The 71,670-nt window shown below is 42.7% G+C and overlaps 3 protein-coding genes and 1 long non-coding RNA gene across 4 annotated transcripts; 2 read left to right on the forward strand and 2 right to left on the reverse strand.

Moving 5' to 3' along the window:
- The first annotated feature begins 1,346 nt into the window (after positions 1-1,346).
- LOC104340516 (arylamine N-acetyltransferase, liver isozyme) lies at positions 1,347-2,922 on the forward strand. Its single transcript, XM_009958182.2, has one exon. It carries the CDS (start codon positions 2,035-2,037, stop codon positions 2,920-2,922), a length of 888 nt encoding a protein of 295 aa, XP_009956484.1. The 5' UTR covers positions 1,347-2,034.
- A 4,174-nt stretch (positions 2,923-7,096) lies between these two features.
- LOC104339725 (arylamine N-acetyltransferase, pineal gland isozyme NAT-10) lies at positions 7,097-8,266 on the forward strand. The gene has a single exon (XM_009958181.2). The coding sequence runs from the start codon at positions 7,232-7,234 to the stop codon at positions 8,102-8,104; it is 873 nt and encodes a 290-aa protein (XP_009956483.2). The 5' UTR covers positions 7,097-7,231; the 3' UTR covers positions 8,105-8,266.
- Positions 8,267-9,108: 842 nt separating this feature from the next.
- Positions 9,109-11,545, reverse strand: LOC147415020 (uncharacterized). Its single transcript, XR_015183729.1, has 3 exons — positions 11,367-11,545; positions 9,594-9,825; positions 9,109-9,405 (listed from the first exon to the last, which is right to left on the reverse strand). It is a non-coding gene; the product is annotated as an uncharacterized LOC147415020 (long non-coding RNA).
- Positions 11,546-13,599: 2,054 nt separating this feature from the next.
- On the reverse strand, positions 13,600-22,591 carry MPHOSPH6 (M-phase phosphoprotein 6). The gene is made up of 5 exons (XM_086469065.1): positions 22,491-22,591; positions 17,965-18,077; positions 16,282-16,372; positions 15,001-15,098; positions 13,600-14,542 (listed from the first exon to the last, which is right to left on the reverse strand). Exons 1-5 carry the CDS (start codon positions 22,539-22,541, stop codon positions 14,398-14,400), a joined length of 498 nt encoding a protein of 165 aa, XP_086325191.1. The 5' UTR covers positions 22,542-22,591; the 3' UTR covers positions 13,600-14,397.
- Between the last annotated feature and the right edge of the window lie 49,079 nt (positions 22,592-71,670).

The raw sequence follows: 71,670 nt of genomic DNA on the forward strand, positions 1-71,670 counted from the left end.
AATTTCCCACAATATCTTTTCCCACAGCCTCATTGCCAGCACCCCGTGGAGGCCCTGCCCTCAATGGGGAGGTTGCTGATGGCTGGAAGAGGGGAGCTGGTTACACGATGCACTCTCGCTGGGGCGAGGGGGACACCCAGACTCGGGAGGTTATAGGGAGGGCATCAGGTCTTCTGCTGCTGGCCCAGCGCAGGGACTGATCGGTTTTTGCTTGAAACCAAATTTCAAGCGTATCAGACCCACCAGCCCAAGGGTGTCTTTTGGGGCCCTCCTGGTCACAGACGCTCATCTCAACAGTGTCACAGGGAAAAACTATTTCTTTCTGGCTGTGATAAATGGCTAGAAGTGGGAATAGAAAGAAAAATGAGGCACAGGACCACAGAATGAGCTTGCCAGTGTCCGTGTGCGCTGTCTGTTGGGGAGGGAATGGCTTTCTACAACTAGCGTTTCCAAGGAGATCCTGCCAGTGATGAGTGCCCTTGTCCTAAAAAAGGGATGGAAAAAACCCACAAATGTAGTATCAAAGACACAGTACTGGTTTTTCATGTAGCCTCTTTGGGTCCTTTTGAAGTGAAACTGTTTGTTTCTTATGCCCTTATTGGGACAGTCCTCTCTATTTTATTACATTTTCCTGCGGTTTTGCATCAGCCAATCTGAATCCTGGTACCAGTGCAGATCAGGAGCAATACAACTAAGTCAAGTGAATTGTGCTGTTGGCATAAAAATTGGGGTTAAAGTCTAGAGATTAGGTCATCTGATGTGCTTACCTGCTGGGGCGGAAGTATTTGCACCTACGTATTTGAGGTGGGATTTTTCAAAAGCTCCCAGCACTCGCTTGAGTGCTGGCATGGACATTGGGTCAAACTGCTGGTCGCTTCTAGTGAAGCAGTTGGATCAAATCTGAGAATAGTTGCTGGAAGGTAACCTCTCCCATCTCAACTACATCAAATGAATTTTGGAAAATCCTCCGAGGGAATGTGCAACCAATTTCAAGGTACAAGAAATCCTCAGGCCTTTTGGAAATTAATACAGTCCTTAGCAGATTGTGAATTGTTCTGGAAAACAAATATCCTTGCATGGAAAAACGCCAAACTAAAATCTAAATTAAAGGCAAAAAGAAATCCATGCAGATACCAGATGAAGCAGTGGATTAGAAGTGTTATGGGGAACCTTTTGCATCTTTGCCCTGCAGCCAATACTGATGACGGTCTCTTTCTGCTAATGAAAGGAAAATGGATCAGAGACGTAAAGACACAAAATATATCCAGTAATTTGAGCAGAAACTAAGGCCTTTTGTTTGTAAAAGAAGGTAAAAGAAAACCAAAAGCCACTGAATATGCCTTGAATGTATTCTTAGTAATTATCAATTCCTCTGACCCTTAGATTAGAAAAATTAATGGTTCCTTCATTTCAACAGCCAGGGTCAAAGCTGTGTCTGAACTCCACAGGGAAACTAAAGAGATTAAGAAAACAACAATCTACTTCACATGGATGCTTGTCTAAAATGGTGACACACTGAGACGTTAATCCCAGTTAGCTAAAGCCATGAATGTAAAAACTTACAGTTAAATTACCTGTGGGATAAATAAAGAATTGCTTACCTGTTACAGTAAAAGAAACAGTAAGAAATTGCTATGAATTTTATGCCAGTATGGTGTAGCAGATTTTCTGCAAACCTGTTGTGTGTCAGTTTTATAAATTTTTTTTCAGGTGGGACTCTCCTCCGGGGCCAGACTCTGTTGTGCCACGTGCCGTGTCTTCCCACAGGAAGGACATCCACCTGGCTTGAAGGTAACATCTGAGAGAAAGCATTATTGTCATCTGCTCCTATCCTCATCTCTTTTTTAAGAAACACAGATGGCACAGGCAGGTCTAGCCTGCATTCATCTCCGATTACAGGCACAGGTTTCTTTCAAACCCTCAATAAAATGGCCTAGGCTACATTTGCAGGCTGGTTAACCTACAGAAATAGGAGTAAACCCCTTGAGACACGCACAACAGTAACTGCCTATTTTTCTGCTCACACAGGCAAAAATGAACATTCAAGAGTATTTCACAAGAATTTCTTACAATGAGTCCCATAAGGAGGCAGATTTGCAAACCTTAACAGTCATCTTCCAGCATCACATCCAGGCAATTCCTTTTGAAAACCTCAGCATGCATTGCGGGGAGACCATCGAATTGGATTTACAATCTACTTACAATAAGATTGTGAGAAAGAAACGTGGTGGATGGTGCCTGGAAAGCAACCACCTCTTATTTTGGGCCTTGCAAAAATTAGGGTATGAAGTCTGTATTCTTGGAGGAAAGAGTTATGAACCAGCAGAGAGGGCATACACTGCTGAGATAAATCATATCCTACTGAAGGTGGTGATCAAGGGAAATTCTTATATAGTAGATGCCGGTTTTGGCGGTGCCTACCAGGCATGGCAGCCATTGATGTTGATTTCTGGGAAGGATCAACCCCAGATCCCCGGCATCTTCCGCTTCATGGAAGACAACGGCACCTGGTACTTCGAGAAAGAGAAAAGGAAGCATTACATTCCCGAGCAAAATGTCCCTTTCACTGAAAGTCCAGAACCGGGGAATATCAGAAAAATATATACATTCACTCTCGAGCCACGACATATAAATGACTTTAAGGAGCTAAACACATACCTGCAAGTGTCCCCAGATAACATACTTCAGAAGAAATCAATCTGCAGTCTCCAGACCACTGAAGGGTTTTATGCCTTAGTTGGATGGACCTTCACTGAGGTGAAGTATAACTACATGGAGGACACGGACCTGCTGCAGATCACAACTCTTACAGACGAAGAGGTTGAGAAGACACTGAAAGACAAATTCAATATAGTGTTGGAGAACAAACTGGTACCAGTAAATATTCGTGACTTGCCACCTAATTTAGTGGATACAATCTAATTCCAACTCTGTGCTAGATGGGTCTTTAAATATCCAATATAAAAAGTTCAAAAATTAACGTTAATCACATTAATCTGATTCTAAAGTTGAGCTAGTCAGATGAACATAAAGCCTGGTAAATTCAAGTACGTTGCTAATTAACTGCATATACTGATTGCGTATTTTTTCTTGAGCTTCTCTTTCTTTAGAAATGGAGACATCTTATCACCCCTGATTTGCTCATATGGAAATTGCTTTTTGCCTTCATAACATTTTGTTCCACCTCTCTGAATCTCATTTTATTTCAGATACATTTTGTGGCACAGGAGACCAAAACGACACAGAAGGAGAAGCTGTGTTACCATTTTACACAAAAGACCTCTAACCTTTTTAGGTATTATTTCCAATCTTCTTCTCAACAGAGTTTTACAAATTATTCACTTCCTTTAACAGTCTGAAATACAAAGTTGAGCTGAATTTGGCTTTCAAAGACCTCATAAAAAAAAGCAAGTTTAAGACTTTCTCAAAACAAGCCACTATTAGGCGCTGATTAGCTTATGATGAAATAAGTTGAGTCCTATTCCCTCACCAAAAATTGACTTAAAGTGAGCTATTTATGTAAGGGCACTTAAAAAATCCCCAAAAGCTCTCTAATTTTGAGTGTCCAATTTTTCTGAGTCTGATTTTTCTGTGTCTCTGAAACCGAAACAAAATCAATAGAAGCTGAGATGATTCAACAGTTCTTAAAAATCAGGCTTTTGGTATCAAAAAAGGAAACAATCAAAGTTAGATCAAGCCTCGCAAACTATAATCTAAACTTTTGGGGCCTAACCTTCCTGCAACGTCAAGTGGGCATGACAGTATTATAGATAAAACTTCGTATTTGTTATGAACAGCATCCTGCACAAAAGCTACCTTAAATAAGTAATACTGCAAATGCGAAAGAAAACACTGTGAAATTAGGACATGCCACCGGCGTGGTTTCACAGCATGTTATATGTAATACAAAAGCCTTTTACCGTTATGATACCTGCGGCAGAAACTGTACAGGATGTGTCATGAAAGAGGGGGACAGAAGAACATCAGTCCTCAGCCAAGGAAAAGACTTTGACACACGCAGTAGTCAACCACACAGACTCATGGAGCACCTGATGTGCCTAAACCTCAGGCACTTCCCCAGATGCAGTCTAATGTGCTCTTTGCCTTCTCAAAAGGGGCCTCCAACTCTCCACCTCCATTAAATGAAGAGGGGACATGCTTGACAGGGAGAGAATTAAATAAACAGCCCTGCAACACTCTGAAGATGCAGAAGGCCTAATTTGAGAAAGGAAATGCATCACTTTGTGCAAATAAATATTTATCACGGTATGCGTTAGGTGTGGCAGCTCCAAGATAACTACCTGCTGCAGCTGAAGCTTTGAACAGATTGAAAAAGTTCTTTGTGGGCAAAGAAGGGTCATTTTGTGCATCCGTGGAGTGTGGGAACACGCAGCCTGCAATACCTTGGCAATTCAGTGCACCCACAAGGAAGCTGATGACTATCCTCCATTGCAAAGTGCTGGCGTGAAAAATAAAAATAATTGAATTTTAAAAAGTTACGGAGCTGTTTGCAACTGTCTACTGTAATTGTTTTACATGAAAAACAAGTTCGGTCTGGACTTAACCAGGGGAAAGCATAAACATCTACTAATAGAGAAGAAACAAAGTTTAATTTGCTCATGGATCAGTGAAGTCCAAAAATGTGCAGTCATTTTGTGTGGACTCTGCCCTTCCTTGGCTTTTAAGATTCAGGAGTGAGGGCCAGCAGAGCTTAGAGAGGAAGACAACCCTCACAATTTGTATCCACTCCTGGCTTTACTGACTGCTGCCCCAGTAATAAACAACCCAGAAGCTGAATACATCGATAAATAAATAAGACTATCTTAAGAGGTAAGCTTGTTTTCTTAAAAAAACGTCCGAACTAAGAAACAAAAAAATCTGGTGTCTTTATGATGGTAAAAGTCATGGGCAATAACATAAGCAATATTGTCTTTGGGAAAAATGTTATAAAAATGTGTGGATATAGAGCTGAAATATCACCTGCTAAACAGGCCCTTAAAGAGGGTAAAACAACGATAACGCAATTTCAATTCTTCTGTCTTTCACTCTTCAGGAGGAGATTCACTTGCCTATGAGAGAGATTCTTTTTTTTAGATATAATAGTAGATACAAATTTAAAACTATAGCCTTTTGTTGGAAGATATGCTTTTAGATTTTTAATTTTGTTTAAAAATATTGCAAATGCAATGGAAGCAAAAGAGCAATGTAATAATCAACAGATTCTGCTTTGTGGGAATAAAATTACAGTCCTTTAAACAAAACTTAAGAAGAAATTACAAACCGTGGTTTGTGTACTCCAGAAAGTCCATGTGTTGACATTAGGATAAAGGTAGACAGATAAGGTATTTTAACAGTGGTATTGCTGATAGTGTGTACAGTCCTGGTGAGGAATATTTTTGTACGAGCACCTTCATTTGCACATTTAGAAATAGTTCTTTAAAGTTCTTCTGCTGATGTTTTTCTCTGCATAAATCATAGCCACATTTGTGGGACTACTTTCTTGGTATCTAGCTTTTCATCTGATCTGCTCACAATTCAAAAGAACAGTAGCTTTCATCTCCTACAGTCAAGATCTAATGCTGGTCAATCATATTATGGAGCTGCAGAGAGAAATTACAAATAATATAAACTTGAGAACCAGCTTTATGCTGGTGTGATCTATTTAGCATTCACAATTTGAGTGGGTAGGATGGGAGAGACTTGGAGTCTGCCAGAAGTCTTATGCTCTACTTAACAAATATTACATTGAAAATACCCTCCAACAATACACTGGAAGCTAAATTCCTTCCTGTAGAAGATGACGTGGTTTTTCATGGGGCTCTCCATTGACATTGGACAGCTGCTCCTATACCATGCATATGCATATCACAAACCTGTCGCTGAAAATTATCTTGAGAAATTCCAGTTTGCAGAAAATATTCAACAGTTCACTGCTGAATTTATCTGAATACGACAGTCTTCCTGTGTCGCTAATATTAAGTATCTAAACCTCAGCTTACTGTATGCACAAAAGATTTCCAAGTAGCTTTGTGGGCTGTCAAGAAGCTAAATATTTGCAGTAACTCTAGACTGCCGAAATGCTTAGTGCTTTCTTTGTGCCCAGCTCCATACACAAGCAGACGATCTATAGGGTATTTTACAAACAGCATCCATCAGATACCTACAGAGCATCCAGCTCATAACAGTGGCCAGCAGACTCTGGTGGGCCATTGCGAAAACCAGATGATTGTGTGTGACCTTCCGTGGTATCAGAAGGCAGAAAATAAGTTGAGTAGTTCCTTATCCAGCAGTCTTGTTCATGAGGAGTCCTACCAAGGCAGGCCAGGAGGTGGGCAGGGCTGGAGGCAGGACAGACCCGGGATGTAGTTCTCAGTTATGCCTCCTCTGGAAGGAATGAAGTCAGTTTTGAGAAAGGCCAGGACTAGAGAGATGTAAAGCAGCCCCTGTCCATTTTCAGGGCACCCTGTGAGACGTGGGGCACAGCGGGGAACAGAGATGGGCTCTGTGTCTCTTAGGTCACTTGCTTCCATTCAGATTCATTATTCCAACACCAAAATGAGTTTGTGCAATGCTCAGAGCAGAAAAGAGACTCAGTGGTCTGCGACTCTTGCAAAGGTCAGAGGGTTTTTTTTCAGTTATAATTATCCGAATAAAAATTGACACTTTATAAAATGTGCAGGGAGTATCATTTTCACTTTTTGTAAGCGGTGAAAGAGCGACGTGCGCTGAACGAGCAATTCATTTAGTCACATAGATCAGTGGCAGACTTGTGAAAAGAACATGTAAATCCTGGCTCAAATTATCCTCCCTCCAACTGGCAGACGACACTCCTTTCACTGAGCAGTGGTTTTAGACTGTTTTCCATGAACCCTCCTGAACACCCCCTAGCATGACCCTACATTTCTCCTTAACCCCGCTGATAACAATGCAAATACAGCAAATCCCCATTTCACAGCCACAGCATATCAAACTGAAATTGCATCAGCTCTTTGCCTCAGGTCTTTGCCATAGGGATGTCTCTAAGACCAAAAGCAAACCCTCACATGCACTGCTCTTCTTTGCTCAGGGAGCCATTTAGTATGAATATTTGTTACCTTTAAAAACTGCTCTGATGAGGCTCAGTGGATTAAAGCATCTTTGCTGGCCGCAGCCTGGGCAGTTCTTCAGAGCATCATAAATCATCGATGTAAAGAAACAAAACCAAAATGCAATTCCTTCCTTTACAGGTGACATGAACCTTGAAGAGTATTTTGCGAGAATTGGCTATAAAGGATCCCTTGAAAAACAAGATTTGGAAACCTTAACTGATATATTCCAGCACCACATCCGTGCTGTTCCCTTTGAAAACCTCAGCATCCACTGCGGGGAGAAAATTACTTTGGAGTTGGAGCACGTTTATAACAAAATCGTGCGGAGGAAGCGGGGTGGCTGGTGCATGGAAAACAACCAGCTGTTGAGCTGGGTCCTGAAACTCCTGGGGTACGACGCCAGCTTTCTGGGAGCTTATGTGTTCAATCCACATGAAAACACGTACGCCACCATCATGACCCATCTCCTTGTAAAGGTAGTTATTGATGGCAAAGTCTATATTGTTGACGGAGGCTTTGGTGTATCCTATCAGATGTGGCAACCGATGGAGCTCGTGTCGGGGAAAGACCAGCCCCAGGCTCCCGGTGTCTTTCGCTTCACGGAAAAAAATGCCATCTGGTACCTTGAAAAAGTGAGACGGAAACAATATATCCCCAATCAAAATTTCTCTAGTTCTGATCTTCTGGAGAAAAAAGAATGTCGGAAAGTTTATATGTTCAGCCTTGAGCCACAGACAGTGGAGGATTTCAGTTTCCAGTGCACGTACCTTCAGACCTCTCCAGATTCCCTCTTTACAAAGAAGTCCATTTGCGCTCTCCAGACCACCGATGGCTTCCGAGCGCTAATTGGGTGGACACTCACTGAGACCACGTACAACTACAAGGAAAATATGGATCTTGTGGAATTCATAACTCTTGAAGATGAAGAGGTGGAAAAAACGCTCAAAGATAAATTCAACATAACCCTAGATAGGAAACTTGTTCCAATTAATGTCAAAGGATCTTACACAATCTAGATGACCAGAAAAAACTAGGTATGTACAGTAGCTTCCATTGTCTGCGCCATCACTACTGTAAGATTATGGGATTCTTTTGCAGTCAATTGAAGGAAAAATACATTTATACCAGATTAAAGTGAATTTCACTCTGGGAAAAATCAGGAATTTAAGACTCTCCTGTCTAGATAGAATTATTTGCTGTGAGATGACTGCTGTTCAATTTTTGGCACAAATGTAGTATCTGATTTGAATCTGGTTATAAACTTGGGTAACAAAAATGTCTGAGCATTTTGGAGTGCCTATAGCACATAAATAGGAGTATGGATTATTAATTGGGATATGCTGACAACACATTTTCTATGGTTATTATAGGTAGAAAAGTAATCTGTAAGCATTTAGACAATGAAGTATACATTTAAAACTTCATTTTTCACAAAATGTAACCACTTGCAGCTCATCTCATTTCTTCACCTTTAATATAAGCAAAAGAGCGTCATCTTTGAAAGGAGCATCATGAAGCATAATTCTTTCACCACCAACGTCAGGCAAAGCAGTACAAAATGAAAATTATCATCACGTGCATCCCTTTTGTCATAGCTGCAGTAAACTGCCCAAAGTAATTTTTGGTATGTATGTATTTTTTGGTGATGTAAATTGTATATATTGCAGCACTACTGTGGCTGATGGGCTCTAAGGAGACAACCACAAGCTTTGCTTCTGATAAGTAATCATTCTATAAAGGGTGAACATTCCTTAAACATCACAACTGGCTTAGATTTACTTCTATCCCAAAAGGGGTGGAGATTTTGTACTTTTAGCATTGCAAGTTATTTAAGTAACAAAGGTAGAACAATGAAGCTATCCCCACTATACCCTCAATTTTGCCTTCTGTGTATAGCAAATATGGGAGTCCATATGGCTATCCTGAATGAGTATCACTTAGCACAGGAGCTGTAGTGTCACAAGTGAGTTCATTCATCTATATCAAAGTGAAAGAAATGAAGGAGCCAACCACATTTAAAGAATCCCTTTCTTTAGAATTGGAAATAAATCCTTACAATTTATTTCACATTCACATTTCCCCATTTAAAAAATACGTTTTTTTTTCAAAAAGTTCAAACAAGGAAACCACTGAGAAAGGGGAAACATTCTCAGATGCATCAAAAAACCCCCAGCAGTAACGCTGAAAACCAGCCTTTTCCCCCAATCTATGATAATCCTGAGTATTGGTCAAATGTTGATTCCTTCCACTGATATTGTATCTTTTTGCTCAAAGACATCATCTGATCATAAATCTCACAAATGCTGTAAGTGTATGCCTAAAAATAAATAAAAGAAAATAAAAACATAAAGAGTTGCTGTAAATACAGCGTCCACCCCCAACTGCATGACCCCAGCACACACCATTTGCAAAGTAAATGAGGTCTGTTCAATCACGCTATCGATCTGCTGGCCAGCCCTCCCCACCACAAACTTTTTGAACCAAAAAAGCCAATATTGAACAAACCTGACAGCAGTGTTGGAGATTGTAAGTTCCTATAGGTTCCTGGAAAAAGGAGCTTGTAGGCTGAGGAAGAAGACAGTCACCAAAAAAGGAGGTCCAGTAGTCACCTCCTCTGCTGGGGTCAGCAGCCAACAGCTCTGGGCTGGCCACAGTGCGTGCCAGCTCTTCCCTGCTGACCAGCCATGGTGGCAACTGATGGCCTGGGCGCACGCATACTTGCATGGGGACGAAGAACCTAGGGCCAAGCAGGAGATGACAGCGGACAATGAAAGATCTTACTGAGGTGGGGACAATTTTTCTATAAATAATGGAACTAAGGACTTTGTTCTCTAATTTGTGTTCATCTTATTCTCTCATACTAAGGTCCCATTAAAGGTTTTTACACCTTTCTAAATGATTGATCAAACCGAGGTGTTCCCTGAGACCCCAAGGAACATTATGAGCTTCAAAACACTCACCACCTCCATTCTAGCTGACAGAAATTCCCATCTGTATAAAGCAGGTCACCAAACTGTATTTCTCTATGCAACGAACTACAGTTTTCTGGTGATGCTGCCTCTTGCCTTGAGGACAGCCCTTAACAGACTGGTTATTTTGCCTCTATACTTCTCTAGAGGTGTTCCTGCTGTTGCTCCCAGGTAACTGCTCAGGTTATGGTGTGCAAGAGTTTCTTAGGCAGAAGCCTACAGACTCATATTGGCATTTTAAACTGTGCCTGCAATGAGACTCAACACAGATACCCTCTTCTACTATTCAGTTCTGACTAAAGATCTATGGGGCTGCTGATGACTGAAGCTGCAACCCTCTCTCTGAGTCCATCTGTTGAGAACCACTCTCTGAGCGGGATTTTCCCTCTTGATGTGTCAATTATAACCAGGTCCTCACTGTGCAACATCAGATCACGTGAAGGAATGTCAACATGTACAGCTGAGGAACAGTTTCACAGTTTAACTAAAGCTCCCCAAAAGCTGACGAAAGAGGTGTGAATGCCAGACCCAAAATGTCTCAAAGGTTCGAGATGAGAACGGTGTGAAAACAAATAAACCCAAACAAATACAGGGGCCTCATGCTGGGGTTCCATTAGCAAGGCATTACTGTAGAAGGCAGATGCTCTCCCAGACTCAAAAGAAAAGAAATCACCAAGTTCTTAAAGCATCAGCTCTCAGAGAAACTTGCATTCACATGCAGAAGGAAAACACAGGATGTCTCACATCCTTCAACACCACTATGCTTGGTTAAGACTCTCTGAGAAAGGTTTAATGAGAACCTAAGCTATTGTGCAGTTTTAGTTGTTGACTGCTGTTGAAATGAAGCAGAACAAACGCTTATAAACCCCCCACCCAGGACTTGTCTAATTCCAAATACAATTTAAAAGTATGGTATTCCAATTAACAGAAAGACGAGACAATTTCTTTTTAAGTCTGAATGCTGGATTAAGTCCCAGAATCCCAGCCCAGCTGCCCATTACGCACACACGCAATGCCCAATGGCAATGACAGCCATCCGTGGTTGTGCAATTATATAATGGAGTGTCTTATTAGAAAACAAGACACATAACAGAAGAAACACAGTTCAAACTCCACGGCACCACTGAACATCCTCCCCCTTCCCCAAAGAATCAAAGTTTAATCAGCTCATGCATTACTAAAGGGAGGAAACAGGATGGCTGCCTTCAGCTGGATTCTGGCTTGGACTTTTAAAGATCCAATACTAAGCAGAGTAAGAACAACAACATGAGAAACATCAGCATGAAAGATTAAGTTCTTCAATACTTACATGTTTCAAACATCAGCAGTTATTACAGAAATAAACCCTGTCAGCCTGTCAAAGGGAGGGACGAACTTCACCTGACAGGAGACTTGCTTACACTCCACACCGTGAGCTGTCACTGAGCACGAACTACAACACACACTTTGCTTTGTTCACTTGAACAGGTACCTTAGTGTAACACGCACAAACACTTCTGGTGTCTGGTAACTCATTACCAATTAAATTTTGCAAGTAGCCGCTTTCTGTAACAAAAATGCTTACTACCTATGCCAACGTGCTTTTGTTCTGAAAGAAGAAATGCTTTTCATCCAGAAACACGACCACACGGGAAAGTTGTACAGCTTAGGAAGCTGCACATGAAAATGCATCCGCATTTGAGCCTGTGTCAGAGCCAAGAAAGCTTGAATTAATGTAGGCTCGCACTATGAGTATTTCGCCACTACACTGACATCTCTGTCAAGAGCAGTTCAAGCACAGACTTCATACAGCACAATGTTTCTAGCCTGGCTAGGGAGCTAGAGCCAGACTTAAAATACATACCTGTATTTATAAATCTATGTATTTATGAGGTTGGAAATATAGATGGGTATTTGAGAAGATCCCATCATAAAATGCTTGCTTGTAACTTTGGGCACTTAAAGCACATTTAAAAAGTCACGTAGGGCTGATTATTAGTTCAGTCTTGCTCGTAATAAGGCACTACAAATGCTGCTTTTAAAGGTGCACTTACAAACTCTCCATGATGAAGAGATTACGCTAAAAAATTGTACTTGGTCTTACTGTAGCATTTCAACAGCTCACCTAGCCACCAGCTAAAGGTGAACAGCAGAGCCCCCAGATTTGAAGACAATAAACTAAAACCTAGCATTACTTCACAGTTGCCGTGGGGCACGCTTAGGACACAGAAGCACCACCCTTCCCCCCTCCCAGATTCCAAACCCACGGATTTTCTAGGAAGCTGTTCAGAGTTCACTCACGCTCCTACCCACGTGCCGTGCCACTCACGCTTCCAGCCACCCCTCAGAAATGACATGACGTTAAGGACCAAGGTATGGCCGACCGCCCTTCAACTGCACCAAATTACCCCCACGGACTGACAGGACTCAGCAATGCGAGAGAGCTCTCTGCACAGAGCCTTGCCAAGGAATGACTTCACACGGAGCTCATCTGAGCCACTCGTCGTTATCAAAGTCACCCAAAAGCTCCTTCACGTGACACCACTGGAACCTTCTCCGCTCCCGTCTCACAGGGCGTGCAATTGCAGTGACACCTCCTGGTTGCTGGTGCTTCACTAGAACACACTTCCCCCCCCTCAACTACCCGGCACACCTGGGCAGAAATTCTCTCTCCATTGAAGAAATGTGTTCGGATAGAGGGAAATCATTTTCCTACTAATAAGCAAGAAAGAATAATGGGATATATTTGGAGTTTTTCTTGTGATGACCAACAATAAATCATTTCCTAGCTCAGGTCACATCTTCCATGGGAAGAAAAACGCCTTGCCATCATTAACTTCTTTTCAGCTCGCAATAATATATGATCAGGTTTTAAGTAATTGAACCAGTAGCATTTAATTAGCTCTGAAAAACTCTCACAGACCATGAATCACAGGCTTTCCACCTGTATGAGGTCCCCTTACTAGGTTAAAAGTGTATTTCTCTTTCCATGTGCTATCCATCTTGAATACCTAACGAGGTGCTCTTGATATATGCATTATACTTCATATATCACATGCAAAATACAGCAGACACACAGGCTCTTTCTTTATAGAATTGAGTTTCATGTCTTGCTTCACTGAGTGGTTAAAAAAAGGAAAAGGAAAAAAAAAAAAAAGCCTCTTGTGTCCATGACAGACCGGCCACTGCTTGCTTCAATTTAACAAATTCCTCTTTCTCCAGAGAGTCAGCATTAAGGATGAGCAACTTAGACTTCTGGCTGGGGAGATGAAGTAAGAGAAAGAAATGTTTCTTGTTGAAAGGCAGGATACAGAGAACCGCTACGATTTTAGACAAGACCACACTGACATTTTTCAATAGGCCCAGAGCACTGACTTGACCATAAACCACGATGTTTTCATCCTAACATTGCTTCAGATGGCTTCATTGCACACTGAACAGGAAAAGTCAGCGCGGTCAATGAATATTTGGGGACAGCTGTGGCCTGCACAAAAGAAGGTGACTTTTTATACCAGATTCTATTAAGCATAATTTTTTACATTAAATTAGCCAAACCACAATCATTAACCACAATAAAGTCAGTTTTTATTCAGCTTTCAAATATGTTTCTGAAGCTGTTATTATGCTTTTATGACAAGACCCAGATAATTACAAGATTGGAATTTTTTTGCTGAAAAAGAGGCAAGATTAGCAAACTTCTTCTGGAAGGCAGAAATTAAGATTCACAATCTGCTCAAGTGTCAAACTGTAAATGTTGCCCAATATTTGGCTTAGTCTATAAGAAGTTTCACTACAAAACCCTCTATTTTTAAATAGACTTCATAAAAAATAAAATTCAACAAAATGCATTTTATCTCTCTGTTCTTTTCATGTCTTATTTTTAGCACAGTAAAAAAAAAAAAAATACACGTTTCTGCTGACTTTTTCAATTTGAAGTCAGCAAAGGTTTTCATTTTCATAATTAAAAAAGCAGTGAAAGCTGAACTGCCTTACTGGATTGGACAAAGCTCGTCTTTACTCTAAATACTTCTATCAGATGTTACCATAAATTGCAAATAATGTTGCTCTCGATTGCATGTGACACTCAATCTCATTATGCACCACACTTGAAAAGACCTATGTGCGTCGAGCCCCACACATTAAAAGCTGCTGAGAGAGGAAAGGATGTATGACATCCATTATATACACATCCACTTTGAAAAATGTTTGTCATGTGGATGGTAGAAATTTCAATGAGAACAAACTCAGATTTACAAGTCTATCCTTTACATTAAATAGCAAAAACTCCAAATAATTTCCAGTTCATGGTACTGTATTTGGTAGATAACATTTCTATTAGCTCCAGAGTCGTGAAGTTGACATTAATCCTGAGGCTTTAAGAACTTTTTCTTAGCTTTTTTGCTAGGTCTTGTGTTACTATTCCCATCTTCATCTTCATCCTGGAGTACACGCTGGTCTCTTTTTCTCAAGAACTTCTTCCCTATTGTTCCCACTAATGTTTCATATCTGTAAAGATAATAAAAAATTTACAGCTTTTACTAAAATCAGAGAAAACATCAATTGAGCAAATCATAAATCTAATCAACAATTTAAGTCGTGTAAAAAAGCTGGTCATCAGAAGCTTAAGAAGCACAAATAGTACATGATCACTTATGACATTATTATTCATTCTTGTAGTTTGAGTTTGTTGGCAATCTGGAACAAGGAGGGAATTATCATGGATTACCTAGATATCACAGTGCAGAAAACCCTTATAAGATATTCTGCCCCCAAAAGTGATGGAGATTCCACTGAATACACACCAGAATTCCTGGAAAATCAGCTCTGTGAAGTACCGTATCTGTTGAGGGTTGTTTTATTTTTTTTTTTTGTTTGTTTGCTCTTTGGGTTTATTTTCCCACACACAATGCAGTAACATATCACATTTCTAGCTAATATTGATTATGTCATAAAATATAACTTGCCTTCTGGCCATTTCTTCATCTGACACATCAGCCTCCATTTTATCATCCACTTCATTTTCTTCTTCCTTGCACCTAGAGTTCATCTGGATCATTAACTTCTGAAAATGAAGTAAGAAATAGCTTAAACATGTATCCCTGACACAATGGCTGAAATCCACTGGTAGGAGAAACGCATAAAAAGGTAACAATCAAATGTAGTAATTATTTGCTGTTCCTGGTCAGGCTAGAGCATGCTCTTATGAAAACTCATGAAGAAAAGGCAACATGTCTGCTGGTTGCTAAGCTGAGCTTAGAGTTTGCCTTTGGGAAAAGAGGCAACACAGAGCCAGGATTTTCAGTGAACTGTATTATTCAAACACCCTCAAGGGCACACGAGACATCTTCAGGAGAACAGAACAGGTTGCCCAGAGAAGCTGTGGCTGCCCCCTCCCTGGCAGTGTTCAAGGCCAGGCTGGATGGGGCTGGGAGAAACCTGGTCTGGTGGGAGGTGTTCCTGCCCGTGGCAGGGGAACGAGATGATCTTTACGTCCCTTCCAACCCAAACCATTCTGTGATTGTATGATTCTAATTTTTCACTGTGATGTTCGCACATAGTCCTTGAAATGGTTTCATTAAGAAGGAAAAATATCTGCAAGGATTTACAATAAACTACTAGTAAAAAAAACGATGAAGCAATAATAGGCCAAGTCGCAGTACGAGCAAATTCAAAATCACTAAAAGAATCCCCTGGTACATCACCTTGCATAGCCTTTTGCATACATCTTAGTCTTTACACCTTCATCCTCCTGCTCCAGTTCAGCGGTAACATTTTTATTACTATCTCGGTGTAGTTCTATCAGCATGAATCATGACAGAAAGAAATTACAGACTCTCTTGCCCATAATTTTTGCTTTGGAACTTTAAGCCCTTATTTACACAAGTAAGTGTTGAATAAATAGGGTCGAATGTTTGCAGGACTGGACTCTAAATGAAATGGCAGGAGGAAAGTGAGCTATTGTTTTGGTGAGCAGCATGCTGGACAGTTTCCTCACTTCAGGGAAGGAGTATCTGCAGGAGTCATGCAATCACTGAACATCAACACAAGGAGATAAAAAGCTTCTATTCACCAGATGCTGCACTGATCAACATTTTGGTTTGAATCACAGACTTGCTGCGCATGGGAGGATTTATGGAAGGTGCTGCAAAGGCCAAACAGCACGCAGTGTGAACATTCAAATCCCCACCCCCAAGGGCTTCCAGCCTAATGCCAGACCAGCTCAAAACAGAACATTTAAACAGTACCTCAATTTCTGGATTGAATCCTTTGAAGGACATTCTGCCATAAAGTAGATCTTCACATGGCATAAAGCTCCTCTCTTCTATTATAAAGCTCCTGCATGAAACCCCAAACCCAGCATTTTGTCAAACGGTGTGCTTTAAAATAATCAAATTAAACAAATGCAAAAAGCATTTGCTGTCTTTCTCCCACACAAATAAACAAAACCACAGTGTATTTTAAACCATCAACTACTTTCTGAAGCTTAATTGCTCTGATAAATCTTTCACTACAAGGAGCTTGGAGTGCAAAGGAATACTTTTTGCCAGTAAAGCTGTGCCAGTTCCACAAGCAATATTAACTCTCCTGACAAAAAGCACTCTTTGCTGGTGCGATTCCACCTACATTAATGCTTTTGCCAGAATAAAAATACCACATAAATATCACTCTCCAGGTGGCATTACTATACCAGCAAAAGCTTCTAATTAATTTTTCATTGTGATGTTAGACCTGGCATTAGTTGAGTCTGTCAGGATATAAACCACTGTGTCATTCTCTGTTCAGCAGAGAAAGATTTCCCCTTTCTCCCTCCTTTTTTCCTCTTTTAATGAGCGTGGAGTGAGAAGAAACATGACCCTGAGCACTCATAATACATGCATTAAATGAAAGTACTTCCGTGAATTGTTCCATCCTTCTTTACCTCGCACACATACGCACCTCTTCCCTCATCCTCCTCTTCATCTCCCATGTAAAACAAACTCCTACGATCATAGGAAGTTGGGCTGAAGAGATCAAGCTCACTCTCCTACCTCAAGGTAGGATCAGTTAAACATGTACCATGAACAGCAGAGGTCCATCTAACCCATCCTCAAAAGACTTCCAATGGTGAAGAATCCAGCGTCTCCTTAGGCAATCTATTCCAGTGCTTCAATAGCCTTATTGTTAAGAAAAATTCTCCCAATGTCCAGCTTGAACCTTCCTGGCTGCAGCTGAAGCTCAAATACCTTTTTGCCATATCCACCAACAGCCACGGAAAATAGTTTATCAATGACCTTATTCAACTAAAGTTAATTCCTTGGATCCTAGCTTTTTAAAAACTATGTATGTTCTCCCTCAATGGAATTTTTGTCCTCTTTTGGACAAAAGAGACAAAAGGACAAAAATCAAGCAATTTTAAAAGTAGTTCTCTGGCTATTTGAAGCATCCTTCTAAATAGCAGGAATGGACATTTTCTTCCTTATTAGCTAAGCTTTCCTTTATTTTTTGCCGTTATCTCTCCTATTTCAAAAACAGGATTTGAAGTGAGCTGGACTTCGGAAGACAGAACTGTCCTGAATGGACCTAATCGTGTGACTGGAGCTGAATTTACTAACACAAGGTTTCAAACTTTTTTCAAGTGAAGGGAAAAAGCAGCAATGAATGAATTGGTCCCTGCCTGAAAGAAACTAATTAAATGCATCTAGAAGAATGTGTGAGTGAAAGAAAACAACACTCACAAGAAATGAAAGTAGGTCAAACTGCACTAGGCAACCTTGAGAACGTCCCTGAAAAGAAGTAATAAAAAAATCTGTAATGCCAGTCTGTCACTATTTTTGCTTCTGTTAATTGGTTATTAATAACACCTCTTTTATAGGAAAAAATATGTATATTCTATTCCCACTCCACACCAATCCAATGATGATAAGAAGTACAAAAGGGTATAAGCTTACTCTTTCTCCTTTAGATCTGGTAAATCAAGATACCAGTGTTCTTCACTAATGATCTTCTTTTCTTCCTCTTCTAGTTGTTTTTTAGTTTGTGAATCCAAACCCCTTTGCATGAACTAAAAAGAAAGACACATAAACACACAGCTTCACTTTTTTTGCATCATGAGTATGTTCTGAAAACGCAATAATTACACGACGACCATTATCCACTACACAATATTTAGCAGTTGATAAAAAGTAAATGCTTTTTTGTGATTTCTCTCTGGGTTTGGTCTAAGTTTGGTCAAACAGAACGGACAAGTAAACAACTGCTGATCACAGCTGTCTCCTCAAAGAGTCAACAGTCAGCCACATCTGTACTTACATACAAAGAAATTGACTTTTCCTAGTTCATGTTGATGGATCTGAGTTGTTACAACTCCATAACTTTGCTAAAATTTTTCTAACATTTCAACAAAGGCCAGAGAGAATGTAATGGTGTTAAAGGTATTGCTTGCGTATCAGGAACCAACACCACCCACACAAACAGCATCGGAGCTCAGAGCTAGAGGTTGGTCATACCAGGTTGGACATTTTTTGAAACATCTATATTTTCAACCATCCTCTTCTTTTCTCAGATTTAATTTAATGAACTGGCTTGCATTTGTAGCTTGGAAGGCTAGAAACTGCCTTTGGAAGTAGAAAAAAAGTAACTGAGGCTACAAAAAGAAGTCTTCTGTATCCAGCTGTGCTAAAGGAAGATGTTACCCACTCTTAACTGCTCATTGATGACCCACCAAAGCACCAGTCAAGCAGCATGTGTAAGCACCTGTTAACTCACTGCAGGAACAGTCTGCCAAATTAGTTGAGACCAATAATTTAGTCTAGGGCAAGACTGCTATTTTTGCCTAAAACAAGGACATTGCTCTAAATTGCTTCCTCCATCATAACCTTTGGCAGAGGATGGGAATATGCACATAGGAACAGTAACCCCTCTCACAGCTGGGAGTAAAAAAGTTGCTGAGAGCACAAAACTACAGACCTGAGATATGTGAAACATCCCTTTTATTTCCATTTGTCTCAAGTCAGGTGCCTGAACTGAGTGACAATTTAAGTATCACCAATGTTAAGCAAACATGCTGGAAAAAACACAACTCTTCACAATTTTATGGTAATAATCCTTACATTCTCATGTCCCTAGGAGCTGGGACCTCCCTTAGGCTCTACAGAAAGTGAACAACTGTTTCTGTCAGAGGTGTACATCTATACCAGTGCAATTCCCACCCTCAGACAAGTCTACCAGTACAGTTTATATGTGCTCCTGTACAAAAATTGCTTTGTGGCTATCAAAGCACACCTGTATGTCCAAGACTGCATAGGAATTTTATATCAACTAATTTTCGCCCTCTTATTTAGAGCAGCATCATTTTTGTGTTTAAATAAGCCTGCAGGCTGACAGGTAACATGCCAGTGGGGAACACTAGACTTGGACACAGTTTAGGTGCCAGCTAAAATGGGCTTGGTTGGGGATGAAGCCAAAGAAAGCATCACAAAACACTTCCCTCCCACAAAACCCCTGCATTACTGATTTTATTTAAAATATATAGGTAATACAGATACATAATGTATGGATTATATACACCCCACACACCTCTTCAGTCTTTATAAAATGCCCAAGGGAACCAAATCAAACTCTGAAGTATATATAGTGCTACTGTCTCATTTTCCATTTATACTTCTATTTGCATCCATTGTACAAGATCTTTAATGAAAGAAAAATTGACTTTTGTTTTCTGAGTCGATCCAAAATATGTCAAAGCTTTCCAATTAAAATTACAGTATCTTCTTGAGGAAAATATGTGAATCTATCATGTGGAAAACCATATTGCTCAAGGAAATTGGTTAGCCAGTCAGAAATCTCAACAGGAGAAAACCTGCTACGAGTACCCAATTAAATAATCATTTCACGCTACATTTTAAAGATTATGTTCCTAAAGATTAGTACAGGAATAACTACATACAAAATATGGGATCACATTTATCTAAAATGTAAACACACTTGGATGAATTAAAAACACACTGCGGTAGACACAGAGTAAGTCAGTAACCGACTGGTTATTTGGATTAGTTTCCCCAAGCAATGGGACCTGGTTCAAATGGTGCAAGATCTAAAAGCATGAGCCATCCTTCGACACCAAGGTGGTGAGCACATGTGGCCCATTACTTAGCGCAAACGGTCTTCACAACACTACCACTGACCACATGTCACCTTTGGGTGCCCCTTCACCCACCTGCTGAATTGTTATAATGCATCTTATCAGTCCCTGCAGAGGCAGCTGCTAAAGGATTAATGAAAACATTTGTAAACAAAAAGATCTGCAGAAGGAAAGTGTTAAACACAAGATCTGTATATGACCTTTTCAAAACCTACTCATCTCTTCAAAGCTGGTTACTACTGCCCAGACTGTAAACCTGCAAATGTCACGGCAGCACATTCACAGGCTGGTTCTCCACAGCCTTCCAAGGAAGAAAAATCTAAAAACCGCCTTTTGAAATCTCCAGGGAGTTAATACACTGGCAAACAACATGAGCAGAAATTTCGCTTTAAAAGAGAGTATTACATAAAAATAAGAAAAAATAATGATGCTGCAATCCAGGTTGTGGGAGTCTTATTCTGTCATATGCTGCTGGCTAACAAAGCTCAACATCCACTTCGTTTTGAGAGCAGGGCGAGACGTGTTCTCTTCCCTCTGTACAAGTTTTAGTCTTTCATTAGCAGTATCTGTTAATTGGGGCAAATATTCCACCATCTTACTGTAGGTGAGTATACTTTACGTGAAAGACTGAACTAAAGTCAATCAGGGCACTGGAGCACCTCCCCTGTGAGGACAGGCTGAGAGAGCTGGGGTTGTTCAGCCTGGAGACGAGAAGGCTCCGGGGAGACCTTCCAGTGGCCTTGCAGTGCTGAAAGGGGGCTACAGGAAAGGTGGGGAGGGACTCTGGATCAGGGAGGGCAATGACAGGACGAGGGGTAACGGTTTCAAACTGAAAGAGGGGAGATTCAGATGAGATATCAGGAGGAAATTCTTCCCTGTGAGGGTGGTGAGGCACTGGCACAGGCTGCCCAGAGCAGCTGTGGCTGCCCCCTCCCTGGCAGTGCTCAAGGCCAGGCTGGATGGGGCTGGGAGCAACCTGGTCTGGTGGGAGGTGTCCCTGCCCATGGCAGGGGGTTGGAACTAGAGGATCTTTACAGTCCCTTCCAACCCAAACCGTTCGATGATTACGTGATAAATCAACTAAACTCTTTTCAGCCAGTGTCTGAAATAGAATCTCAAATAAATATGTGGGGGAAAAAAAAAGGTAAATAAAACACCACAAGCAAGAAACCACAAAGGCCCCATCATATTCAGTTACAAAAATTTAAGAGATATTAACATTTAAAAAAAATGAATGGCAACTCAACATTTACTGGTTGTTTTCCAGCCATAAAGAACCATCAATCACAGCAGAATGTACTCCACTGAATTAGGTGTTGTAGTACACGACATGAAGCAGAATCCATTAGCCAGTAAGTGGAGACTAATTTCACATTGGTCTTGACATGAGATTCACAATTCCAAGGCTAACAGGCACGTCATGGTGTTACTAACAGCCCTTGCACTTACGAGGTGGGAAAGGCGGTTAACACTGCCATTCAGGCTGGGTATTTTATTAGCCATCAATGTAAACAGACAAAAAAATTGACACAATTAAAAAAAAGAAACTTCCCCCCCCCCAAGATTATAAGCCCTACCCAAGTAAGACGAGCAATATGAATATTTTAATTTCAATGTGTGTGTGTGTGTGGTGGGAGACGAAGTCATATAATTTTTTTTTCACGATAAGCAACCTAACCGCAGAGAAGCCAGGTGGAACACAAAGGCTCTCAAATGGTGCCCACAAGTTGGCTCTTGCCTGCTGCAATCAAGAAATTGCTTTCCTGGACCAAACCCTCCAGCACCCCACCGTTTATAACCCCCGACACCTCTCACCACCGAATACCAGCCCAGTATTTGGTGACAGATCTCTGAAATCACGTTTTGCAGCAAAGCTGGAAGGGAGCAGCCCCCAAAGCTGCAGGCCTGAGTGAAAGGGCAAGCGGAGCTGACGATAAATAGATATGTATTTTTAAAAGTGCGTTACGGGAGGTAGGAGACAGTCACGCCCGCGTGTCAGACAAGGACAGAGGCTGCAAGGACAGATGTGGACACAGAAAATGCCCCAAGCCAGGCAAGGTGCTCCCGGGACGGCCCGGTTTATCCCGGAGACCTCCCCTCCCGGTTCACAGCACGGCTCGGCCCCTCACGGGCCGCCAGCTCCAGCGGCCCCATCCTCCCGCCCCCGGGGCCGCCTCACGGCTCCGGGCCCGCGACCGCCGCTCCCCGGCAGACGCCGGGCCCAGCCGCCCACCCCTCACTCCACCGCGGCCCGGGCCTCAGGCACTCCCCTCCCCTCCGCTCCCCTCCCCTCCTGCCCCGCTGCCGGGGCCCCGCAGCCACCCCCCGCCTCACCTTCATGCGCAGCAGGTTCTTGGACAGCTTCGTCTTCACCTCCCCGGCCATGGCGGCCGGCGCTGCCCGCAGGCCGCACTGGATCCCCGTGCTCGCGTAGTGCCGAGGCCGCGCACGCCGGAGGAGGAGCGGGAGGAGGTGGCAGCGCGGCTCCACCCTCCGCGTACGTGCGCGGCGGCCGGGCGAGGCCCCTGCCCACCGCCCGGAGCAGGGGCCGGGCCGAGTCGGGGTGTGTGTACGGCTGGTGCAAAAGCAACGTTCAGAAGCGGTTCTGTGGGGTGGGTGAGGTCAGGTGTGTGAGCAGGAGATAAATCTGACTCGGTATGAAGTGGCAAATTAGTAGCGGAACCTGAGATTTCTTATCAACGCTTGTGCATCCTGCAGTGCTGCCAGTTTATGGTTTCATCCATAATTTTCTAATATTTCAAAGAGAGACGGAAAGAGTATAAAATCTGTCTCATCTTGGCATTTGGAGACTGCTTGACTTGTTTAGCTTTCATTTTTTTAAAATCACTTTTACTTGCAAAAAAAAAAAAAAAAAAGACACCAACCCACAAAGCGGTCAAATGTGATTAAAACTGGAAAGCACATAAATGCAAAGATATTACAAAAAAAGCTTCTAAGCTTTGTTAGCACTGAATCATGATCTTTAAATTCAATCTTGGCAGAGCTGTCTTTGGGCTGCCAGGCTGGGCCCTGGTAGCTGAGGAGGAAATCCTGATAGGAAATTGCCAGCTGACTCCCAGTCACAAGCAGGTACCACAATTTTTGTATATATCCTCATAAATCAGGTTTCTGACGCCTGCTTTGACATTCGGCACATAAACCAGGCGATAAAGCAATAAGAGTGAGGGTTCAGTGTTCAAAACTTTAATGAACTGGTGTGCTCCAAAAGACAATCTAGGGAGAAAAGTTCTTGTATATGCAAGATGTAGGTCAAAGCTTGAAGAACTCTGTGAAGATTTATGCTCTAATAGAGTCCACAAAAACGTGTAATGAAGGGCAAAACCTGATTGCAGTGGGAAAGCAGGAGGAAGAATTACCCACATCCAGGCATCCTTATTACACAGTTAAGCTTAGTGGGTTAAAATGACCACAAACGTGAATGAAACATGGAGCCACAACCACTTCAAGGCAAAGGCATAACACTGCATGGAAATATTTAATTTTCATATAGGCAAGGCACCTTCATTTCCAAGCTCTGTAAATGAGTTGAAGCTGCTCTGAAATTCAAGGCCCCAAAGAGAAATTCTCTTCGTGGCTATCGGAGCTACCCTGCTTTGTTTGGTCCCATCGTGTTTAGCTCCTTCTCTGTTCTTTTTCTCATTAACAGCTATCATCCCTTCCCAACAAAAGAAGGCTGGAAAGAAATTTGCAGTTTTATGAATACAAATGTGCATCAAAGAATGAATATGCTTGAATCTTAGTGAACAAACCAATAGGGGAAAGCTGTTAATTAATGTAATACAGCCATAATCTCACCGTTTTTGGTGTTGTTTTCTATTTACCATGCATTCTAATAATATATTTGCTTGTTGCTGATCATTGCAAATCAGAGCCCTGCGTTTAATTGCATGGCCTTCAGTGTCACTCAGGGCTTTTTCGGAGCAGTTTCAGTTAATTTACAGTCCAGGAACGTGCTTTGATTCCTTCTAAATACATTACTGCGCACCCAGCAGCACTTCTCCAGCCACTGAGGTATGGCAGTGCCCGGCTTTGCTTGGTGCCCTTTGTGAGAGCTTTCCTGTCCCCCGGTCCTGCCTGCAGAGCAAACCAGCTCAACAATTCCTGCACCACCCTTCTTCAGCAGACTCTGCTTACAGCCTTTTTTGGGTGCAGCCGCTGCACCTATCACCTGCCCGACACCTTTGATGTGAAGGAGCCTGACACCACCAACTCTTTGGGAGCCGAGTCTAATAATTTACAATGCCATGCAGTGTCTGACTGGGAGAGGGACGGTGCAAAGGGTTTTCAACTCGTCCGACCATGAGGATTATTCCCAGTGCTCCCTGGTGAGCAAGAGCTTGGGATCCACAGCCCGAGCCCCACTGCACCCTTTGTCCTGGTGCCGCACCACTGGCTTACACGGAGATGCTGCCACTGTTTGGCTTGTGTGTGGGCACATCAGCGAACAACCCGCCTCAATACAGGCAGGGAGAAGTGTTTTGCAATAAAGACAGTACAGGCTGTGTGGTGTTTATTTAGAAAAGTGGAGATTGTAAAAAGGCTGCCACAGAATTTGATCTATTTTGGCAGTAAAAAAGTCTGAAGGAAATTTTTGGATTACATCTCCCGTCGCTTGAATTGGATGGGGAGGTTATAGATAACAATCAGCTGTCTCGTGGACCAGATTATACTGTCTGGTAAATCTGAAGACACTCCATTGATTATAGGAGAAATTTCTGTGATTTACTGGTGGTGGGGGATGAAACTCTGAGAAGAAACCAGCCCTGCAAATAGGCCTACTTGTGAGGCAGAGTGAGGGTGAGGAGACAAGTGGGAGAGATGCTCTGTTTAGAGAAGAATCAGGGGTCATTGTAAATGACGATTAGACACCTCTCTCACAGCTCTGACAGCTGCACGGCAGCTCTGCTTTCAACCTGGAAATCCATTTCTTTTTCAAAACAAAAATGCTCAGGGAAATAACTCAGGGGAAAGGAGCTCCATCTCATCAAAGACTACATTAAACAAGCAGATAAAAGATTTTTCTTCCTAGGAAATGTGGTCCCTTCTCCCACTAGTAATTACAGAAGTCAAATCAAAGTTGTCATTAACATTATTTAAAAATTAATCTCTCTTGGAGCAACACAAGTGACAGCTGTGAACTAATTTCACGCCAGTGGGAACTAATTTGAGGGAACTCGTGGGTTACTTTTTCTGTAACCTTTTATTTATTCGTATTCACACAGTATTGTGATTTTAGTGCAAAAAAAGTGTCTCAAACCTTACACCAACCTATCGGTTGACTTGATTTTTTATGAGCTGTCTTTGAATTCTGAAGCAGCTTTTTACACGTCTCAAAATACTTGAAGCCTTTTTTTTCCCCCTGCAAATATCAAAATTCTTATAGTATGACAAGTGAGTCATTCATGTGTGTCAAACTCCTCCAGTATGTTTTAAGTAAGGGTATTACGTGTTTTTATCTGTGAATGGGGAGAAGAAAATGAGAAGTAGAGCCACCAGAGGTCTGTTTGCAAACCTGAAAGGAAGGTGTGAAGTGCTGCGTAGGACTGGGTGGGATCAGAAAGGCAGTTTTGTGCCCTATGCTCCGCGCAGAAACAGCGTGAAATTCTCCAAGTGGCAGAGAGGCGTGGTTTTGAAGTGGAGGACTGGAGTTTTATCTCTGTCGCTCCCACCAAGCTCTGAGCCGCAAATGCATGCAGCGTGTTGACAACTGCCGAGGTCCTGGGTGGCTGGGGGTTTGTTACAATATTCATTATCCTTTGATGCAGGCATGTGTAACCCGCTGGCCCGTGTGCATCGCTCAGCCTGCTTTATACCTAATCCAGGGAGGATATGGGTTAGCTCTTGGCTTCCAGCTCAGACTGCACTGACTCATCCTCTTAGCTTTTGGAGTCCCCTTTTCTGGCATTGGCACCGGTTTAGGTGGCAGCTGACACACGCAGAATGTTTTAAATCCCTGCCCTGTGTTCCTCGGTTGACCCTGAGGTTTCCTGTGGATGGGGAACAATACGGAAACAATGAAGCAGAAGCCAAACTCCTACAATTTGGTGAACACAGATCTGTAAGCACAGTTCATCTTGTTAATGCTTTCCTTTTAGTAGCCTTATGTGGTTCACAATTTATGCAGCGTGAAAAGGTGCATCTTAAAAATATGCTTGTAGCAAAATAGAGTTACAAAATCTCCAGGACAAGCAAGACGTGTCTGGAGAAAGTGCCTGTTGTCAGTTTGGGAGGAGACAATTCATTCTGTGTGTGTTTGGCCCCGGTGGCAGGGTGACCTTTATGTGGATAAATACAGTAATTCCTTTTTGATTACAGAAAGAAGCAGCTTCGTAATGGTAGCTCCCTATCTTCTGCCACCACCTAAAGTGGTGGGGGGAACACACACCAGTCTGTCATTCTGCTGGGCATGCGGATAAGCCTAAAATTTGATCCTGTGTTGCAATGATTTGATATATCCCAGTGCTAGGACTCAGAGCAGAGAGAATGACTGAAGAAGGGTGTGGAGCGTCCTTCTCTTTGCTTTCCTTTAAAAATCGAGAGGCTTTTAACTTTTGGGATTTGATGGAATCACAATTAAAAGAGAAAAGGAAAATATCGCCTTCCATTTGTTAACTATAAAAATGCAATCCAGCAGTGCTGCGGGTGCTTTGCTATTTCCCAGGTCAATAAATGGCTCCCCTGACTTTAATAAACATTGATGCTGCAGGCTTGTTCTACAGTGATTGAACCTTTTTATAGTTTCAACAACTTACATTGCATGAAAGCTTGAAGATTTTTTTTTTCCTTTTTTTTTTTTTTCTTTTTCAGGAGTGTTGGTTCTGATTGATTAAATTGTCATTTTCTGAGTTAGTTGCTGAATTATAACTCAGCATTTTTAACCATGTGATTTGTTTAAAGAGACGGCTTTTTGATATAGCAAACCAGCTGAGAATTTTTAAGTAGTAAAAGGAAATTTTACTCACTTTGTTCTCAGCCTTTCATCACTGCCTGACAAAAATGCTCCTGAAAACGACATAGAGGCTGTGATATGATATGAGGAGAAGGTACCTAGATTCATGCTCACTTTTTCTTTATTCCATCATGGAGCTCATCTGTGCAGTATTATATTGCTTTCGATTAATAGTTGAACACCTCCTTGTTGTTAACATGTTTATCTTTCCAAGGAAAAGGGAAGGGGAATTAGAGGCACAAATGTGAGTGCTACCCAAGGTGATATGAAGAGTAAGTGGCAGAACTGTACTTTGGACCAACTGATTTACCCCTTAATACGCCCAGTGGATTTCTTTGCACTAAAATGATGGGCTCTGAACACACCTAAGTCAAATAACTGCAAGGTTTTCAGCTAAATCCAGACTGGGCCTGGTTCAAGGGAGCAAAGACCTTCTAATTCTTTAGAAACTGACAAAATCACATCCATGTGATGATGCATTCGGTTGTTTATTTAACCAGCTGCCACATCCTTTCTCTGTGGATAGCTGCTTGGTTTCAAGGTCTGTGTTTTTTGTTTTTTTCTTTCGTTCTCTCCCCCCCAGTTTAAATCTATTCAAGACAGTAAAGCTGAAGTGAATGAGACTCACATAAAAAACATGTGTGTTCAGAATGTGTTTGGAAAGAAAGGCCAACAAAACTGTCTTGTAGCACATAACAGGGTGTCTTTGCTTTTGATTTACAGCGCCTGCAGGGGAAATGGAATAATCTAATGGTCTGAATATGGGAGATCTTACGCTCGTTCACTGCAAACTCTGGTCACATGCTGAAACAGTGCTTAGCAGTGGGAGTCTCAGGGTATCAATATGAAATATTGAAGTCCAATTATACTTCTGCTTGTACACTTTCCCCTCTCTGGCCATTTCAGCTTCTGCTCTGAAATAATAACTTATGACAGCACAAAGCTGAATTTCAGCAGTGAATTATATCCCTGGCCTCTAAATTTAATTGCGTGAAACTGCAACTAACCCACTATCCATCTTGGTCCCTTGAATTCTTTTAGCCTCTTTTCCTCTGTTTCTCTACGATTCATTCAAGACCTTTAAAAAGTGCCAAATAGGTGCCCAGGAAGAAGGGAAATTGTGAAACGAACATTTAAACTTCTTATCCACAGCCGATTCCTGCAGGTCTTTCACTAAAAGCATGGCAGTTAAGTTCACCAAGATTGGGGTCAGGATGAAGTGCTGCAGGCTCTGGCTGTTTTCTTGCAGTGCTGCTAGTGCTGGTTACCTGAAAGAGGGGTCAGGAGGACCCTTTGCAAACAGCGGTTTGGATACGATCCAGCCAGCCAGGTGCTTTGCAGGATGTCCATTTTTCTCCTGTAATGCCAAATGAAAGGTGACTGCTAGAAATGAAGCCGGGGTAGATGACAGATTAGTGCTGTGATTCAGCATGGCAAATCTGGTGTTCCTAACACCTCTGTTTTAATCGGCTGAAGATTTCACAGCAAGATGTTGATGCATGAGCAAACTTTTAATGACAAAAGCGAAAAGTAAGGTATTCTGCAATTATCATAAATACAATATGATAACATTTTTAGGAGGGTTGCTCATGTTCATTTCAAAATCATCTTGAGGCCATTTTATAGGGTGGGAAATAAGCTGTAACATGAAAAAAGAATAAAATAGTCATTAAAGCTGTAATGATTTATATCATAACATTATGAGGTAGCACACTTTACCTCAATACAGTTCCTCAATGAATGTTTTTCTAATTTCCATAAGTAATTGACCTCTCATTAGCAACTCATTAGAAAAATTGAGGTGATGTGACAAACGCAAACCCACTGCGACAGAAACTCTGCATGTGAATAAATTACTGAAAACTCTAATGGATTCAAAGTGAAGGACCAGAAGAACCTTGCTTTCTCTGACTGAAAAAGTATTTCATTTACATCTGTAAAGCTGCACACTCAACTGTCCTTAGATCCAAACTTTGACTCATGGCTGATTTTCAAACCCTGTGAACGTTCACTTCTTCTTGCAAGTAACTGTGTAGGAAAAAGAATTAGCCAAATAATTGGACACATATGTAAAGACCCTGGTATGACTACAGACACCAAAATTGGAAAAACTGAGTACAAATTTTGGAACATGGACTAAGTACCTGGCTTAATTTTTGAAGGAACTAAACATCGACTGACGCTTCTCAGTGACTCCAGCCAAGATGTGGATGCTTACCAGAAAAACCATAGTGCTGAACTCTTGTCCGTGAGCAGTGTTTCAGAAGGCAGGTGTCTGCCTTGTCCTTTTTGTAGCTACTGTTAACCAACACATGAATGTTAACAAGCTCAAATAATAGATTTTGCACATAGTGAAGTGTTAACTTTAATAACCTTAGATATCTGCTTTTTTAGGGATCTATAAATCAATTTTGAGCTAGTTCTTCATCACTGCAGTATTGTGCAAAGTGAGGCTGATGTTTAACATAAAGTTTTATGAGTCCTGGATGCTCCTGGACAAACCCAGAAAAAAAGACACATTTCTTTTTTAATATGTCCTTTAAAGTCCTGATGCTTATCTGAAACTGATTTGAAAGTAACTGGATTTATGGGTTCCAAGTTAGCATTTCATTACAAACCTACATGAGGATGAGAAAGAAAAAAAATCCCTATCTGAAAGTCTTGTACAACAGAGAAGAGATGAACTGATGAACCTCCCTGACCTTTTGCAATACCAGCTAAGAAACTGCAGGGTCTAAAAGGAAGATAAAAGCAGTGAAGGAGTAATGTAAAACAATGGGAAAAGCTACTGGCTACCCTGGGAAAAAGGCCAGTGAGAATCTCCTTTTTCCTCATTTGGGAAGTGTATCTGTTATCTGGTTGCCCTTCCCATAAGTTGTCTTTTTTAATTTTCTTCCTGAATTCTCCAGCAAAGAGTCATCGCACAGCACTGTTTTAATATAGGTGGATATCTGTTTTGTTTTGCCGACCAAAGAGTAGAAGAAAGGAAGCACAGAAATAATGAGGAATTTCCTGTTATGGAAGAAAAAATATTTTTAAAGTTTGCTCAGAAAAATCAGACTGCTTAGCTTTCCATGACATTTAAAAAGAAAAGATTGAAAAGAGATGGTAGATAAACAGTGAAGTTTCCTGGTAGATCGATTGCGTCATGCCATGGGACTATACCGAGTGATTAGTTTTGTGACATTGCTCCTGTGTCTTTTTTCCTGCATGGCTGCAGCAAACGTGGTAGTATAGTTAAGCCCTGATGGTTTCAGTCCAAATTTAGGGTAAAACCTGCTCTCTGGTGGCTTTTAGCACCAGAGAGCACCTCTTCATAGAGCCATGACTGAACTGAGTTGCAGGGCTAGTTAGGAAACCAAACACAGTGAAAAACCAGAAAGCGGAGACTGTATTTCCCAAACACATGTTTTATGTTCAGCATCTCCTCTAGGATTTTCAGGACCGCTATAGAAACGAGCTTTTAAATTCCCGGACAACCATTAGATCGGTGTAAACCATCATAATCAAGTTTATTGCCAAGTCTCTCTGCATAGCGCTGTATGCTCTTCATTAGAGCCCACCCTTGCCCACACAGTTACACACTTCTACACTGCACTGCCAGGATGACTCACGGGCAGAATTTCCTTAGGATTTAGGAAGATATTTGGATTTCGGCCAGTTGTGGAAAATATACATACTTCCTCTTATACCCACGCACGTACTCGATATATTTCTTTACATATGGGATTTGAATCAGTAATACTAAAAACCTGAAGTTGAAGGAAGAACAAAATGCGTTCATAACCATGTTGCGTAGTAAGGTGTTGGGGTTTTTTTAAATCATTTATTCAATCATTTTGTGGGAGTGAAATACCTGATACCTTGCAAAGTGGAAATAACGCACCCAAGAAGATGTAATTCTCCTTATATAGGTTGACTTTAAAGAAGTCATAGTGCTAGGCATAAAATTAATGATTTAACTGAAGTCATTAGAAGCACTTCTCATTCTCTCAAAATGGAAGGAAAAAGCTCACCTGCGGCAAGTGGGTATTTTTGCAAGACTTTGGGGGTACACCTGTACTGCCCGTTGATGGGCCCTAAGGTTACCCTAATTCTAGCTATATCTTGCTTCTTTATGCCGAAAGCTGCTAACGGGAAAAATGAGAGTGTTACCATTATGGGTCCAAACGCAATTTCCAAACCTGCAGTATCATACCAATATCCTGCGGGGCCAGCAAAAGGGTAGATCTTCAGGAACTCACCAAAATAGCTAGAAAGGGCTTCCTTAAAGAAACCAACAAAAGAAAACAGCTCGTTTTTTGTTGCAGCATGCTTTTGGTTGTTGTATGCAAAATGGTTTAATATCACCCTAATACCAGTTTGCCCTGTGAAAAATGACCCTGTCAATTTGTTACAGAAGTAGAATATTGGGAAGTGGAACATTTTGTCTAAGAGGGAAGAGCTGACAAAGACAGACTGAATAATGCTTAATTGGATAAGACTGACTTGATTGTGAATTCCAAATGAAATTAAAAATATTGCACTAAGATTTATAGGGTTTGTTTTCTGTCTTTTTTTTTTTTCTGTCTGTGTTTACTGGGCTTTGCTCGGGTCATCAATATTTCAGTTTAACAGCAGCATTATTTTCTGTATTGATAAAAGCCAAAGGCTAAATATTGCAAGACATTTGGCAATGCCAATATAAATGGGAACTCTCAGTTGTGTGCAGTCCAGTTATTGATGTTTTTATTAGCGATCCTTATAAAGGCACATTCTGTCTTCCTTCTTGCTGCCATAAGGTGGAAATGAGGGAAATGGGAAAACGCCTGTTGCACTTAGCTAACTGTAAGACAGTTTTGACTGAACGCATCTCTGTCCTGTGACTAGCCACGAGTGTAATGTAAATGTGTTTGAGCACAGCGGCAGATGTCCCAGCAATGTGGCTTTTCGCGTCTTTGCCCATTGATGACTCTTCTCCCGTCCTGGCTATGGGGACAGAGCAGACTAATCTTCATTGAAACAGCCTCGCTGAACAAAATCTGATGTAGGATCTACCATCCCCTATTTCTCCAGCTGCTTAAAGTAGCTCTCCAGTTCGGGTATATGAGCCACAACCGTGCCGAATTCCTGCAATATGTATTTTCATGTCTATTGAGGGCCAGGCTTGTGTGTGAGGACGCTATAGGGAAATTCTTTGAGAAAATTATTTTCTTAGAATTTTCAGTAGCCACTATAAAAAGTCTGAACTTTTATCTGTTACTTTTTCTCCCGCTCTGCTTTATAAACAAACATGACACTTTATTCTGCAAAGTGATTTCTTTCTGAGTTATAGAACCACAGAAAAAGCATATAAAACCCACAAACATTATTATTTTTGGATTCTTGAAACTCAAAATTGATTTAAACCAAGTTCAGCCAGCAATATTTCCTCCCCATCTGAGAAACTATATCCTGGGTTTCAGACTAAAGTAAATTTTTATAGGCATGTTGTAATTATAAACCCTTGAGAAACGGATTTTGTAACGGGGACGCTGGCACAAAGCTTCTCTGTAGTTACTCTGCTGAGCGCTGATGCGAAGAGGCTGAAAATCCATTCTCCCAAGAAGGAGCTTATTAAAAGACTGCAGTAGTTTTAATGACATTTCTTGTGACATCAAAATTATTTCTTTCAGAATCACAGAGCATCTCTGCTTCTGCATTTTTGAAGGTCCAAGGAGAAAATACTGCTGCAGCCTCATAGCTATGAGCAGCGACTGAGGGAAGCAGTCCAAAGAGATAAATCTGCGCTGGTACTTGTATCCTCTCATGATGGGAGATGTAAATTAATCTGTTTAATTAGAGCAGCATATAATAATTATCACCAGGAAGGCAGGAGAAGTGTTTGGAAATACCATACAGGTTTTGCAAATGATCTGGGTACAGCTTTTCCTCCTTAATTGATGAACAATAGCTGAAATGTCAGTGATAACTGAACTCAAGACGAGGAGGTTTGGCTCACATAAGATGTATTTGGTGACTTATGTTCTTTTTCAGTTCTGTAGAGATCCTGGATTGATTTTCTTGTAATTTTTCAAGCCAAATGAGTATTTTCAGGTGATATGCATTTCTGATTGGACTGATCTTCGTACTATTTATCTCATATCATTTGTTCACATGATTTCAAATTAAATGATGGCAAGGTGCTTGGCCCAGATATATCGCACCATAAGAGATTAAGTCCTGCTCACTTGATCAACCTTAAATTACACTTCTCAGCTATACAGTACGCAGATACTTTACAAAGATGGATAAATGGCTTTATTGTCATTTTAGAGGTGTTCAAAGACAACAGTTAGTCCCAAAGCACAAACTAGCTCAGAGGCAGAGGTCTCAATGGCAGCCGTCCTCCCCGTAACGCATAGCCTCATCCTACATCCACTGAAGCCAACAGCAAAATTTTCACCCACATCAAAGCAAAATATCCAGCCTCTGGCAGCAAGTTTGCTTGGCTTTCTTCTGATACCGCTGGGTTTACTCACAGGAAGAAAGGGGCTAAAATCTTGCAGGGTCTTACATGAGTTGTATAAGACAACAAGTGGTGGCAACAGCATACAGAGAAGGGAGGAGAGTTTGGTAAAGCAGACAGGCTGTTGAATGAGAAATGGCACAGTTTGTATTGCAGCCCTTGAATTTTTAGGGATTTTTGGCATTGGTTATTTAATCAGCCAGACAATGAAGTGGGAAATGGAAAACCACAGAAAACTCAACCTCACCCGCAGGGCATGTATGTAGCCAAAAATAGCTGCGTGAATTGAATAGTGGGGTTGGGGAATTTTTCCAAAGTTTTTCAGAATCTCCAAGGAATTTTTGGCCTGTATTCTGAGAGAAAAATCATGTTAGTCTCCCTTTCTTTGAGCCAGTTCACTCATATATGCACAGCTAACGCAGGCACCTGGGACTGAACCCAGCTCCTTCTGAAGTCAGTGGCAAAGCTGCTACTGGCTTCAGCAGAGGCAGGATTCATCCCTTTGTGACAGGATCATATTTGTATTCAATACCCTGCAACTTAAAGTGAGGATTAGCAGAATTAAACTCTCCTAATTTGTATATCTCAGACTGCCAAACTGCAATTAACTTTTGTGCGTTTGAATTAACGGGGAAATTATTAACCACCCTTTCCTCATGCAATTCTTTTACACTTCTGGATAATTTTGTTTGAATATGAAAGGTAGCCCACACCCCTGTGAACCTATCCCTCTTAATATCCTTTAGTTATTAGAGCAGGAAACAATTTTTCACCCGATTGCTTCCATGTGCAAGTGATGCTTGCCCAACACTGCTGCCATGCTGTGCACTCTGCCGATTCGCTTTGCTTTGTATTGGCCACTTTTTGCAGGGGAGCAGGACTTCCAAGCTTTAAATTCACCCAAGGGTAACGCCTGCATGCACGGCCCTTGGCAAATATTACAGCCAGCTGATGTTTTGTGCTGGTTTTAACTATGCAATGGGTAAGCTCAAGATTCCTACCTTTCCTTCTCCCAAGCAAATCTAAGGAGGACGCTCCAGTTTTCACTGGGCACAGAGCTACAGGTTGGCACAGCAGAATAAAGGCAGCAGAGTTTTCTGCTCATGCTGGTGGGACTCTGCTCTTACATTGGACTAGCAAGGGTCCAGGCAGTGCCAAAATCTTGCAGAGCATCTGCTTTCCCATGGCAGTTTTCCTTGCGCTGTAGCACACCCTCTCCATTGTGTGAAGAGTGATGGTCATTTTTTCTTAAAACTTTAGTTTCCTGGGAGAAGTACAATCTTAAGCTTTTTTTTTTTCGATTGGGACTGAGGGAGATATGTAAGGATAGATAGCGTTTGATTTATGCATCGCCCTTTTATAATAAATACGTCTGTAACAACATAATGAAATTGTTGAACAAAAGTTCTTTTCCAGAAGAATAATCTTTAACTGGTACGAAATGCCTCACTGGGATTTTGTCAGGTTTTAATTTCAGTTTGAATAAATAGTGTGAGACACCAGGCTGGGGAAGATAAAGGTGAATTTCATCTGCTTCCAGCTTGTCATAATGGAAATAATAACTACTTTAGCCAAAAACAAGCTTCCAATTAGTTTCTCTAGAATAATATTATCCCCTTTTTTTATAGATACCGCAGCTCATTTTGGAACCTAATTTTGATAATATGTAAACATTTCTAAAACAGCTATTCCCACCAAAAGAATGACAAGTACAGACTTTGGCAGCACACATTGGGAGCCTGTCTGTACTGAAAAGCAGTCTTTGCTTTTGCTTGAACTGAATCTTAAACAATGAAAAATAGAAAAATCAATTTAAAAATCTTCTTTAGGATGAAGACATCTTTCCTGAAAGACTTTATTTTAAATAGCTGTATAATGATCATTAAACAAGACATTCTGAAATTATAAAATACCTTTCTTCAGGAAAATAGGCTGTTTTATTATAACTATTTTAAGAAAAATTAGTGTGCTTTATGGGGGCTTCAAGACACAAGAACAGTGAAATAGTGCTGGCTCTTAAATGCGGCTGAAATTGCCTGATTTATGTATCACATTAAATTCAGAAACCAACACTAATGTTGTTCAGAAAAAAACAATCTCAAGACTAGGTTAATGTTTTTGGAAGGGTCTTTTGAACAGATGCAACAGGACTATGCGCTGTTCAGTCCCACCCAGTGATCTGTGTAACTGTCATCTAATATGCCTGTACAGTGTAAAAAAAATAATCAACTTTAACTATTTAGGAAGATGCTTTTTTACACAACAAGAAAAAGCCAAGCTCTGGTATCCTATGCAATATATTATACTCACTGAAACAAATTTCGTGCAATGGCACAATTTGTTTCAGGTCTGACCCGACACTCTCTCCAAGCCCCTCTAGAGCCTCCAGCAGGCAGTTTAGCTGCTCAGACCTGTCCCTGCAAAGACCAAGCTTGTGCTGAGAAAAGCTCCAGGGTTTGTTCTGGATCTTACCTGGCTGCCCATTTCCCCCCCAAACATCCCGTGCCTCTCACTGCTGCCCTCACACTACAACTGCATTTCACTGGAGCAGAGCTCGCCCCCAAGACAAGTTTTTAAAGACCCTGAGAAGAAGAGCAGTTTGGTCAAAAGCACAGCAGCTGTGGGGCTCACCAAGGGCTTTCAGCTGCTTCAAGCCATGGGGCCTGAGGCACATGACAGAGCATTAGCTATTTAAATGAGCGTAGTATCATAGCACAGCATGACTTTGTTAGCTGTGCTGACTAATGCAAAGTCAGTGTGGTTGCTTCTGCCCCCACAGTGGTTAACAACAGCACTTATGGTATCATGAGCTTGGCTTGAGCTCTGACCTTGTGTCAAGGGAGCCAAGATGTGCGGCCCTGTTGCTTTATCCATCCCTGCCTAAGCAAAATAGAAAGGGATAGTATTACACAGAATTTCAAGGATTCAGTGCAACAAGACAATGTGAAGTAAAACAGATATGTTAAATCCCTCACAATTAACTTAAAAATTATTTCATAATGTATAAACCTCTCGTCATCACACGTACATGTGTGTGCAAAACTACGGGGGAACAAGTCTTCTGGGAGACACTGGTAGTTCCAGTGATGTTTTTCTAAATTTTGACATTTTACAATGGACTGTAATTATGCAGCTACATATAAAGAATAATGGAAAATTATCTCATGAGGAAAGACTGGACAAATAACCAGTATCTAGTTTTTGTGGATGTGGATCATGTTGTCTGTCATGCTGGCTTGGGTATGGGGTCCTTCTAATCCAGTATGTTGTCTCTGCCAGCAGCCAACATGAAATACTGTGGATGAAAGTGTAAAGATTATGCAGGAAGCAATTGTATAATAATTCACCCTTCACAACTAGGTCTCAGCCTTTTTTTTTTTTTTGCAATTTCTTGCTACTGAAGTTTTATACAGGTAAATGATTACGGCAAGTAAACCACGGGCTTCTGGTATGACATGGTGTTAACAAGAGACTCAACTTTTGTGACGATACAAAAAAGGTCTGTTATAAACTGCCACGAAAGAGCTGCTTGTCAACAACCAGGCTGGTGTTTGCCCATAAAGATGTTCAAACAGTTCTGAAGTAAAACATTTGCAAACGTCTTGTGCTGTTTGTAGATCTCTGAAAAAAATCTAACCACCACAGAAATTACAATAAATAATTAGATCAGCACAGGTAGTTTTTAACGAAAAGAGAGTAAGAAAACAATGGCAAAGCAGGGCAGAAGTTGGAAGTAGCAGCTGCTCTTTGTATAACGTTCAAAGTGAACCACTTAACCCAGAGTGAAAACACATTTGCATTTGTTTCATCCTCTGTTGTAAAAGGAAGAGATATTATATGTGTGATTTACAAAAGTAGGGTTTCACACAAATTAAAATACAACACTAATTTTGCAAACCTAAGCATGGTAATTTTTGCAATAAAGAAGAAAAGGTGGAAAGACCATACTTACAGTGGATAGGATTTTATGAAACCTCCTCTGCGATGCCCAGCCATTCATAGTTAAGCCAGATGTTGACCTTATTGTAGCTGTTTTGTTTTTTACTACCTGAGTAAATGAACCTTACAGGGGAATTATAAAATGCAGTTAGCAGAAGCTGATGTAGTGGTGTTGCAAGGGACATGCAGGAGGATTGTATGGAAGCTTTTGACACCTAATCAGCTCTTTAGTCACAGACCTGAACTACATATCTGGCAATACAACGGGACCAAACTCAGCAAGAGCAATAGCATTCCTCAGATGGGATTAGCTCATAGGTGTGGTGTGTTGATATACTGCTCAGCAGAAAAAGAAGGTATTTTTTTTGCAGACCTGTGTATTACTCAGTGGAAGGTAAAAGGATTCCTTACTCGAGAGATGGAATAGGAAGTTTATATTCCATGAAAACTATGTCATGAAACTGTGCATCAAATGGGTTCTTAGAAATGTGCAGCCCAATAAAAAACCCCAGTAATTCTACCCGTACAGTAAGGAAACGAGTCAGTGATGATGTGAAAAAATAAAGGAGTGATAGGGAATCTTCATCACAGGTATGCTGAGGGTCTTCCCCACTTTGAGCAGGGAACGGGACCTGTCATTTTATCAGGCTTGCAAGTGGAAATCATTGACTGGAGAAACAGTAAAAATTATGTGTGATGAAATGGAAACTTAAAACCAGCATGAACAGAGACACTCAAAAATAATGAAATGAAGTTTTAAAAGGCTTTATCACATTCCAGGTTCAGCACCAGCAGCTGAATTTACATACTGCAGAAAAACAGCTGCAGAGGTGGAAACTAAGAAAATTCTGTTAGAGGTGGGAGTGCAGAGCCAAAGGGTCCCGGGAGAGTGATAGCAAATTCAGAGTTGCTGAATGTTTCAGGATAATCCTTGAGGACTTCGAGTTTCTCTCAGTCCCTTCCATGCAGAAATAAAAGGGTTAATAAATATCGTTAGTGCCTGGGGAATTGTTCACAAGGGATCTTTTGGAAGAGTAATCTTCATATTTAGAAGTATTTTCTCATTACGGGTAATAGGATGATGAACTGAGAAATGATCTCAGCTACTCATGATTCTAAAAGCCCCTAGCCTGAATAATCTATGCTGATTTAGAGATAATAGCATCAAAGACATAACTCATTTAGCACAATGTCCATTTACTTACTCTGAAGACTTTTACTATCCTGCGCCTGTTTTATAGACACTTATAAAAAGTTGATAATGATATAAAAAGAATAATGTAATCAAAGAAAATGACAAGTGTGCAGTGAGAACATACCCTGTCCAGGACTATGCTACAGACATATCAAACCTGCTTCTAATGAAGTGCGGTACAAATGCTAAGAGAGAAAAAATAGAGAGCACTCCCATGGTGGTGGGTTGACCGTGGCTGGAGGCCAGGTGCCCACCAAAGCCGCTCTGTTGCTCCCCTTCTCTGCTGGGCAGGGGAGAGAAAATATAACAAAAGGCTCGTGGGTCAAGATAAGATCAGGGAGAGATCACTCAGCAATTACCGTCACGGGTGAAACAGACTCAACTGGGGAAAATTGGCTTAATTTATTACCAAGCAAATCAGAGTAGGATAATGAGAAATAAAACCCAAATCTTAAAACACCTTCCCCCCACCCCTCCCTTCTTGTCGGGCTTAACTTTACTCCTGATTTCCTTACCTCCTCCTGCCGAGTGGTGCAGAGGGACGGGGCATGGGGGCTGTGGTCAGTTCATCACACATTGTCTCTGCCGCTCCTTCCTCCTCAGGAGGAGGACTCCCCACTCTCTTCCCCTGCCCCAGCATGGGGTCCCTCCCGCAGGAGACAGTCCTCCACGAACTGCTCCAACGTGAGTCCTTCCCATGGGCTGCAGTTCTTCATGAACTGCTCCAGCGTGGGTCCCTTCCACGGGGTGCAGTCCTTCAGGAACAGACTGCTCCAGCATGGGTCCCCTGCGGAGTCACAAGTCCTGCCAGCAAACCTGCTCCAGTGTGGGCTCCTCTCTCCGTGGGTCCATAGGTCCTGCCAGGGGCCTGCTCCAGCGTGGGCTTCCCATGGGGTCACAGCCTCCTTCAGGCATCCACCTGCTCCAGCATGGGGTCCTCCACGGGGTGGAGATCTGCTCCACCGTTAACATCCATGGGCTGCAGGGGACAGCCTGCCTCACGTAGTCTTCACCACAGGCTGCAGGGGAATCTCTGCTCCGGCACCTGGAGCACCTCCTCCCCCTCCTTCACTGACCTGGGTGTCTGCAGAGTTGTTTCTCTCGCTTATTCTCACTCCTCTCTGGCTGAGTTGTGTGCGGTTTTTTTTCCCCCTTGCTAAATAAGTTATCATAGAGGCTCTACCACCGTCGCTGACGGGCTCAGCCTTGGCCAGCGGTGGGTCCATCTTGGAGCCACCCCTGTAGCCCCCCTGCTACCAAAACCTTGCCCTGCAACCCCAATACACCCATTCTGCACTCATTAAAGTAAAAAAACTGTCAGAGAGGATGGTTTTGTGTGCAAGATGCTGCAGCAGCACTTAGATGAAAGTCACACACTCCCTGTGCCAACGAAAGCGCTTGTTGCTTCACTGCTGGGTTTCTCTTTGGTAGCGAAGCAATGCTAAGCCTTGATTTTGCTGCTGCACCTGCTTAGACTCTACAGTTTTGGAAGCAGAAGTCATCTTTTATCACATCTCTGTGCAGGGTCCAGAAGAACTGCATCTCTGCTGTGGGCTCTGCATTCTCCTATGGCACACATGCTAGCACACTAGCAGAGGCAGCTGTCCCTAATTGCTCAGGATCACAGCCAACAGTTTCCCCAGTTTGCTTCCAAGTCCTCATGACTGTAACATCTTATTTTCAGCAAAAGTGTTTTCCCACGCATGGGACAACAAATGTCAGGCTGACCTGAGGAGCACTCTTTCCCTACAGTTCCCTTGGGTTCTCTCCTTTTCAAAAAGTGACAATGAGCTCTTTCAAATGCCAATTAGATCATCATAAATCATCTTTCACTTCTTTTACATGTCATAGAGATTGTGCTTCCGTGTGTCCCATTGGTGTTAGGCAGTTTTTGTACCTCCTGAGCTGATCACTGCAGGGGTTACTCATAAACCGCGTCATCCTGGGTGACTTGGGTTCAGGCATATGGACAATGGAGCCAACACTTGTGGCACTGCGGTAACCAAGGACAAGTGTTTGACTTTAGACAGGAGGGATATTAAGAAAGGAGACTGTGATTTCTGTTTCTCTTCATTTTTATGGTGATACAGCTGAGCCAATACAATGCTGGTTGCCTCTCAAAAGGGGCAGTCCTCATCCCTTCTCTCATCTGCTCCCAAATGTACTCCCAGTGGAAATACTAAATTTCGACATCACACTTGAAAAATGTCGGTCTCCCTTCTAACTGATTCTTTCAATGTGGGTTTTTGGCATATTACTTTCCTCTAACCAGCTCTTCTGTCTTATGAACACAGCCTTACCCTCGCAGATCAGAGGTGAGGAGCAGGCTGGTGGTACAATGTGTGTACGAGCAGCTGTCAATCTCCCTCTCACTTAATACCTTGAGGTTTTGCATTCTTCCACTTCATTTTTTCCTGTGCTGTTCCCTCCTGTGCTGAGGCCTTCTGCAGTTAAATTCCTGTTTGATTATGTAATAAACCCATGAATTATTAACAGTGTATAAAATATTGACAAACTGTTCTCAGAGATAGAACAGCTTTAAAGTATTGATTATGAATCCAGAGAATTATAATTAGTTTCTGCGTGAGAGATAATTAAGTTATTATTGTTTCTCTTTCTTCTAATATGGTGATGGATAGAAGGTATTTATACCAAACTCTATGAAATCTTATTAAAAACAAGGCAATTGGTTTATAAGCACTCAGGATAATGGGAGAATAAAGCATGGTGGGGAAGTGTTTGCATTTTCAAAGAGCTCAGCGGCAACGTCCCCTTGTTGCGGAAAGAAATCATTTCAGGTTTGCTCTGAGGAAACTCCTGGGCACCGACACGTGATCAACTTCAGCGGAGTCAGAATCTCATTTCAGTTTGATTTTACCAGAAATCAAACCAACACCACTGTGCTTTGTGTACTTGTGCACAGTTTGAATCTAGGGGCTGACTTCAGTCAAATTTGGCTGGAGGGGATAGCCTTAGAGGTATTTAGTTTCTAGTTTTTGTACAAGCTTGCTGGCAAAACTGTTGCAGTGTTAGTTTAGCTCTCATTAAGCATGAGAAAATTCACACCAGGGCTCAATTTCAAGACAAAATGACACTGGTAGCTAGTTTTTATGAGTTCTGCTGCTCCAGAGTGATTTGTGCATCCTTAAAGTTAGATGGTTTTGCCATGAGGCTGTGCCTCATGAAAACCTAGTTTTATTCAGTGGAGCTTACCATACGGGCAGAGTGTTCTCAGGCAGAACCGTGCAGCAGGGACTCATCTTGCCTGACTTAGTGTGTCTTCCAGTGCTCTACTGCAGAGCCCTTAGCTATACTCCCTCCACAGTAAACAAGGAGAAGGGTTTTCTTCTAAGGTATAATTCATCTGAGCCAGGTTTTGAAGAGAGAAATCACTGTAGGCATTTAAAGTTGTGAATGGTGAATCCCATCCTCAAGAGTGCGGCGCTGCAGTGGAGCTAATATAAATGTTGGGTATGACAAGCAGCGGGCGCTGCCAGAGGAGTGTCTGCCTCTCAACTGGTCCAATTCTGCCCGCCCACCTGCTGCTACTCTCTCTGCCTTTTCCTCTGCTGTTTGTAGGGAAAGAACATGCTCCAATGAGACATGCAGTAGGTCAAATCCATGTTCTCACCTATGGATGAGAACAAATATAGCAGTTCCTGGGACATATTCTCTTTACTGAGGTTCTCCTGGTGCTCTTTAAATACATGTAACCTATTCCTGGGAAGTCCCCTCTCAGGCTGGTGCATGGTTGGCCACCGAGAGAAAACAGGGTAGAGAGAGAATTCGAGAAGATGACTCCTCCATCTCTGTGCACTGGGGCAGGATCAGAGATGCCAAAAACCTTCCTCATTAGAGTGTTTGTTCCTGAGATCATCAAAGATAGAGATTCCCCAACCTCCTGTAAATCGTGAATTTAATGAGTTATCCTTATGATTACATTTCCTAATGTACAACCTTTTACAGCCAGGAACCTGAAGCAAAGAGAAATTAAGAACAAGTTAAATTCGCAGGGTGAAGTAGTGCTACAGTTTGTCTTGGGAGGAAACATGGAGGATTGTATAACATACCAGGAAACCTGCCACTTCTCTTGGAACAACATTTGCAAATTCTGGAGCTTTTGTACATTTTCAGTTGCATTTTGTCATTGGAGGTTATGAGCTACTTGGCATTTCTGTATGCTGCATAACACAATTGGACCATTCCTATTACCCAAGAAGGTCTAAAGGCAGAGCTGAAATGACTTCCTTCAAGGCACAGCTTTTTCTCCAGAAAAAAGAAAGAAATCTCAGACAGCAACAGCAGACAGTGCTGTCCTGACCCTGGCGTGGCATGGCACTGGGTGCAGAGACTGGAACTGGGACTTGTTTTTGCTGAATGGCCACTTTCCAGTGCCTCTCACCCCACCTGCCCTTCCAGCTCCTTCCAGCAGCTGCCTGGCTTTCTTCCCTGCTGGATTGGAGCTCTGAACCATGCCCAAATAGCTGCTTTTAACAGTTCCTCATCTTCAAGCCTTTCCCTGTGGCATCTGATGGGGGTAAATTGCTTTATTAGACCTCTGTGATCCAGAAGGAGATGCACTGCCAAAGCAATGTGAGTGACAAAGCCCATAGTATATCCCAACAAACCGTTTAGCCACTGTCCATGGACATCCTGTGGTGGAAATTTAATCCAAAGAAATATTAAAGAAACTGTGAATACAAGTGCATAAGGAATACATTTGCAGGTCTTAAGAGCTGTCTTCAACAACTCAGAAAATACATGAAGTCTATGAAAGAACATGCTGTTAGGATTTCCACCAAGTTTGTAAGAGCAGACTCTTAAATCCCACCCTCTAGGCCAAATCCACTCTAAATCTCTGAAAACTACCTGCTAATGGCAAACAAGCCTTGGATCCAGGTCTTGCTAATGTAAGAGGAGTCTGGGGGCTGAACCATGCACATGATGAACATCTCCCGTATTGTGAAATGAAGTTGAAAGTGCAGCTATCTGTCAGGAAAGTGGATGCGACAGTGCTCTGTCAGCCGTTAATAAGCATGTGTGGCTGCTTTCATTATTTAACATATGTTTGAAAGTACCTCTCTCTTTCGCTTTCGTGTGGAGATATGAGCATCCTCGCAGAAGGCACTGGTCCTGTGCAATCACCGTCTGCCTACAAAACAGTTCAGATTAAAATGTCTCCCTGCCCATGTGAACAAAATAGGGCGCCTAATTGAAAGCCACGCTATGAGTGCTTTGCCGTCCCCCTCCCTCCCCAGCACTACATCTTCATTGCATCTTTTGTCGGCTCTACATCAGATGCGCCATTCTTTCTTGCTCTGAATAAAAACAATCCCTGCTACCCTGCAGCGAGCATGAAAACCTCTTCACAGAGCTTGAGCACTAAATGAGAGCCGTCCTCGCTCTGTGTACTTTGGAAGGCAGGGATATTTTGAGGGACTAAATTAATCCCTCACATTTTCAAAGTGCATGGCACAGATTTGAACTTCAGCTCCCACAGTGGTTAAAGCAAGGGAGAGGAGATGGGGCCTCCTGGGTTTAATTCCCATTGAGCCCTGGCGCGACACATGGCACGGCTCGGCTCTGCCGTGTTCAGCGCCACGGGCAGGGAGCGGCAGACGGCCATCCTGCAGGGTCCATCCTCCTGCTATCGCTTTGGGGAAAACTTTTTTCCAATCCCTCAACTGGAAACCTCCAAGCTGTTGTGAAAAAGAATTACAGGGGGAAAAAAAAATCTGTGCAATGTGATGTTTTGGACTACACACCATCTCTCGCTCCTCCAAAATGTGTTGCGTGGGCAAAGAGCGCAGCTGTGCTGGGTTGAAATTTGTCTCTTGCTGCTCTTGCCTTTGAGCCAGTGGCGTTTATGGGGGTCAAAGGACCGAAGAGGCAGGGTCTGCCATGTCTCTAGGAGAGCAGCGGCCAAGAGAGAGAGACATGAATGCAAAAAGCAGCTGTGTCCTGGCTTTGCCAGGCAGTAGGTGCCCTTGTGGAGGACGGGAGCGAGCTGGAAAGCCACCGATTCAGTGGAGCAGGTCTTGCCAGGCTGCCTCTTATGCAGGCGCTGTTTGCAGGTGTGCCAGCCTGGCTCCCACCCTCCTGGCCATGAGCGCAGCCAGCAGCCCGTGCCCACGGTTTGGTGCCATCTGGGTCTGCGTGGTGACCGATTGCAGTGCCCAGCTTGAACACGCAGCCCTGAGGAGAACCTGTGTTTAGAGTTTCTCCCTGGCTTTGCTTTCTCCTGCAGCTTTTTCTTACATGATATTCCCCGCCCCTTCTTTCACAGCAGAGAAATGTCAAACCTCTGGCCACGTAATTAGATCAAGAAATTCCAGCTTCCCACTCCCAAATAGGTTGAGGGTAATGAATCCATTGAAAATCAGTGCCCCCTGTCAGCAGCAAAATTGTTGTTGTAGGAAGAAAGCCACTGACAGCTTCTGGGTTTGATGAGTCCCTCTTCCCTGGCCGTTCACCTGTAGGGCTCAGCCTCTCACTAAGGGGGAACGGTTTCACCCGAAATGGAGGTGAGAGCACAGTGACAGTTCAGAGAATGTTACCTTGAAAAAGAAAAGGAGAACCTTCTTCTCCAAAGACAAAGAGGGAGTTTTTGATCCGATGCAGCCTCCCTAGGCTGCCACAACAAGCTGCTTCTAATTGAGGTTGCCCTCGCAGAGTGCAATGTCTCTCGGTAGCAAAAAGACAGAGAGATGCGCTGCTTCAGAACAGCCGTCATTTGAAGGCAACAAGTAACTACATGTCTTGCTTCAATTTTCCCAGTTTGGGAAACAGTATCTATCTTCTGCGTCTATAGGCAGAGGACACACTTGAACAGAAAACCTTGCATCCCACAGCGGTGCATGATACACTTTACATCATTATTAAGCCCCCCCAGCTCTCGCACTAATTGCAATTGTCTGTCTGGCTGTTAATGATGAAGATGGGATCAGCAAACATATACATCAGTAGTATTTTCAGAAGGCTACAATGTTCAAGTGGGGGGTACAGGTATTCACTTTTATTTCAGAATTGAAATTCCAGCGTGTCACTCGCCCCTTGGATGAGAGATAATATTGTCCCTATTGTGGAGGGGGTGAACTTTACTACATTGATATAAACAAGGTTTTGGCCACACTTCTTTCAAACACATTACAGAAATTAATTTCTTCCTATTTTCTCCTTCCTTCTTGAAGATACACAGATGCGTTTGTCTTGAGGCCATAAAGACAAAGCTCAGTTAATCATTGTGCCTAACACATCATGTATTTTTGATGGGCTGATTTTTATTAGATTACTCACCTTGTAGAGCTTTACCATGTCTAAATTCTTAAAAAATCCCTCCTATACTCTTCCTTAAAGCGGCATTCAACAGCAACAGTTGCCACCTGCTTTTTACCACACGGTCTTTTTCCTCTCTTTTCAAATGCTTGACACAACTGGGCAGAGTCGACTTTCCATTTTCTCCATGTGTGACATTGCTCAGTTGCAGCTGCTAAAAGAAAAGCCCCATCGTAATCAGTGTGTTTTGCCTGTAGCATAAGGCATTTCAGAAACATTGAAAAGCTGAAAGGAAATAGAAGATAAGTTGGAAATCATGAGCTGAAATGTGCACTTCCATTTTAGAGATTAAATTAAAAAAAATTATTATCGTGAATTTAAAATAGTGTCATCAGCCAGCTTGACAGCTCATCTGGGCTTAAGCTGGGCTGTTACTGAGGGAACTTGCGCTAGTGTCCAGCCTTAGGATACTCATATCTCTGATGTTCAAAGACTGGATCAAGCTTTGGGGCAGTGCTGCTCAGTGGGGAGCAGAAGAGGTTTCTGCTGGAGCAACCTGCTGACTGCAGCACTTTGTAAACTCAGTGACAGGCAGCATTACCATGTTAAAGTGCTGCTGACCCATCAAGACAAGAGCAAGGAGGAAAAGGAATATAATGGTGAAAAATTTGCACAGCTGGAATATTTGAGATCAAATAAAACAGCCCCATGGAGAATATACCTACGGCAGGTAGATGCAAGTGAAAAACCAGTTCCTGTTCATCAGGAGCACTTCAGTCCCATTGCATAGGTGACACAGCTGCAGTTTCACAGTTTTAGAGGACATTCAGACAATCCCCAAGTGACAGCATGCAGGAAGAAAGCTGGAGGGTTTCTTAGATATCTCAGCTGATGTTTCCTTGGAATTAAACCAGGGATCAAAACCAAGACTCCCTGGGGAACACACACACCCCTGCAGCGGGTTTGGACCTCTCTGATCTGTGGCTTCTAGCTTTGTTCCTTCGGTGGTCCCAAGGAAGGCAAGGACTCTCAAAACAAATACCCAGTGCTGATGTGGAGAGCTGAAAATCCTCAGGAAAAGTTCGCTTATACATCGATGAAAAAATCAAGCTCCAAGACTGTGCAACGAAGGAAGACTGCACCTTCAAAGGCAGCTGAAGGACCAGGTTGAGAGGTTAGAAACACAATTAATTTACCATGGCTCAATAGGTTGGTACGGTGCACCAGCAGAAAGAGCTGGGCCAACCGTACTCTTTGGCTACTATATAAGGTATATATGTAAGGTACAATATGTAAGCTTAAACCTCTTCATTTCTCAGAGTCTTTTCCTCCAAGTAGAGAATTAGCGCATTCAGGATATGAAAATAACTTCTGGAAGTTGAGCCAGACCAAAGAAGTGTTACCCAGGGAAAAGGCTGCTTCACATCTTTCTTGGAATGAGACAGATACTGTTCAAGATGGTTTAACAAAAAGAAAAAAAAGAAAGGAGATGTCAGCAGGCTGTGCATATGGTATAGGGTTAGTTGTCTTGAGAAAAATTAAAAATAGGTAGCTTATTGTGCCAAATTTTCCTGGCTTCTATCATAAATGGTCTCAATATCTAGATAGGAAGCCACTGGGAAGATGCCCAAACCGAAGGAGCAAAGCAGCACAAAATGTACAAACACGATCACTGAGTGAAGGCCATATTGAAAAGCTAAACTTCTGACTATTGGTAGGAACCAGAGCCTGGTCAGAGAAGAGCCAGGACTCAGACTTTATTTCTTTCTTCAAACGTAGCTGAAGGAAATCCTTTCTCCTTTAGCAGTGTGACTTTTGGCACTGCCTCCATGGTGCAAAACCATGAGAGCCATGTTGTTCCCATCCTAGATGGTGACATGTCACAGGGGGAGCTTGGCATCTGCAAATTGCACAATGCTGAAACAGGTACCAATGTTGCAGTGTGGTGTCCGTGTGCAGGATGTGGGCTCAGATACCATCTCCTGGATAATAATTTGAGGTTCAGCGCTCACAGAAGAAGGAAGTGAGAATGTGAGATTTTTGTGTCGTGTTAAGAAAAAGATGCTTCTGCCTGAAAGGCAATCTATAATATAGACATATATCAACTTATATCTATAATGGCAGTGCTGTAAGATCATTGCCATAGCCAGAGAGGGAAATGCATTCCTACAGACTTACCTTTTGAGAGTTCATTCTATTTTTACTTGTATTGATCCCACCAAAACCAGTGTCAGGGCTTTCTATGATGAAGATTGCAAAAGAAGTGATGCCATATTAGCATGAACAGCTGAATTTTGGCTTTTCACAACCAGTGGGAAAAGCCACTGAAGTTCCTTCCTCATCAAGAAAAAACATGGAAGGAACAGAGAACTTTCAATGAGTAGCAAGACCCACAGAAGGAAACCCCTAGGAGAAGACTGAGCTTGCCAGCCTTTCAGTCAAAAGCCTGTGTTGAGTGGCTCCATCACTAAAGGTGATGACAGACTGCTGGGGGTTGTGAGTTTACATCTGGAAAATATCACTGATTCTTTCCCATTTGCGCTCTCTCCAGGACATGCCTTTGGGCACAGAATCAAGGTGACAGTGGAGGTGGAGCTTAGATGAACTTTCCTCTTATGTCAGAAAAGAAAAGAGACACAGTTTGTGTTAATATGTGCTGATCTCTGCAGGTCTCCGTTATATGGTTGTATACATCTGTAATTATTTCCTACATAAATGAATGAAGGGTCATTTGTTTCAGATTGCATATTGCTTGCCATCAAGACGAGCTTGGCTGGAACCACCCACAGAGCCCAGAAATGAAGCATTTTCTCGTGTCAGCTGTCTAAGTAAAACCAAAACAATGTCTTTGGATCCAAGTTGGGGGTCTGTCATTCAAAAGAGAGACTATTAAAGCAAGGGATTGGCTGTAGGTTTGATGTCACCAATTTTATTCCTCTAGAACAAGGAAGCCAGTCCCTGCAGTCCTCTCTGATGGGCTGCCAAGTGAGGCAGCATGAGGACAGCGAGCAGAGCTGGCACCAGCTCAGTACTGTATACACTAAGCGTACGGCACGGTCCTTCTTGCAGGGAGCTCACACAGACTAATTACAGCTTTCATCTGATTGATTTTTTCTTTGTCCATTTCATATTTTTCCAGTAGTGCTTTTAATATTATAAAGCACTCTGGCTCTTCAACTTCCCCATTTCAGATGCATCCTGGGCTGCATTCAAAATTATGATACAATCCCCGAACCTTGAATGTAAGCCAGGCTCTCTCTTTCCCAAACTGGCAGGCTGCATGGGAAGCAATGAGCATATTTTTCACAGTTATGCATCTTGCATCTGACTCAGGTTGTTGTTATTATGCAGTAAGTGTTTCAGTCTGAACATTAAAGAAAAGAAAAATGTTCAAGTCCTAAGGGGTGAATAAATCCACTAATCCAACATAGGCTTTATTTGTTTGTTGACTACCAACTGGTGTTGAGAATGACGGGACTCCCAGAGCTTCAAACAAGATTAGAGAGTAGGAAATAGGACATTTATTTCAACTCAGATTCTTATTTAAGTCTTCATTCTAGCTACACAACTAGGTATTTGGACATCTGGCAAAAATTCTTGTCCGTACACAAGCTCTGAAAATGTTGTTAATCTTTAAAATCAATATTGCATTTAGGAAATTGCTCACCTACCTGTATGTTTGTGACTGCTAATTCATCCATATGCCATTTCAGGAGTCATTATGTAGGAAAAGGCATTACTTTCTCTTTATCACTCTTGGACAACTTATGCCACCCCTATATTCATTAATGCATAGACCATGTTATTATTATTTACTCATATCAATTGGAACATTTAAAAAAAGTTTTGTAGGTGATTTCCATAACTGGGACCCAAGTGCTGGTTAAAGAGTACTTGAACACACCTAACTGATTATATGAGAGTACACTGGGCATTGGCAAGTTGCAGCATTGTCCCTCTGACCTCAAAAGACTGGTTGTCCCACCTGTAATCAATGCTCTGAATCTCATACTGTTAAACTGCTAAGCTGAATCTTGCTTTGCTTAAGAATCAGAAGGCTTGAAATAGAGACTGTGGAAGTCAAACAATGGGGCGGTTTCTGTAATTTACTAAAGCTGCTGTATTTGATTTGCCTTTAACTCAGTTAACTATCTTGGCAAACCTTTAATTTGAAATCTGTAGAGGCACACCCTGCTAGGCCTATCAACAGATGGAGGAATTACTGGAGGCAAAATGTATATCTTTATACTACTTTTTTTTTTTTATCATTATACTGATCATGCGTTGAAATTATTAGTAATCTCAGAGACTGACAGATTTATTTGCGGCAGAGGGTGCCCCTGGAAAAGTGTGGGGCTAACAGACACAAGTGGTAGGGGTTTTCCCAGCACGGGCTGACTTTCCTTGTGGGAAACTTAAAAGCTGATGGTAAACAAGGAAATCAGGTTTGCGTTCCAGAGAGCACAGAGTTTGGAAAATACAAAGGTGTTTGGATTGCAAATATGCAGTTGTACACGCAGCCTGAGAGGTGACCCAAGCCTTCCCCTGTCTCTTGAGTTCAGATGGGAGCAGTCAGCCCCACGTGCTGGGTGTGGAGGACTAGGCCTGGAAGTTGCAGGGACGTCATGCGCAGTCCATGTCCTTTCTGGAGGAGATGAAGCCTGTCGTTACCCTCACGATGCTCTGAGGCTGAGCCCTCCAAGCCTGGGCCGCTGTGGCAGCCCTTCTCATTCACACTATTGCACCATTGTAAAGGAGATCCTGAATACCCCAGGTTCAATTCAAGGTCTGGCAAAACTGAAGGGAAAAAACCCCTTTAAACTCAGTCTGCTTGCCTCCAGTGTGCATATGCTGCCCAAACGAGCTGGAAGGAAATTAAATAAAGAGGTCCATGCATTTTCTCTTTACTTAGCTTGTTAACCTTTTCTTCATTGATCATTAATCTTGGAGCTAAGTGAGTTATTGTGGGAGTGAGCTTGTATTATTTCCCCCCCTCCCCCAAATAATGCTGTTTTCTGCAGGTGCCCACAGATTGCTGGAGTATCCAGCAATGGCACGGGCTGCCGTTCGCCCCTACGCCCTCAGGTAGGCTGTCAAGATTGCAGACCGCTTCCATCCCACAGCAAACTTCTCTGGCTTCCCTCTCGCATAGTGCATTTCATTCATCCTCCCCAAAAGGACAATTCTCTTGACAAGCAAAGCTCTTTAACAAGAGGCAGACCCCAGGGAACTGTTTGCTCCAGTTCCCCTCTGTGCTGATACTGTTTTATTTAAAAAAAACAAAACAACAAACCAACAAAACTTTCCAAAATAGTCTGTGGACTTAAAAAAAAAGTACAAGTGCAGGTGAACCTTAATATACAGCATAGATGTGAAATGAAATTCAATCATGCAGAAAGTGCCAACGACTTATTATAGATGAATGGGATGGGAAGTACATTTTTTCTAATCCCAAGGCATTTTAAAATAACTGTTCAGCATCTTCTCACCTGAAATGTATCATCTTATTGATTTTGAGCTGACTTTTGCAGATTGACTCCTTCTGCCTATTTGGCTTTCATGCTTTCGAGTTCTCAACTGCCCAGAAAACGATGCCACTGCCATTCCAAAGACGTTTTTACTGTAACTAGTTTAAGGTGAACTAGAACAATAGCCAGGCGTGAGAACAGCCAAATAATAACACCAGCCAGCTGGGAATAATGAGCGCACAGCTACAGCTGAGCTCTTCTGCTATGGGTTGGAAAATCTGGGTCTTTTTAAGGATTAACCAGCTACACAACCAGGAGGAAATATTTTCAATTGGAAGAGGATTTTGTTGATTTTCACTGTGGTCAAACACGAAATAAATGTCAGGTCACTTATTACAACGATTTATCTGCCAGCTAAATTGTTCCTCCTCAGGCCTTCTGACAACATTCAAAACTTCCTAAGATATCTTTCAGACTGCCCACAGATTTTCTTTTATCAAGTATATAATTATTTGCAATGAAGAACAAGACACGTCAGAGCAAAACACCAAGGCAGAAAAAGGAAAAAAAAAAAAAAAAAAAGGAAGTCAACCTCTGCAGATATGTGAGTAAAATGAGTAAAATGAGAGCATATCTCACTTTCAGGACTGGAATTGCATTTCAGCGTTGGTTCACTGAATCAAGAGCTTGGGCTGAAAGGGTTCCTTGTCTGTGCACCTAGCAAGTCTATTTGAGTGTGCATGGGGGAGGGAAGGCTGGCTGTGTGATTTCCCTGTGCGGGTTTATGTTTAATATAATCTTCAGTCCTGAGAAATTTATGCAGAGTGAGAACATTTCAAACATAGCAAACTTGAATACTATCCAAATACCTCGCTGTTTGACAAACAGCATGGGCAGATTTCAAATATATCGTGGAGAAACTTAGAAGTTTGAGCATCACAGGCACCTGAGCTTGTATGGCAGATCCCTGGTGCATGCCTGCGCTGGCCTGGGAAGCTTCTGCGACAGTTTGGAGTGTCCAAGTACCATGAAAACATGGTTGAAGAGCAGGATGCAGAAGAAGCTCACGCTCCTTCCAGCAACCCCCTTTCCTGAGGCACTTACTGGAGTACCTGCATGCCTGAGGGAAAGTGCGCTCAGCAAAAGGCCAAATTTCACTTACAGTCTGAAAGGTGCAGATTGAGCCCAAGTGCTTACTGATCTGGAAATATCCAGAGCAGGGTTTATCTCTCAGAAAGCTAGGTTAGAGCTCTACAAAGTTCAGTGTGTCTCGGATTAGAATTGATATTCCAGCCTTACTGGCCAATTGTGCGTTAGATACGCAAGGGGTTCAGATTTGTGACTCCAATATGCTGCAAATGCTTGGGCATAAAGACAGAAAAAATGGCATTTCAGATTTGTAAAAGTGTGCTGACAGTCGCCCCCAATTGTTTTGTAAGTTTTTTTTTTTTTTTTTTTTCTAATTAGGCAGAAAAACATCCAAAGATCTTTACAGTTTCCCTTCCGCTCGGTAAATTATTTCTGAATTTCCAGGGGGCGTGTTACAAACCTCAGGTCATGGGCTGGAAGGAGGACACTTCTCAGCATAGCTGATTGTAGGGGGTTCAAAGCTGAATGAAGGACTCAACATCCAGCTACCACGGTTTGGGATGGTTTTAGTTATTTCTTCTACTCTTATTCTAGAAGTTGTTATACCACTGGAGATTCACATCTCCCCAGCCATCACAAAGATGCCTTCCTCGTGCTGCTGTGCTATTGCACTCATCTATTTCTGCAGCACATGCTCATGACCAGCACACAGGGTGTGGATGGAGCCCCTTGCTCCTAGGACAGACCTGTGTCAGCCCTCAGCCACCCTCCTGCTCAATGTCTTGATGGGTAGAGGGAAAAAAGATGGGTTCAGCAGCCTGCGAGGACAGGTCAGGGCTTGGGGTGACTGTGTGGGTAAACTGATTTTGGCTGACCTGGCCATTCCCTCCAAAATGTAAGCTCTCAGCAAATACCTTCACAATAGAGGATGAGGAAGAAATTATTCTAGCGCCTGGCAAAACGAAGCAGGTGACTCTGAGAGCTTCAGTGGCGAAATCTCAAGCACAAATTCACCAATTCTAGCTTGCTCGATACTTCCTTTCATCTCTGTTGGAGAGGATCCAGCACTGTCCAGCAGCTCCTGTAGCTCAGCAAAACGAGCAGAACAGCATGCCAGTAATTCTGACATAACAAGAATGACACATTAATCTCACAGCTGGGCATAACTAGCAATGGCCAAAACTCTGCGTGGACAGAAATCAAAGGAGCGTTGCACCGTTTATAGGTTGTGCCGTTCAAGGGAACCCAGGGTACCAGTCCCCCAAAGGGTGGTTTTGAACACAACATGGTTCATGTGAAGCAGAGATAAAAAATGGAGCATTTCTTTAGTCTAAATTGTAGCTTTGGTTTTTGAAAATTAATCACAGCAGGTTAGAGGGCCCAACACATTTTTAAAAAGATACAAAAGTGTGGTAATCTTTCTTAAAAAAAAAAAGAAAATAGTGTGTGGTAGCAGTAACGCTGCCAGCATTACGTCTAATATGTAACAACAGGGGCGCTGCTAAGCAGGCATCTTTCACCTTAAGTATTAAGCTAATTCCCTGTACCATCAGGAGACCGCTTTCCTGTCAATCACTTCTGGGTGCATGACAGTTTATGGCTTAACTGCTCCTATCCTGTATCATTTAACCAGATAGTATCTGTTTTGACATTCATGACTGAGATACTTGGCTTGTAATTGGGAATGAGTACAACAGAGCAGAACAGAGTGATTTCCTTTCCCAGGGATGGTTGTTAGGGTGACGTGGTGCTTAAATCGCTGCACGACAGAAACCCTTCTAGTAATGCTGCAGAATGGGTGAGCAAAGGCTCGTAGGTGATTGTAAACTCCTCGGAAAAAAGGGACATGCCCTGGAGGTGCACAAGCAAGGTAACACCGACCAGGTGCCGGTGGCTTCCTCCATACTGGTGCATTGGACTCTGCATCAGCAGGATCCAGAAATTTGCACGGCCCTTGCACGAAGCTGGGGAATGGCTGCTGTGGGGCAGGCAGGGTGCTCCGCTGCGGAGACAAGACCCTAAATATCAGCACACCCAGGGCCGGAGCTGCGTTCTCTGCTTGAACCGTGTGTTACTTGGTCTTGGTTTAAAATCTTTAGGAGAATTTCTGGATTGTGAAAGTATGTTATCTTCTGCCTTGATTGTTATTTAACATCCTTCATTTACTTAATGGCAGGTAATCTGCAGACACCATGATGGTGTCGTCTGAAGGGGAAAAGTTGCAGGTGTCCAAACAAGGTGAGCCAGCGCTGCCCTACCTCACACCAATCAGACCTCTGGATTTTTCTGTCATTCAAATAAGTCAACACAAAACCTGATGCTGAATATTTGATTATCACTTAGATCAGAACCAAGATGGAGAAAGAAAGGATTTTACACTTGCATGTCAGAACAACACTATTATTTTTCCTGAACATGTATAATGTAAGAAAACTGACAAAGCTATTGGCAGCACAAACCAGAAAGAATTGTGAGACCAGAGGATGAGATTGAGTTTCTTGGGCTGTTTGATGTAACTATTACTGTCAGGTGAGCATCCTATTTATGCAGGTATCTCATTTTAATTGCATGGATCAGGCCGCTTTGTCTTTTCAATAGAGCTGTACCTGGCATTAATCTTATTAATGGAACTATTACACTGCTTACAAATTAATTTCCAGCATGAGATTATCTACTGAATGTGCTTGTGTGCAGAGGGATTTCTTTCCTCTGAACTGTGAGAATGGGAATCCCCCCAAATTCTCCAGATTTGAAGATTTACACCTTCAAAGTTGACCTCTGATATTGAGGCTTTGAATGCAGATTTTGAATGTCCAGATACAGGAATTGTAGTTTTTTCATTTCTGCTCTTTAAAATTGTGTTGCTGATTGTATCACACAGTGTGTTGTATTGGGAGCAATCCTGTTGATTACAGTGTGATTATTTCAGATTAGGTGAAATAATGTGGCTTGGTGGAAAGCTTTTGTAGCTTGGTGCCTCTGAGAAAGGAAGAACAGCCTGTGGGACCATTCATTGAAGCCAAAAAAGAGTTTTGGTTTTTAGTCCAAGAAAAGGGAGTCCAAATGGGAGCGAAAAGTTAGGCTTCCAACCCTGATTTAGTCACCTCCGTAAATGGGCTGCTCTGTAGGTCTCCATGAAGTGCCCATTAGTCAAAACTGTTGCCCTTGATGAAGTTTCCTCCCTTCTCAAAAGGAGACTCTTGCAGTGCAAGTTATAAGTAACACTACCAGGGTGACAGGAAGCAGAAGGAGAAACAGCTCCGGAACTGAATGTCACAGGCAGGAAGAAATGGACATATGGAAACAAAAAGAAGAGTATGAAGGAAAACTCAGTAAATTACTGATGACACCTCCTTAGCATGTTTGGATGTATGCACCTGCTTAATCTTCTGTCAAAAAACAGACCAAAAAAGAGTAAATTGAGTTCTACTGTGCTTTTGTTATTGAAAAAGACAAAAACCCACAAAGCAGCAGCTGCCATGTACATTCCTGTGGTTTTGCAAGTATGTGTTTAGGTAGGCCATATATTTTTTCAGGATTTATTAAAAATTTTCCATGTGAATGTCTTGTGGAAGAACATGATTGTTCTGAAGGTAATTACACTTCAGATGCCGGTTTTTGTCTGTAGATACATGTGTACCTTGCACACTTGGTGGCACCCTGTTCACACAGGAATCAAGCAGTCCACACGACTGCAAGGTTCTCACCTCCATCTCCCCATCTCCTGGAAGTAAAGACTGCAAAGGCATCTCCTCTGTGTAACGTGGGGGGTTAAATTTAAGAAGCCCTTTTACTTATAACTTCTTTACTTGTGAGCCTGCAAGATGAATAACAAAGCAGGCATTAGGATGTAAACTCACTCAGAGGCATTCGTTGGTGCTTAGTCTCAGTGACAGCAACGGTCTTGGCTGGGATGCACAAGGGCACACAGCTACAGTGCGGCCACAAGCCAAGTATTCACCTCTAAACAAAATAATAATTCATCCTTCCCTCTCTGGAGATAATCTGCTCAGTGAATGGGAGGCCCCTCTCAACCAGGGAGAGACAAAGTCGTGTAATCCAACAGTTGAAAGAAAATCCCCTGTTGAAAAACGCCATTTCCAGAGTGCTAGACCTTAATATAGGCAGTTGTATTTTTGTCTGCCTCACATTGATGGAGCATGAAAGTTAAACACCTAATCATTTAGATTTCTATTAGAAACACAAGCAAAAATTGAAGTGACAATAATATAATAGTACTATGTTTCAGCCACCGTTGCCACTGATGTCTGAAGCTTGGAGCTGTCAGGAAGTCTAATAAAATGAAATTGAAGTGACAAAAAGAAACAATTCCTTGTTTAAAGCTTTAATTTCTGCACACCTCCTTGGCTGTAGCTGCTGTATGTCAAAACAAGGAGAGATACGAAATACAGCAACCCGGCTGTGCTGAGACCCTTGCGCTTGGGGCAAGTCATGTCTCTGTTTGACCAAAAGATGTTGAGCCTGGCTGCAGTACAACCCTCGGAGCAAACCCGTACGTCTCCATGCCACGAAGCACAGAGGTGGACACAGCCTGAATAAGCAAAGGCACTTAATATCAGCCAGAAAGTCACTGTGCATTTAAGACATGTATTGATTTCCATACTCTGCTAGTACTTTATGAGTGATTTCTTATGTAAGTGTCAGGCAAGAGACATGAATGGAGCCCTAATTAACGTGTATACAAAGTACACACAGTAAATCTCTTTGGCAATGTCAGCCTGCTTTCGGGCAGCCTGGGAGAGCAAGCAAGATGGCATAAATGAAAGATAAAGAAATACTAATAAACTGCGACGTTCCCAGAACAACAGCTTAGCTTGTGAGACACTAACATAAAGCAGCTAGGGATACCGAAGGAGAAAAAGTGCTATTCCTGGGACATGCTCCACAGCCCTAAAACACAAAACAATGTGAATTTTGCTCTTAACTTAAATAACAGCCCTGTGTTTGTCCCCTGTGTTGTAACCATTACTCCATCACTGTTTTAGATTAACGCTGTCTCTCCATCTGCGATCCATCCCGGTAGATTTTTATACCCGCAAGAACATTGCAGAGACAAAGAGAGTGCAGAAAATACTAGGGAAGTGAAAAAATAATTATTATTTTAGTATTAGAGATCCATCAGTATTAGGACAATGAGCTATTGTTTGTTTTATTACAGTCTGCAGCAAAGCCAATGCTACCATCCTTCGAGGAGGAGCAGACCCTGCTCACAATAAAGCTGGGTAAAATACCAGGATCCTCACATTCAGCTTTTGGATGGGTTGAAAGGCTCACGGCTACAATGAATTAACAGCTTTATGGCAACGTTTTCAAAAGGAAAATGATTTTGGATGTGTCTGTCAGGATGGATGAAAACAGATGCAAGTTTTCTCTGCCTTCGGTCCCAGCTAGTTGGAAATTCTGGTGTGGAAGTTATACACAGCTGCTTTCTGCTTTTGGGAAATACCACGGCCAAGGCAATAAATACTACTGGAAATAAATACCACAGTATATTGGCTTGGGCATAGCACTGCACTAACTTATGTCTACAGCTTTTTGGACTGGAGTTGGCTTGTGTTTCTGTCCAAAGAAGCTAAGGCCCAGGTCAAGGTATTAAACACCTGACTCCCCCAAAATGACTATCCAGAGCTGAAATACTGCACAGCGGGTTTTGGGTTGCTGTTTTCCTTAGCTTCTCCTGAAGATGGGACTTGGGATTTTTTCAAAATGTTACCGCTTCTCTCTTATAAAAGACTGGTCCAGAATCTTTACTATAGACCCTCAAAACTGCCGCAGTGGTCCTTGGACAAGGAGAAAGCTATTCCCAACCTTTTATCTGGGCAGTGTGGCCTGGGACCTATTTAAATTTTACTCATCCATTCTCTTCATTAAGTCTGCATTGGGTTGAAAGTCTTCTCTTTTAACCTCTGGGTTTCCTTACATTGTCCCTGTGCCCCTCCTGGATAATGTGATGGAGCGGTGCATGCTAAGAAAATCTGCTCATTTGTAAAGCCAGTCATTAATAAGAAGCAAGATGGCTTTACCACAGGGATGCCAGCATTACTTGGCTGACAATGTCCCTTACGATCCTGGAGAGATTTTAATGGATTGAACATTTTGATGTTGTCATTTTCAATTTGCTAAACCATCTGACAGTGTTCCCAACAATTAGCACGTACAAAATACGGAAATATGTTACCTTTTACATTAAAAAAAGAATATGGGAAGCTGCCCGGTCTCTGGAGTTGTGTAACAACTCGTTATTCTGAAGTGCTTGCTTTGACTTTAAATAGATTTCAGTACAGCAGAGTCACCCTAACCTTGGGATAAATTTAGCTGTCGCCTGAGTCAGTAGAGGGGTTTGGGATCATTAAAAGCCGATCAGGAATTAGCACGTGCCTCCTGCGGCTGGGGCTGCAGGATGTGACGGTTGCGCTCCTGCAGCCCAGTGGTGGGCAGCGCTGGCAGACACGAGGAGATGGGGGGCATGGGGGGATCGCTGCCGAGAGCCCCATGCGCAATGCTCATCGCTTCATCTCCTCGACCTCTGCGGCTCCTGCCCCACTGTTACAGAGCAAAGCATGGGAGGGACCAAAGTGACTCACCCAAGGTCACACAGAGGGATGGACCCAAGCTCTGGTCACCTTGTCCCCCAGCTCCTGCAGTATAGCTGGGCGAGAAAAGGAAAACCAGGACAAATTACCACTCATGAATCAGGAGGTGCTGCAAGAGAGGTCATTCACCCTGGCTTGATGGGATGAAAAAGTTGCTTTTGTTTCTGGACTGGACATGAGACCGTGAAATGCATCTGTCAGCTAAGGAGAGACTGAAAGGAACGTCTAATGTCAACAACCTGAAGGCAGCAGACATATTTTTTAATGCAATGGCAGCTGCAGTCATTTTAGACCCTCCACATCTTATATTAAAAAGAAATACATCTTCTGGCTCCTGACAGTGGGGCTGTTGCTTGCTTGCACGAGGTGACCTTCTCTGAGAGCAGGGTGGGTTGAGGAGGCAGCCGAGCTCTCTGGCAAGCCGAGGGTTTCGCACTGAATTTCTAGTGCAAAGTGGTAGGAGGTTGCACTTCAGAGATGCAGGGTTCAGCCCCAGGTTTTTCTTCCCTGACCACCAGTGACCAGCTTGCGCAGCTGTGCATTGGGATGTGCCTGTGATTTTGGGCACATCCTCTGCTTCCACCCTGCTTTTTTCTTTGCCAAACCAGCTAAGGAGGAGAAGGGATTTGGGGAGCAACAGGAGACCCATTCAGAGTGCTGGTTGCTTTTGTGGGAACTGCAGACCAAAATCTTCCTTTAAATAAAGCAGCCAGCCTGGGCTCGGTGACATGTCCCCACCTAGGATGAGGGCAGGAGTAAGACCTTCTCTCGCAGACCCCTGTCAGCAGGGAAGCAACCCCTGTTTTTCACGGTATAGCAACAGATGATGAATAATGGCTCAGGTTTTGCTGCCTGTGGTAAGGCAGGTCCTGTAACCCAGGAGGTCGAAGCTGTGCTTGCCAGGCTCCATCCGTCTTGGTGCTGAGAGCAGCGCTCAGAAAACACCAGCCAAATACCTCTTCTCCTGGATATGCATAGCCAGCCTGGCTTGCAACCAGGAGAGGGGGGGACAGAAAGGGCAGAGAGGAGCCCCAAAACTAGCACCTGACCTCCACTGGCAGATTCAGCAATGCTCTGGTGGCTGCAGGTTTCCTTCCATGCTTCAGCTTTCTGTATTTTTAACCTCAGGGGGACTCCTCCAGGACTTTGGTGCGACTGCCCATTGCTCGTAGGAAAAGACAAGCCCAGCCAGAAAGGCTGCGTGGCGGCAGCCAAGCGTTCAAGCCTTCGAGCATCAACCTCATGTGCATGTAGGAAATAAAAGTCTCCTCCTCAAGCATCCAAACCACAAGCCAGAAGTGTAGGAAGCTTTTTATTTCTTTTCAGGTTTTCATACTTTTCATGCTTTTCCTAGAGACAGTTTTGAGAAAGACTGTCAGAATATCTTCAAAATACTAAAGAAACACACTGGGAACTGTGAAAGCTCAGATTTGAATATAAATATGAAATGACAAGCTGCTTCATGTGGTATCATTAAACTTCACAGTTAGACTTTTTTTGAAAAGCAAATTATCATATAAAAATATGCCTGTAATGTTAAATTCGAGATGAAAACTGCTTATTTTTGCGTTTAGTATAGTAACTACTAGAAGGAAAAGTTTCTGTGATCTAAAATTTTATTGGGTTTTGATTTATTTTCACATTTATAGCAGCTTAATTATTAATGACATTCGTGATGCTGCAAACACATGGGGGTTATAAAATTGAGGAAAACCAGGACGATTTTGAGGTTATTTTACACTATGGTTTAAAACAAAAGCTGAAGGCACACTCTAATGGAGCTGCCAGTCAGGAGGCAGCTGGGCTGGTGTGGGGCATCCCGAGCAAGAGGGAGCGGCTTGCAGCCGAGTCAGCTGCTGCTGCTGCACAAATACCCCTACGTTTAAATAAGAAAAGGGACATCGTGAGTTTTCCCGGCCAGGCCGATGTCAGAGGGACCTCGGTGGCCGCTGGATGTCACTGTTAAGTCACACAAACGCCCCAGGCAGCCCCGAGCGCTGCCCCTTTGCCGCGGCTCCCCTCTCCCCCAGGCTGCCAGGGCTGCTCCTGCTCTGGGGACAAGAAAACTGCTCTTTTGTTATTGTTGTTTTCTCATTATTGTCGAGAGTTATGCAAAGTTCAAAGTGCTGAGGCAAAGCTGTTCAAAGGCAGGGTGAAATTTAGGAGAGCAGGAAAACAAAGTGAGATTTTGGCTTTATCCTTTCTTTCAAACAAATCTCTCTACCCAAATCGCTATAGCAGAGCAATGCCTCGGACACGGGGTTTGTTTGGATATACAAGGTATGAGGATTTGTAGGCGATTTGATTTTGCTGCTATTAATGCCGTGGGAGTGGAAAAGAAAAGCGCTGTAATTCATTGGCACGAACAAACGGGCTTAATACTGTTTTGGAGCAACGAATCCTGCTGCGACCTGGGTGCAGTCCTCAGGACTTTTCTTCCCCAGTGCGTGGATATGTGGAGAAGTTCCTTCCATATCTTAAACACACACTCAATGTTAAGCAGATGTTTAGGCAGTGTTCTCCTAAAGGAGAATATAAATGTCTTTCTCCGGGTGTCTCCTGTTTCTCTTCATTTACAGCTTTGACAGTAAGTCGTTTTCTGTGCAAACTTTGAACAGTCTGCACCTCTCTGTATTTTTAATGCCAAAGCCGTGGAAAACGGGTTCATACTATCAAAGCCTCACTCAGGAACAGGCCTACTTGCTGGCCATTTTTACTAGAAAGTGGCTTGTTTTTCTTAATACGCCATCACAGAAACTTCCTTTGAAAGAAGGCCTGTTCTTGAATTCACAATGGGCTGTGACAGACTGTGAATTTCAAGCAGTTCCACATTTTGTTGTAAAAATTTCTCGCCTTTTTTCACATGAGCAAGTCAGTGTAGATGGTTGCTCCAGCCCCGTTGTAACTCCCCGTTGGCGCTGTGGGGCTGCCCTTCCCACCGACGCCCACCCAGGGAAGCTCCTCTGATGGCAGGGGCTTCGCCACCATATAACCAAGTTCAGCCTCCAGCCCACCACATCTTGCTTTAAAATTCCCCTGCCCAGTGACACCTCAATGCGTGAGGACTGGTGTGTCATGACCCTGTTCTGGCTATCCATTGAAGTCAATCACTGATGCCTTGTAATGATTTCCTCTTGCTTTATGTACCATGAGAATATTCAGAGTCAGTTTAGAGCGGGAGGAGCTGGGATCGGAGCCACTGAAAGGACAGGGTGTTCCCTTACCTTTGGATAGCATCTTTGTGACCGTTCTCTGTCGTCATATGCTAGTTAGTACCGGGGGGTAATGACTCTCTGCAGACCATAGGTGCTACCTCAGAACAAACACACAATGATTTAATCCTTTTGAGACCAGATTCATAAGTGCTCAATCTTTTATGATGGAAAAGGTCACAGTTTCTTTTTTTCTCCCTAACACCAGTTTCCCATGACCTTGGCTGCGTCACGAAGTCCCAGGAACAGAGATGGTACCAAGCACTCATTCTGCCACAACAGCTTTGCAGAGGCTGCGGAATCCCTTGTAAAACAGCCCACTCCTCCAAAATCACAAGGTGTTGATCAGATAAACCTTTTCCTGGGACTTACTTACCCCTTCCTTTGAACTGTAAGTCCAAATTTGTTTCACTTATTCCCTCCATTTCATGGATCCTGAGTCAAAATTCTCACTTTTGTCTATTTGCCTTGATTGGTGTCAGCTATAGTAAAACATCGCTGTGCTTCAACCTGAGGAGAACTTAGCAAGGTGTTTGAGGCTAACCGAAGTGTTTCATTCTCCCCAACAGCTGTCAGTGAAAGTAATGACAAACTAGATCTCCAGAAAGGAGAAAACGCTCTCATGCCCTGGAATATGTTTACAGCGCATGTATAAAAACACAAGGTATGAGAAGGGCTTAGATCGCAACTTATCTTGCTGTCATCTCACCAATTTCTTTTATCACCAAACCTCCTTCCCACTGCCCCTTCTCTGCTCCCCTGGTTGTTTCAGCCTTCTCCTTCTCCCTCTGATCTCTGACATTGCCATGAATAGTTCAGTCCATCACGCTGAGGAAAAAAAATGAAATCACCTTGTGCTATTCAGGCATTGAAAGCAGCAGAGTTAGTAACGTACTGAGAAACGGCTCATTTTAAGAGTTAGGGTATGAGTATCTGATTCGGTATGTTTTCCGGATTTGTGTGAGAAACTGGGGAGACATCAGCTGCAGTAATTGTTTCTGACTTCAGCTGAATTTCACTCCATTAAACCAAACTGAATGTGAGATGAGCTGGGGAGTGAGCTGAGTTAATTGCACTGGCTGGGCTGCCTTGAAAACCAGGATGAGGTGGGAAAGCAGGGCGGTTTCCCTGGGAGGCACCAGGCAGGGAGCAGGCAAAACCCTGTACTCCATGGTGTCGCAGGAGCGGGCAGTCACACCAGAGAGCCAAGTGGAAGGAGTAGTTTCCTGGCAAAAAAGCGGGTGTACATGGTAAGCAAGGGCGTCAAAGCTTCCCAGCTGATGAAGAGGAGATAGAGAACAGAAGCAGCCCTGTGTTTGTAAGTGACTGGAAGCTGCGCCATGATGAGAAAGGAGAAGACATAGCTAGTTGTGGTCACTATCAGGAGATATTCCAAGGGAAGGCCAGGTCCACCCATATGTAGAAAATAATGGAAAATGAGAAAAGCACCATCAGTGGGAACCAGGCGCAGAACCACACATACTCAGAATAGCCCAGTGATAGTGAAACATAAGCGAATCAAACTGAGAAAGGGTAGAAGCACAGAAGTAGGAGAGATCAGAGCAATCATCCAGTCCGGCTTGCAACCACTGCAGATGACTCTGAGCTCAGTGTTTGATTCAGGGGAGTGCATGCGACATATACCCTGTACCTCCAGCTGTGAGTTCCCCCTTACGATGTAAGAAATGCAGACTTGCAGTGAAAGATAAAAAGACACAACTGTTAAGTACCGCAGACAGGGCAGGAAAGATCACTTGTCTGGATGCTAAGACCATACAACATCAGAAAGAGATTGCATTGTTTTCTTAAGGACTAGGCAAGAAAAGAAATCAGAACAAAATCCTGCCACCCTGGTCTGGGAGGCAACTTTCCTCTTGGCTCCAAATCTAGCACTCAGCTTGCTCCTGAGTGCCCAAAGACTCACCAGCCAGGGACCAGCTCGGCCATCCCCTGTACTGAGTGCAAGCACTAAGATAAATATATTCTTCAAGGGAGGATTTCATAGACTGGTATAATTCAAAGTAAAGGGGCTACAGGCTGACTCTGGGGTGCCAAGATGAAAGTTGCTAAGGGTGTTAGAAGCATTCAGCATGGGAATAACGTAGTGAAAGACAATCTAATAGTAGTAGTTTTTACGAAGATCGCAGATTAACAGCAGAAAGCAAATCAGATGCAGGAGTCTGTGTAGATGGAAACTATTCAGAGGTCATGCTGCTGCTATAAAGGTTTGGGGAGGGAGCTGCTGCCAGGTAGGTTTGTGCATATTACCTCTGGGAAGTGGGGAGAAAAGCTGTGGATCCTTTAAGTACTTGAATGCTTTCAGTCATATAATGTTTGGATTAGGATCCACTTGAAGGAGCAGAGTGCACACTTGCTGAGTTCAAAACCAGCAGAGATCTGGTGATGCTTATTATAAGGTAAGAAGGAAAGAAGGAATGTCCTTATCACTCAATCAGTTACACGCAGGTATAAGAAAAGAGGAGATTCTGAATGGGGAAATGAAAATTATTATTATCTGGACAAAGCCATGCCTTCCAAAATGACAGTAACGGGGATAAGACTTGTAGTGCTGCCAGCAGAAGGAAAACAGACCTTGGTTTTGCATTAGGAGGTAGCAGGGGGGCAGGTGGGGTCAGCATATGGAAAACGTGACACCCCGGGGTCGGGTGTTAAGCAGCCCTCCTGGCACGATGCTGTGTCACCCGTGAGGCTCCCACACTCGGTCCTGCTCGTTAGCGGCACACGGACTGGAGGGAGCTCCCAGCAGAGCTGCTGCACCGCGCTGATTAGGGGGCAGGAGAGATTGATTTATGATGAATGAATAAAGAGGTAAGATTAAAGTGTGGCTAAATGGCAAGGAAGGGGGAAGAGTCTATAAGTATTTGAAGGGTGTTAACAGAGAGAAGGGATAAATTAAGGCGGAACAAGGGGTTTTAGCTATGAGCAACAGGATGAAATTAAAAGGGAATACTCATATTTCTTACATGTGGGCTTACCTAAGTAAGGGGGCAGCCTAGAATAACTGCTCCTCACTCGGTCCCCAGAGGATACGTTGTGCTGCACAAAGACTGCTTTGAGCACTCTGGATGTGATGCTGGCCATGTGAAATAAGAGGCGTTTCTACAGAATTGACAGTGCCCTTCACACTCACTTTATTCTCACTAGCCTCCCCGTGTAGACAACAAGTATTTATCAGTGTAACTTTCTTTTTTTAGTAGTGAGATTTAAGCCTGCGAAATAATCCCCTCATTGGACATGCAGAAGGAGCCGCGATACTTGGCAGATGTAAAAACAAGTCGGATGACAGAGAAAGGGATTTAAGCAAGAGATCCTAAGGGAGGTCAGCTCCTGGGGTGGCAGCCCCAGATTCACCACCCTGGAGCGGACCATCCCCCAAAGCAGCCTTGTGCCTGCACACGTGTGGCCACTGCCTACACAGCTGCCCACCAGGCTGGGCAGCTGTCCCAGGAGAAGTGTGTGGCATTTCCCCCAGCATTTTCCACCCTGGTGAGGTCTTCCCATAAGAGGACAATATGCTTTTACAGGAGTTGCAGAGAACAGTCTTGTTATGAATACATGGACTTAACTCCAACTCATCCATCTTAATAGGAGTTATATAATTTTCCTTGATGGTTCTGATTTTCTATCCCATTAATAATAAAAAAGCTTCTCTGCTTATATATAATGCAATTCAACAGTAAGTCTCAAAGGAGGTTCAAGATCACTTTGGCTTTCCATCAATTTGATACTGATGCCTCTCCAGTTAAATAACTTGAGTGTGAGAGCAGCGAAAGGGACCAGCGATTCATCCTGGCACACACAGCTTTGAACCTGAATTTCTTTGAAGACAACAGGAATCTTCAGATGGGTGTTGGTAGACTTTGCATCACCTCCTGAAGGGCGTACCAGGGAGGTTAGAAGCTATATTTTCACCTAGTGTAAATCAGTTCGCCACACTGACTTTGGTGGAGTGAGGCTGATCTCAACTACCTGAGAATTTGGCCCAGAAGATACCAGGTGAAGAGTCTGTGATCATTTTTCTGACGCACACGTTTCAAATTGGTGCCTGGAAAAGGGCTTGTTAGTCAGTGTTTGCTGAGCAGAATACTTCATGACAGCACTAATTAAAATAAATGAAACTTGAATTTCAAGATGATGTTTTTTTATAGCAAAGTACAGTAGTTTGGAAACATCTTTAATTTAATTGCAAAATACTTTCTCTGGTTATTTACTTAAAATTGTCTCCCCTTGCAGAGCTGCACCAGAATTTCTGGATGTGCACTCTTGATTTCAACATTTTACATTACATTATCAACTTAATCTACCCAAATCATTAACCCCCAGCAGGAAAGATTTTTAATTATGTAGATTCACCAAGTGTTTTTCAAGAACTGTTTTATTTCTATGAGTTCAGCCATAACATACTGTGGGGAGAGGGAGAGCACTGTCCTACACTTGATTTCATGAACCAGCATCTTGTAAGAGGTCTCTGAACACGCAGTAAGTTTCAGCACATATATCTTATCCACAACAGAAAATAGCTAATGCCCGGGAGAATCCCTGCCCTCCTGGAAAGCAGTATTGATGGGCACTTCAGCAAGCAGGAGGGTAATTTAGACCAAATTGAGTCTGGTTTTTCCCTCTAACATAAGCCAGTTTTATTTCAGTGTCTCTCAGTGCTGATTTACATCTCAGGATGTGGTATCTGAATCAGGCTAAAGCTAACAGAAAAGTTTTCGTGAGTTTATAGCCGTGGCTAGTCCTGCTCTTACATAGGTTAGAAACCACATCAAAATTGAAGACAACATCAAATCCCGTTTCTTAACATCATGGGGAAACCAAAGCTTTGGGAAGAGGATGGAGGAAGAACATTGCATTAGCTTTTAATAATTAGGACTATTAATAAGTGTTGGTTTGAGCCCTCACCCAGCGCCTTGTACAGCCCTCATGGTGGGCATGGCAGGGTGGAGAGCCTTGCTTGGGGTATGAGCAGGGAGCCAGCTGCTCTCGCCAGGGTTGGAGTGATGCTGGGAAAGGCTTCTTGCTGGGGAACAAAAGCATCGGTATCATAAATGCTGGAAAAATCAGTGAGTCACACCGGGCAGAACTCCATAAAATTGTGCTGATTTACTCATCCGAATCACTATCGAAAGCTGAGGGGCAGTTGAGAGGAAACAATTGCACAAAAGTGTGGTGTTCTTTCTATTCATGTCATTGGTGGGGTCAGGAGCAAGGATTCATACCATCAAATGTACTGCATATACAGGATGATAAATGATGACAATAATCCTGCAGGAAGGGAAACATTTGACAAAACCAGGGTTTGTCCTCCACGAAAGATGGTCTCAAATTCTTCTGACTTGTGCAGCCGTGCCCCAAACAGAAAACAGCAATGAAGAGCTTCAGAAAGCTGAATGCATTTTAATTGAATCTGGGAGACATGTCCTGTCCCTGGAGGCTCAGGATGATGAAGACATCAAAGCACAACTGGGAGGAGTGAAGCATTTTGTGGGCAACAGACTTCACAACTTCGAGAATGCCAGAGTACTGAAGTGATTCCCTCTATGGGAGATCATTATGTGGAAATCCCAACAATGTATTGTCAGGTGTTTCTGTGTTTTACACAGTGTAATATGTCACGAAATCTTATGCAAACACTCCTCTAGTTTTCTGGTACCTGCCTCACCGTGTCGCTCCCCCTTCTGTCCTTGCAGAGAGGAGCTCCTTGGGAAGGGAGAGGGGGAAGGATTAAACAACTGATAGTTCAGAACTGAATTAACAAGTCTGTCTCTTTTTACAGGTGTGTGGCCACTATGGTACAGCATAGATCACAAGTTGTGTCTCTGAATGCACTGAGTCAGTGCAAACGCAACAATTAGGCACTTACACTCTGAAAAACCTTGAATGCTCTCCGTTTAGTAGTGTTCTAGATCCATAAAACCCCAAGTTTATAAAAAGTTTATTGAAGAACCGTAGCTCAGTTGCTACAGTTCATATTTCTACATTGAAGTACTGGGTGCAGTCACCAGTGGGAAGCACATAGTAGTTTTGCAGGTGTTTGGAAACTTCCTCTGTGGCTACTTTTATCAAAGAAAGTTCATTTCAAGTTTGTTTTCTTTTTTCTTATACCTGAAGCCTATGAAATCTCTGATCTGTCAGCCTGTGTGATGTTTCACCCCATGTTTCACATTGTCGTATCAAAGTTAGTAGCAGCATCTCTATCTACTGCTACAGACATCATTATTTATTTGCCCTGCGCTGCACTCAGAAGTCCCATGTGCAATCAGAGTTATCGTCGAGTCTGTACCTAATTTAAACGTCAGTCTAATATCAGACAAGCCACTGTACTGCCAGTATAAATATGTGCTCTCTGATCATGGGAATGGACTTGCAGTCAGCAGCCCTTCAACTTGTTTCTTTCTTGGTTCACATCTTTCTTGCATTTCAAATTGGCCAGGATCTTACCAAAGACAGATTTGACACCACCAAGAAGAAACACGCTGACTCTGTCCTCTTCGCTTTTGTTACCTGCCTGTTGCTATCCCCAGAGCTGTGGATGCTGGCTGCTGCCAGCAGACATATGACTATTGAACACAGGAATGAAAGAAGGGAGAGAGAACAAAACACAACTACTTCATTGCAGGACCGGCTAAGTGCAATGGCTGAGGACATGTTGTCTCTGTTGGGTTGTGGCAGAGACGAGCTGAAGCATCCATGAGCTTTCCTCCTGGAAGATCTCCGGAGACAGCATAGTCTGGCCGTGGCAATGTCATCGTATGGCTGCATATGGGAAGACAACATCTAATTTAGAGAACACAAAGAAATGCCACGTATGTAATGGTACTAGGCAACTTTCCCTGATAGTTTAGCCTGACTCTCCTGAGGGCCTTTAGGGAGATTTGGTGGATGTTTTCAGGAGCTGCTGGGTGTGTGAGCTTTATAACAGGGTCAGCAGGAATGGAGAGGGATCAAGGCCTCAGGAAACAAGCAGTTGCTGGGATGTACTTTGTGTATTGCTTCTTGAACCTATTATCCTTTTGAACTGATATAAATCAGGAATTTGAACTGGTATAAATCAGGAATAGCTTGGAAATCAGCAGCCCAAATCTTCAGCTATTACCAGTCTTCCTGGGGTTTAAATGAAGTCAAAAGAGCTCTGCCGTTTTACAGGAGCTGAGGATACGGCCTGATGGAGTTACACAAGCATGAATATACTGTAAGCCAAAAGAGAATTAGACCCATTATTTTTAAAAAAGCAAAGCTTGATTAAGGATGTTCAGTATAGGTTTAGGAAAAAGAGCACTGTCACGCCTCACTAACTTTGCTGTTCTGTTGCAACATGACTACCAGAGAGATATTATACTGCACTAGGATTTTCTTAAAAACCAATCAAGGAAGTGCAGTTTCGGAGAGTGGGGGGAACAGCACTTTTGTCAGTGCTAATTGCAGGCGTTAATAGGAGCCCTAGCACAGCTAACTGTCTGGTACTGTGAGGAAGTTGGAAGCACAAGTGCACTTCACTTTATGGGTGCAGACATAGAGATAATTTCACTTGCAGAATGGAGAGGCACGATGTAAGCTCAAGAGGAGACGTGCTGGTCGCTCCTGACATGATCAGTCACAGATTCAAGAGCTACAATGAATGGAGGGGGGAGCTCGGAAGGCATTTCTCAAGATTTAAACATAATTAATGTGGATGCCTTCGAGGCTTAGTTCTAACATTTGTGAAATACAGAGCAAGAGCTTTATTATTTTTAAATGTATTGGATAAAACACAAAGACCAAGTTCTCAGCAGTGGTGCATCAGCCGATTTTTAACAGTAAAACCCAATGTTGGCATTGCAAGTTGGGCATGTGTTGGGAAAAAAGTTGGGTCTGGCTACATAAAAAACCACATTAAAAACTATGGTGGTGGCAGCCTGCTGAGACTTGGGTCCAGACCTGACAGCAGCCACCACCACCACGTACATGCAGGGGCTTTTACAGGAGAGTTGCTGGGATGGGCTGGATCAGATAAATTTAGTGAAGGTTCACAGCACTTCGGTTACTATCCGAGAGGAGGTAACAGACATGTCCTACACCAGCCCTTTATGTCAAAAGTCTTTATTTTCTTAGTCATGTCCTGCATCAGAGAGTTTCAGAGATCAACTTCACACCACCCAAAGTACCGTTGTGTTATCAGAGATATTTAAGCAGTTGAAGTTGATTCCTTTTTTTTTTTTTTTTTGTTTCTCTGGGGTTTTTTGTCTTTTTGTTTGAGTAAAAGTTCCCCCATAAAATATTGGACAAATGAGACGAATGTAGAATTTGTCCACTGACATTACCAGGACCTCTATTTGAATTCCCTTTTTTTAGCAGTGTAATGCAAATAGATCAAACAGTCTTTTAGATATGGTATTTTACGTTACTTACCACATCTCCTCTTATTCTTTTTTTCTATCAAATCATCTTTAATATTGAAAGCTTCTCCTACAATGGGAAAGTTTATTAGAGGCCAATGCCTCATTGCACCCTTGCATCCACCATCCCCTCTGCTGACGCAGCTCCTCTGGGTACTACGTGCTCTGTCTCTCTTAATCATTTCTAGATATAGAAAAACACAGCCGGAATAACACAAGTCCCTGTCTTGGGGAAGCCAAGCACTGCCAGAGATTTCAGCTAACACCACAGAGCTCCCGAAAAGTCAAGTGTCTTTAGGAAGGGCAGACATCTTCTGCCATCCCTACTGCAACGAATCTGTATTTTTTCCCTCTGTTCAGATTAACTATCTCTGTCCCTCTGCACAACTTGTTTGCTAGAGAGAAAGTCAGGACTTAAAAGGTGTTTATGCTTGCCCACTCTTTCAAAGGAATGGGGGGAGGGGGGGGGGGCGCAGAGGGGGAAAGGTGCTTAATATAGCCTGAGAAACAAAGACAACAGCATGGGTAAGTAAGAAAGCACAGGTGTAATTTCTGGGCACAGTAAGAAGTCTTTTAAAAGCTCTTAAATGAGTAGTGTGTACATGTTTACTGCTACTGCAGCTGACATATAACCACAGGAGCACTGCGCTACAGGGATAAAATGAGAACTTGTGGAGGGCTATTGAACACCGGGAATTTTCACAGTGAGGCAGAACAAAATTATTTAGCACTAGGGGGTTCTCTAATTTTGGTACACTGGGAAAATAATGCATTACCTTTTGTCCAGGACTAATATTTACTCGCCAATGGCCAAACCCATCTGCTGGCTTTCTCAAATGTGACCCAGGATATGAAGGGTCATTTGT

Source organism: Leptosomus discolor, chromosome 8, assembly GCF_034619465.1.
Source record: "Leptosomus discolor isolate bLepDis1 chromosome 8, bLepDis1.hap2, whole genome shotgun sequence".
NCBI classification, from domain to species: Eukaryota; Metazoa; Chordata; class Aves; order Leptosomiformes; family Leptosomidae; genus Leptosomus; species Leptosomus discolor.

Excerpts from the sequence above, each read along its gene's own strand:
- MPHOSPH6 (XM_086469065.1), bottom strand. The coding sequence starts at position 22,541 with ATGGCCGGGGAGGTGAAGACGAAGCTGTCCAAGAACCTGCTGCGCATG. Across the intron at positions 15,099-16,281 it reads GATTCAATCCAGAAATTGAG|AAGTTAATGATCCAGATGAA; the intron begins GTACTGTTTAAA and ends CTTCATTTTCAG. Across the intron at positions 14,543-15,000 it reads GATGAAGAAATGGCCAGAAG|ATATGAAACATTAGTGGGAA; the intron begins GCAAGTTATATT and ends TTATCTTTACAG.
- LOC104339725 (XM_009958181.2), top strand. The coding sequence starts at position 7,232 with ATGAACCTTGAAGAGTATTTTGCGAGAATTGGCTATAAAGGATCCCTT.
- LOC104340516 (XM_009958182.2), top strand. The coding sequence starts at position 2,035 with ATGAACATTCAAGAGTATTTCACAAGAATTTCTTACAATGAGTCCCAT.